We start from the raw sequence: 55,441 nt of genomic DNA, 5'->3' as shown, positions 1-55,441 counted from the left end.
GTCAGATTCTCAGACCTGGATAAGAAATGAAACGGGTTTTACAGATAAGGAAACTGAAGCTCAGAGGGTAATAGGACTTGATTACTTGACTATTATCAGAATAATATAAAGACAAAATCAAGTGAGTAAGAATCATTAAATTTTGTTAAGGTAAAGGCTTTAAGCTTAAACTTACTTAGATAGATATCTCTATATTATAATAAGTTTACTTCTTACTATATTCATCCTTTGTATCCCAGATACCATATTCTTCAAGCAGCTGATATGGGCCAAATAAGAAGCCCTGATTTAAAGCATTTTAATCTGTGAGCAAAGGATGCCTCAGGCCTTGTCTATTCATATATCATAAAGAGGAGAGGCTTATTTATAAAATGGATTCCAGCACAGTGTGCAGCTATTGTGATTGCCCTGAAATAGTAAGTTAACTGAGATACAGTTAAGCAGTTTATCGGTTACAATTAGTATATTGAGTGGAGTACCACTTATTTTGGCACATACAGGATTTTCCCTTCTTAAATATCTTGGCATTTCATTTAATTACTTAATTGACTTAATAAATTATAATTCATGTTGAATGAATTATTTTAAAAGCATGTTAATACTTAAATTCTGAGTGACAGAAAGTATTAGAAAAAATACTCTTGAAAGAATCTTGGATTATGGTAGTCATTCAAAAATGTCAAATGAATAAATAAATTAATCCATTCTAATGATCATGTTTCTATTTATATAAGATTATTGCCAGATCATATATTCAGCCATGAACATGCCTGAAAATCAACATAGAATTCTCAGAGAGTATAATACATGCTAAGTACTATTCAATTAAATTTACTTTGATTCCAGTTCTAGTAATTAATTCCTATAAGAGACATAGCAATGGTAATAATAACATTAATACACTTTAGAATTCTTTCACATTTAAAGCAAATCAGAGGAGAATACAATATATATGACCATTAAGTGAAATAAAAAATGATAAAACACTGAAAAGAGCAAAAAGCAAAAATATTATTTTAGATATAAATGGAAAACAAATACCCTGGGCAAAACAAAGAGCAAACTGCTTATAATATAATAACCAAGCTCTAGTTAGATTCAAGTTAAAGTGTTCAGAACAAAACTCAAACCAAACTATATTTTGTTTACTTATTGCTATATGTTGACACTGAAATAGTGTTGCAAATCAGCTCTTTTCAATTCCTTTTTGTCAATGCAAAGCAAATGAAATTTAGATAATATTAACACATATGTGCAACTATATGCTAGATATTATTCTAAGTATTTACACATATTAGTTCATTTTATCCCCCAACAATCCTACGAGGTGGACACTCTTATTAGCCACATTTTATAGATGAAGAAATTGAGGTATAGAGAGTTTAAATAACCTGCCCATAATCACACACCATATGAAATGGCAAAGCTAGGATTCAAACTGTTAGTGTGGCTCCAGAACCTAATCTCCTATCCACATAAGTGGAATTGGAGAAGTGAACAACTTTTTAGATAATTTGGATCCAAACTTCAGCCTTGACTTGGTTACAGAGATATCATAGGTGATATATTTGTGTTCAAGTCTGCAATTAATATAAGAATCTTTAAAACAGTCTGTCTTCCTTTAGAGATAGACACCAGGAAAAAGAGGTGCTTACAAAACTTAGAAACTGGAAGGGAAACCAGTAGTGTTTTGTTGAGATCATTAATTAGATAAAAAAAAAATAAGTGACACATATTATGAATTCCCTGTAGCCTTGATTATTGGAGAAAAAGATATCTATGTATGGATCTTTTGAAATGTTATTAGGGTGTAAAGTTAAAAGCAAGAAAGACGACTTAAGAGGGCAGTCTTACATCATGAATTATTCCCCTCAAGAAATTGCTAAACTTAGAAAGAAAATCTATTATGTTTTACCTGCATGGAGGAGGAGTTAATGATATCAAGGGTGACCTCCTGAAAAAACATTCTATTCCAGTCAGGAAAGTTGCATTATCCATCCTGAAGGATTCATACTACAACAACTTACACAATTTTCACCAGACCTGAAACATGACTTTTAAAGTATTTTTTCCATGTTGATTATACAGAGAGAGAGAGAGAGAGAGAGAGAATAGTTTTGATTCCTCCCTGGTAAAGTATAGTGTAGGCAAGAACTTTAAATTTCCTTGAAGAAAAGATAAAAATCATTTTAAAGGAATTTGAATACAAGTAGGCCAAAAGTTCAAAATGCAAAATCCATACTCTGAAGTTTTGAATACTCTCACTTGTTTAGAAAAAAGTGAGAGAATCTTTTTTTAAACTTCATGATGACTTGAGGGCTGTTCTTAATGTGAAGGGGGAGAGTAGAGGGAAATTAAACATTAGTTGTTGAGAGAAAGATTAATTGGTGCAATAGGAATTAGATTTTAACTAGTATTTTTAGTTCCTTAAATCAAACTTCAATAGTATTATCTCAAAATATTAAGCTAACATTAATAATTGGTCAATATTGATGGTTTATGGATTTTGTTAGAAATTCTTATAAATATTTGAGATCTACTAGATAGATAAATTAGATACATTGGCTGGCCATTTGAGTGAAATAACTATAAAGCAAATGATACTGCTCACTGGTGAAAGCAAACTAAAATTTAATATCAGTTAAAATTCCAAACTAAACCTTTAAGATAGTTTTAAAAATCACATTTATTGGGACACCTGGGTGGCTCAGTCGGTAAGCGTCCAACTCTTGATTTTGGCTCAGGTCATGATCTCAGGGTCCTGAGATTGAGCCCAGCACTGGGCTCCATGCTGAGTGTGCAGCCTGCTTAACACTCTCTCTCCCCTCCCCCTCTCTCCCTCTGCCCCTCCCCACTCGCAGTCACGTGCTCTCTCAAATAAATAAGCAAATAAAATCGCATTTATTGAAATGTAAATTTTGAAAGGAGATATCTAAATAATGAGAATTTGACTTGAGAAATTTATGGTGGAATCTAAGATAATTTCTAGTAATTCCTTGTAGTACATACTAAATAAAAAGTATTTGTATGTTTAATGTATCAAAATGTTCAAAATCTGAAGTCTAATTTATCATACATCTTTGAACCCAGAAAGTATGAGTCCTCCAACTCTGTTGTTCTTTTTCAGGGTTGTTTTTGCTCTCCTGGGTCCCTTGCATTTCCGTATGAATTTTAAGGTCAATTTGCCAATTTCTGCAAAAAAAAAAAAAAAAAAAGCCTGCTGGGACTCTGATAAGGATTGCATTGACTCTGTAGACCAATTTGGGAGGTATCACCATCTTAACAATATTGAGTCTTCCAATCCATGAACACTTTCCATTTACTTAGGTTTTCTTTAATTTCTTTCAGTGATGTTTTGTTGTGCTCAGTGTAAAATCTTGCACTTATTTTGTTAAACTTGTTCCTAAGCATTTTATTCTTTTTGAAGCTATCATAAATGGAATTGTTTTCATTTCAGTTTTGGATTTTCCAACGCTAATGTATAGAAATGCAATTGATTTTTTAGGATTATTTATTTATTTATTTACTTAGAGTGTGCATAAGCAGGGGTAGGGGGTGGGAGAGGGGCAGAGGGAGAGAGAGAGAGAGAGAGGAAGCAGACTCTCCACTGAGCCAGGAGCCCTATGCGGTGCTCTATCCCAGGACCCTGAGATGGCGACCTGAGCTGAAATCAAGAGCTGGACGTTCAACCAACTGAGCCACCCAGGCATACCTCCTTAGGATTTTCTTTATGCAAGATGATGTCATCCACAAATATACTTTAACTTCTTCGTTTCCAATCTGAATTATTTTCTTTTTCTTGCCTAATTGCCCTGGCTGCATTTCCAGTACAGTATTAAATAAAGCAGTGAGAGGAGACATCCTTGTTCATTCCTCATCTTAGGGAGAAAGTCTTTCACCATTCAATATGAAGTTAGCTGTGGGTTTTTATCAGGTTGAGGATATTCCCTAGTCTTCCTAGCTTATTGAGTGTTCTTATCATGAAAAGGCATTGGATTTTGTAAAGCGCTTTTTCTGTGTAAACTGAGATGGTAATATGGTGTATTGCACTGATTGATTTTCATATGTTAAACCAACCTTTAATTTATGGGGTGAATTCTACTTGGTCATGGTGTATAATCCTTTTTATATGTTGCTGGAGTTAGTTTGCTAATATTTTGTTGAGAATTTTTGCATCTATATTCATAAGGAATACGGTATATAGTTTTCTTGTATTATCTTTGTCTGGTTTTAGCATCACGATAATATGGGTCCCATAGAGTGAACTGGGAAATGGCCCTTGCTCCTCTTTTTATAATTGGATTTGTGAAGGACTGGTGTTAATTTTTTAAACATGCAGTAGAATTCTAGTTCTGGGTCTTTCTTTAAAAGTTTTCTTGGAAAGTTTTTGATTACTGATTAAATCTTCTTGAATAGGGTAAGACATTTAGGATGAAAAAAATCCATTTCCCCAAAGATAAAAAAAATTTGGGTAAAAAAACCCCACCTTAAAATGACAATATTTAGACAACAGCATTATAATTTTTTATAAACCATCAATTGTCTTAGAAGTTGAGTTTCTCATCAAAGCTTTTCCTCATAGACAACCCATATTAGCTGGAGACAACTGACTTCAGAAATCTGAACCCATTTGTCTCTGACATTCCAGTCAGAAACCTTTCACATTAATAGTTCTGCAACTAAGTCCAAATGATGTTGATAACCCCCAAGTGCTCAAAAAAATGGCCTTATGAGCAATAGTCCACTAAAGGTTCCCTGTTCATCCTCCACAACTGAGCATCATTGAATAGGAGCAGAGAATTGAAAGAGGAAGATGGTGGGGTGAACTCAATGATCAAGAGGACAGAGAACCTGTCAGCTGAGTAGACATCTGTGGAGGTTCAGTGAATGACAGGTCAAGCTGGGATAGGTCCTAGACCATGTCAAATAGAGGTGACTTCTAGTCTTGAATAATAGTAATAGCTTGTGCCTGGCTGTGCCTATGACTTTGGAGGCTAGATATGCTTCAGTTCTCCATACTTCCAGGTTGTGGGCCCACATGCTAAACATCAAGTACTATGAAGCTTTGAATCATTGATAAAATAGTACCAAGTTCTAACTCAGATTGCCATCCAGGTTACTAACCATCTTGTTCTGTGTGGCGCCAGCTCAGTGCGTAGCATAAGATAGCTTTGCAGCAAATTTTCTTGGTCATCCAGCACTACCATGTGCAACACTGTCATATATATTAATCAAGACCTTGATTTTTGTTCCTGTAGGTATTCCCCATGTATCAATTATTTCAGTTACAACTTGATTTTCCTCAAAACCAGCTTGTTTACTCTGCAGATTGGAAAGTAAAAAATGTCTCCATTAGCTCCCATGTCTATAGCCCCAGCCATTACCATGACTAACAAGAGGCAGAGGGTGACTTTCTCTATGATTTTGCCTCATGGAGCAAATGCAGAACAGGACCATCTAAGGGAGACTGGGACCCAGATCAAACACATCCTTAGGTATTGGTCTCAAACTTCTACCTGTGTGTGACAGAGCTGAGCTAAGCTTCTTAATTAAGGCTTGGATTTGTAGAGCCTGGGGCTGGAACCACCCTGAGAGGACTCCTTCCTCTCTTCCACAGGACTACCAACTATCAGTACTGGCATGAGGGAAACCTCCAAAAGGGGGTGAGTTGTCAATAAAATATCACCAAGCAAATGAGGAAGACTAACAGAATGAAAAATGAACTCAACAGACAGAAAGAGACTCAACATAAGAAATAGAGATTCAGGGGCACCTGGGAGGCTCAGTCCTTAAGCGGCTGCCTTCGGCTCAGGTCATGATCCCAGAGTCCTGGGATGGAGCCCTGCGTCGGGCTACCTGCTCAGCGAGAAGCCTGCTTCTCCCTCTCCCACTCCCCCTGCTTGTGTTCCTGCTGTCACTCTCTCTCTCTGTCAAATAAATAAATAAAATCTTTTAAAAAATAGAGATTCAGAACAATATGGAAAGAACTTAAGAGTAAAAGACATTTAATTTCCTCAAACAAAAAAGAAGGAAATAACAATTGTGAATAAAAAAAACAAGCTGTTGTGAAAACTGACCACATGGAAGTTTAAAAAAAACCCAAAAACCTAAACTTCCTGAAACAAAAAAAAAATCAGTATATTGGGTAAATCTCAGGTTGGGACTTAGCAAGTACCAGAACATCAAGAAAAAAGAAAGAAAAAATCTAAAGCAGAGTAAAGAAGGGGCACCTGGCTGACTCAGTTGGTAGAGCACACAACTCTTAATCTTGGGTCATGAGTTAGAGCCCCATACTGGGCTTAGAGATTACTTAAAAAAAAAAAAAAAAAAAAAAACAGAATAAAGAAGTTTACAGATAAAAGAATGACAACTATACTGATTTCATACTTTTTATCAACAATGTTGAATACCAAAAGAACAGAAGGAAAATGAGTTTAAATTCAAAAATCTATGTTCAACCAAACTATTGGCTAAGAATATCAGTATTAGACATAAAAGTAACTCTGAATTACAACTAACAGATTTCTAGCTTTAAAATATATAGCAAACTACTCTGTAAAGCAAGTAGAAATAAAGAATAAAAGTAGTGGGATATGCAAAAGAACTTTGACTTTTTTTAAGTCCTCATTTATAAGGAAACCATATTTAAGGATTAAGGAAGATTTATAAAAAGATTTATAAAAGGAAGATTTATAAAAAGATTTATGCTAACTTAACATGCTTCACTAGTTTTAATGACTGGTATTTGAGTATAGTTTAGTTTTTTAACAAACCTACATAAAAGTTTGAAATTTTCATTTCTTTGCTTGAAGTGTTAAAAAATAGATTGTGAGGGCGCCTGGGTGGCTCAGTTGGTTAAGCGACTGCCTTCGGCTCAGGTCATGATCCTGGAGTCCCTGGATCGAGTCCCGCATCGGGCTCCCTGCTCGGCAGGGAGTCTGCTTCTCCCTCTGACCCTCCCCCCTCTCATGTTCTCTCTCTCTCTCATTCTCTCTGTCTCAAATAAATAAATAAAATCTTTTAAAAAAATAGATTGTGAATGTCAAGGAAATATTTCAATTATTTATGAATTTATGTGTTTTCAGAGAGGGAAAAAAGAGTGCACACTACCTAGAAGTGCATTTTGAAAATAAATTCATGACTGGCCATTTTAAAGTTTATTCAAAGATTTTCAGATCTTGCAAATTTCACTTAATTTTGATACCATAAGGACTAACAAAAATTCAATAGAATAACCAATTAGAGGCCAGGGACTTCAAATACCAATTTCAGGAAGCTAATTTGATGAACAGAAGGTCTGGGAAGTTGACACTGCTTTTATAAATTACTTGTATTTCATTTCTTCTTTATCCCTGAAATCAAAGATGTGAGCATGCGCAACTGGAACCCAAAGAGAGATTAATATATTATTTTACAATTCTGAGTTTCCAGAAATCTCAACAAATGAAGGAAGACCAGTAAATAAAATATATTGGCTCTATGGAGATCAGAATTCTAAAGCCCTGGTTTTTTCTGAATGTAGCTAGTTCTTTTGAATTTCAGTGTACAGATAAGTTCCAAGTAAACAAGTCCTTGAAAAATTCACTGACTTCCCAAATATCTTTTAAAAATTACTCATACATGGGCGCCTGGGTGGCTCAGTTGGTTAAGCGACTGCCTTCAGCTCAGGTCATGATCCTGGAGTCCCTGGATCGAGTCCCGCATCGGGCTCCCTGCTCGGCAGGGAGTCTGCTTCGTCCTCTGACCCTATCTCCTCTCATGTGTTCTCTCTCTCTCAAATAAAAAAAAAAATAAAATAAAATAAATAAAAATAAAAATTACTCATACAACAAATGTTATTCAAGCATCTACTATGTGTGAGGTATTGTGCTATGTGCTGGAGATGCAACTCTGAATAAAACAGAAACAGACTCTACCTACAAGTTCCTTAGGGTCTAGTCAGGTTATTTAGTGTATTTGGGGGGAGGGGCCATTTAATTTCTCTTACTTTCTGAAAATTAGGATATTAGAGATCAATTTGGAAATAATTCACAATAATTAACTTATTTAGTCCTCATAGAAGACTACTAAAAATTACCATTAACATAGGAAGTCATCCCTTTCACCTTGTACCAGACTTTCAGTATGGGAATTCCAAAAAGTGGCCACAGTAGATAGTACTATACATTTGGCACCTTCTTTGTCCTGTACTTAATATCCAGATAAAGAGGTTTTTGAACACTGTCTTCCAATAAAAGAGTAAAAGGTTTCCAATAGCCCAGAAATAAAAGCAACTTTGAAACAAGACTAAGGTGTAATTATTTCTGATCTTCAAATTTAGTTCAGAGGATCTTTTCTGGCTTTACTAAATTCTGTTCACTTTCTCAACAATTTGTGAATCCAATGGCTCTACCAACTAAGTTATTAATAGTATCTGTTCTTTTATCTTCTGGGTCTAAATGAATGCTCAGCATATAGCCCCTCCAACTTTAGTCCTAGATCGTATACCATATTGGCCAAAAAAAAAAAAAAGAGAGAGAGAGAACTGCCTTCTATACCTTACACAGAATACTTCCCTAGCTCTGACACTGCCCAGGACTAAGCTTGGGTAAATAAAGAGAAGTTTTGATCACAGTTCTTTGCCTTTTTCTTCTCTTAATGAAAATTCAGCTACCGTATGAAAAGAAAAGATCTGATGAAAAGAGCCAGATTCAAACATCTCTATAAAGTGCTTCATCGGTGAAAGGAAATATTCTCTTTCCCCTGATTAAGGATTCATGCATTTGATTCTCAGTTATATAAAATGACAGCGTTTATAACTACATTTTAATGTATGATTCAAGGCAAGTCAATCTTAAATTTGTTTTCTCTTTCGGGAACTTGCAAAATCACTGAGAAACTTTATTTTCTTCTAGTCACCAGTTTTCAGTTCTTGGAAGGTTCTATCCATCTGGATGAGAAAATGTCTCTGAGGAGAAAACTGATTTTTTCCTAATCAACTTCTCTAATTGGGAACTAAATAATTTGTCTCTTAAATATAAGTTTTTCTGTTTCACCCAAAATAGCCATAAAATGTGATGTTTTGGTTGCTTCCAGATTTTATCCATAGGTGTAGCCAATTTAGACTTTCACAATGATACTCCTCCCTCTTCTTAGGACTACCTATTCTTGGATATCTTTTAATTACATCGTAGGGAGTAGAATACTGATGTGGATGGACAGTGTTTATCCCAGAAGGACCATATATAATCCTGAGCATGTCAGATTGAAATCAGGAGGAGGGAACCAAGACAGGAAACACAAAATACATATGTATTTCCCTCATATATCACCATCTAAACACAAAGTGGGTATTAATTTAAATGGTTCTTCTTAAAAGACTTATTTTTATTTATTTATTATTTATTTATTTTAGAGAGAGAATGGGGGCAGGGAGGGGCAGAAGGAGAGGAAGAGAGAATTCAAGCAGACTCCAGTCGGAGCATGGAGTCAGAGCTTGATCTCATGACCCTGACTGAGATCAGGACCTGAGCCGAAACCAACAGTCAGTGGCTTAACTGACTGGGCCACCCAGGCGGCCCTAGATATTAATTTTAAAAGTAAGATTGGATGGGACACCACTTTTACTATAATGCATTCAGAGATCATATTATGTATGTGCTTTCTTGAAAACTTTTAAAAATGATGCCTAGATTGGGACACCTGGGTGGCTCAGCTGGTTGAGCACAGGACTCTTGGTTTCCACTCAGGTTATGATCTCAGGGTCCTGAGATGGAACCCTGCCTCCCGCTCCCAGCTAAGTGCTGAGTCTGCTTGAGATTCTCTCTCTCTCTCCTTCTGCCCCTCTCCCCACTCTCTCTCTCTCAAATAAATAAATAAATAAATAAATAAATAAATAAATAAATAAATAAAATATTTTAAAAATGACTCTTGGGTTGATAACATTTGTATCTCAGAATTTACAAACTAAATTATCATCACATCAGATGCCTCACTAAACAGTTTTCGTGCAAAATGGAAAGGCACAATCTGTTGTTCAAAATACTCTAGGCTTAATTTTTATTTTCAGTCATCATGAGAATACTGTAGGCAAATCCAAGAGTAATTTGCCTTATAGCTTATATTTTGTGTGCATTTTTGTCTACATTTACATTAATGCATAAAATATTGAAATATTAATTGCAAATATCAAAACAGAAAGTGAATTAAATGTATTGCTTTCATCTAACTACTATGTCCTTAAAAACATGTTGTATCTTAAAGAAGGTACATCTTAAAGAAAACACATTTTTATCTATCCACACACTTCATTAACTACAAAGCTGCTTTAAATATATTGTAAAGAACAATATCTGACTGTATTATACAGGCTACATTACAAGATTACTGGTGTGGAACTCTATCTACATTGCTCTGGATATAGAATTTGAGATGAGCTCCTTAAAGTAAACCTGTTAGAAATCATCATTAAAACAAAACGAATGTATTTTTGCTCACCTATTAGAAAAAGGAGGCATTAAGACTGCATTAATAAGAAAGGAAGCAGATGAAAAAAGAATATGCAAGGATTAACAACACAAAGTAAAATCAATATATAAACAAAATGTTATATCAACTAAAGATTCTTGATTTCAGAAGAAAACATCCATAGCCAAACACCTATTTTTTCACTGTTCTGTAAATGAAACCTAAACTATCCTTAAAATTGGAGCTTTGCTTTAGTCTCAGTGTCTTGAACCAGGCCATTGGGAAAAATTGGCTTGAGGAACTTGAACTCATTGGTCCCTGAGTCTCCCGTCAGACACACCTGGTACTGGTAGCTGTGCGACAGGGTCCCCGCGCCGCTGACGTCCAGCAGGTGGCCCGCGAAGGGGCCCTCGGGCAGCGAGCAGCCGCCCCCCGCCGCGGCCCGGCTCCTCCTGCCCAGCCGCACCGCCACGAACCCCAGCACCGCCACCAGCAAGAGCGACGACACCGACGCCAAGGCCACCACCAGGTGGACGGTGAGCGGGTCGGCCCGGGCCTCGGCCGCCGCCGCGGCCGGGAGCGGCAGGTAGGGCTGCGAGAAGCCGTCCACCAGCAGCACGTGCAGCGTGACGCTGGCCGACAGCGGCGGCTCGCCGTTGTCCTTGACCAGCACCAGCAGCCTGTGCCGGACGGCGTCGCGCGCGCTCAGCGGCCTGGCCGTGCGCACCTCGCCGTTGTGCGCCCACACGCCGAACAGCCCGGGCTCCGTGGCCCTGAGCAGCTGGTACGCCAGCCAGGCGTTCTGGCCCGAGTCGCCGTCCACCGCCACCACCTTGGTCACCAGGTAGCCCGCCTCGGCCGCCCTGGGCACCAGCTCGGGGCAGCGCGCCGAGCCGTTCTGCGGCGGGTACAGCACGAAGGGCGCGTTGTCGTTGGCGTCCCCCACCAGCACGCGCACCAGCGCCTGGCTGCTGAGCGCCGGCGAGCCGCGGTCGGCCGCGCCCACGCGGAACTCGAACGCGCGCAGCGCCTCGAAGTCCAGGGAGCTGAGCGCGAACAGCTGCCCGGTGGCCGCGTTGAGGGACACCAGCGAGGCCAGGGGCAGCCGCGGGTCGTGCGGCGGCAGCAGCGAGTAGGTGACCTGCGCGTTGGCGCCCGCGTCTCTGTCCGCGGCGCTCACGCGGCCGATGTGCAGGCCGGGGCTGTTGTTCTCGCGCACCCGCAGGGTGTAGGCGGTGTGGCTGAAGGCCGGCGCGTTGTCGTTCACGTCGGACACCGTCACCGTCATGTGGTGCTGGGTTTGCAGCCTGGGGGTGCCCAGGTCAGTGACGGTGATGGTGATGTTGTACTCGGCTCTTGTCTCTCGGTCCAGAGCTGTGTTTGTCACGAGGGTGTAAAAATTCTCTATTGATGGTTTGAGGATGAAGGGGAGATTGTTCTCGATGGAACACATAATTCTCCCATTGTCTCCAGAGTCTAGATCAGAAACACTGAAAACAGCCACCACAGTCTCCGGCGAGTTCTCAGGGATAGGGCTGGTAATTGAAGACAAGGTCAGTTCTGGTGGATTGTCGTTCACATCAACCACCTGAACTATCACTGTGGTTTCTCCTGAAAGGCCTCCGCCATCCTTGGCTTCTATGTCCAGTTCATAAGTATTCATAACCTCGTAATTCAAATATTTGACTAGCTGGATATCACCAGTAATTGGATTTAGCTGAAAAGTTTTGCGAATTTCTTCAGAAGCGTGAAAAAATGCGTATGATACTGTCCCAAAATTTCCTGTATCTAAGTCAGAAGCTGAGACCGTGACAATAACAGAGTTAATGGGGCTGTTCTCTAGAATTTGAACCTCATAGAGTGACTGTGTAAATTCTGGGGCGTTGTCGTTTATGTCTAAGACCAGGATGTGGATCTGGGCGATCCCCGACCGGGGTGGAGAGCCGCCATCCAGCGCGGTGAGGGTCAAAATGAGCTCTGGCTGCTCCTCACGGTCCAGTGCTTTGCCCAGCACTAGTTGTGGGTATTTTCTTCCGTCCCTACGACTGCGTGTGAGAACGTGGAAATGGGCATTAGGGGCGATCGTGTAGTTTTGGAGACTGTTTCTTCCCACATCCAAGTCCTCAGCATTTTCCAAAGGAATTATGGTTCCTGGTGGCGTGTTTTCTAAGAGTTTCAGCTGTATTTCATTTTCAAAGAATACAGGAGAATGGTCGTTTACATCTATGACCTGAAGCTCATTTGTAATAAACTGCAAAGGGGTTTGCAGTAATATCTGAAAATGCAGTATACAGGGCTCCGTGGGGCCGCATAGCTCTTCCCGGTCCAATTTCTCATGCAGGAGCAAATCGCCGGTCTGATGGTTGAGCTGAAAATGCTGTTTGTTCCCTTTAGACACAACTTGGGCCCCCCTCACAGCCAGTTCCCCTACCCCTAGCCCTAGATCCTTTGCCAGGTTGGCTATTAAATAGCCCCTCTCTGTTTCCTCAACCACAGAGTAGCGTCTTGACTCAGACCCAGCCAGAGACCCACCCAGAAAAACAAAGAGAAATAGGACTTGCCTTTGTCTAAGAAAGCGCTCCCCTCTGGCCTCCATTGTGCTTTCGGCCACGTTCCTTCCGGAAATATTGCCAAACTAAGCCTCCGGCAGCGCTAGCAAACACAGTCTTTTGCCTTCCAACCTTTGAGGAAGGTCTAGCGAATAATCCTTCCCAGGGCTCAGATTTGCTTGCTTGGAAAATCTGCCCAGGCTCACAATTCCTAGTTTACCGAACTGGATCCGTGCCTTACAGAGTGCGCACAATGCCGGTGGTTTAATTCACCTTCTTAGTCAACAGCGCCACCATGCGTTCGCTGGTAGCTTAAGAATCTTAGAGAAGGTGTTCTGTTGAGGCCGGGTGGGTGTTTCGATTTTTTAATCGCTTATTCCCCTTATCAAACCCATTTGACGCTACTGGAGGAGGTTCTTGTGTTAAATGAGTTAAACAAACACAACGTAGGGAAATGAAATGTGCTTTTAAAAAAACAACCACTGTCTTTGGTAAGAGTCCTCATTTACATGTTTTTGCTGATTTATATGATTTTGCTGGTAGAGCTACTCTTCCTGCCCATCTGCAATTATTACACATAAACTTTAAAGGATTTTGCTCTAAATGATGATATGCTTCATAGCCTACTTGCATTTTTCTCTTATTTTCCAGATTTTGCAAAATGTGCATGAATTGCGTTTATTACCAGGAAAAAATGCTATGAGAAGGTGACCTCATACAAGGTGATGAAAAATTATAATAGGTCATGTCAGGGGGTATATTCAGAGGCCACAAATGCCCAATTCTTTTCAATCTTCACAATCATTCAAGGAACACAGAGATTACTCCTCTTCTTATTTCATAGTAATTTTACAATTACTGGTTTCATCTATATAATAACTGTAATAACTGTTTCATCTGTATTTTATCCGTGGAAACACGTATTTGTTGAGTTTGTAGAAGTTAGGTATTATAGTGGTAACAAGACAAATCATGTCTATATATCTTATACAGTTTACCACCTAATGGGATGAACAGACTTTAAATATATGTTCAAACAAACTGTGAAAAGTGCTATATAGGAAATGTACTGAGTGCACTGAAAGTATGCTATAGGAGGACCTGACTCAATGGGTGGCGGGTGAAAAAGTTTCATCAAAGTTGTGCCACTTAATCTGGAAGATGAAGGATAAGATGTTTGTCTTACAGGCTAAGTCTTACAGACTAAGACTGTAAAATGGGAAGAATACATATGAGAAACTGATATGTAAAGGCCTGCAACAGTAAAGTATAGCTATTCTAGATAATAAAAGGACAGTGTACCCAAAACTTCGTGTCTCAAGAGTAAGTGGGAAGAGAAGGATGGAGAGATAAACTGTGGGCAAATAACAGATGCTTGGATTTTATTCTGAGAATAAAAGGAAGATATTGCAAGGTTTTAGGCAGAGAAATGAAACAATTCAAATATCAAGTGTTCAATCTAGCATCTTCACAATTACCAGGAATGTAACATGAAGGATCATTTATTAGGATTACTCTTAATATTAGTAACACTAAAAATAACAGCAATTATACTTCTATATCTTTATATTATCTCATTTTATCGTAATTTCAAGCTAGAGAAATAGCTGTTACTAGCATTTTGGGGGAATAGAAATGATGTGACTTATCCAAGATCCTATTAAGTATTAGCAGTGCTCTACACTGTGAATCTCAAAAGGACACCTTTAAAATTCATATTATAATTTTAATAGTAAAGCTCATACAAATAAACATAAAATGACATAAGAACTTAAATATAGGCTGAAGAACACTAAGAACTAAAACTGTGTCTTAATGTATGGATGTGAAATTGAACTGCAAGAAATAAAGTTGGATGAATCATTTAGGGAATTATAGAAGGAAATTTAAATTATAAAATAAAAAATACAATTTCCCCATATATATTCCTTAAGCTAGAACGCAGGAGAGGAGACTCAAATTAATCAGGAGGAGAGAAAGGAAAAATATATTGAAGGAAAGAGACACCAGGGACTGATAACTGCATAATCTTTCAGTAATAGTGATCAGTTGAATTAATAACCAAAAATTATATATGTAATTCCTTATACATTAGAGAGCATTTAATTCCAGCAAAATTTTGTTCTATGAGTATTTTAGTGTCTTTAAATATCAAAATATCACAGGGTGAAATAAAGACACTTCTTTCTTTCAATCATTTAGCCAAAACTTTTATTAACCTATAATCCTCCAATTACTGTGCTAATCATACAATAAATGGGGAGCTGTTGGGAAACATATTCCAGAACCTAAAAAGAAAAAAAGTTATGAAAAGCCTAGGAAACAGAAAAGGGAAAAATAGAAGTAGTGAAGAAAAAAAAAATGGCCACACTAAGATAAATCTTTCCCCGTAGGCTTATTTCCAAAATGGAATCATAAATGCTCCAAAAAAAATTTTTTTAAAGATTTTATTTATTTATTTGACAGAGAGAGAGATAGAGACAGCAGGAACACAAGCAGAGGGAGTGGGAGAGGGAGAAGCAGGCCTCCCGCTGAGCAGGGAGCCCGATGCAGGGTTCAATCCCAGGACCCTGGGATCATGACCTGAGCCGAAGGCAGACGCTTAACGACTGAGCCACCCAGGCGCCCCAATGGTCCAGAATTTTTGAAAAATGCAATGCCAAACTACATTTGAAGTTTCTAAAATTTGCTCAAGGACAAAGACATAGATTTATTTCCTCATATCTTCTGGATTTTAAGGATGTTAATAGATGACTTGCAATTGCTAAAATGGGTAACTTTTGAAATGAGCAGAGGTTTAAAGAAAAAAATATTAATAGAAAGCATGAAGAATTACATGGCTTTGAAAACAACTGGACACATGCTATTTATTTAACTACATTTGAGAATATTAGTGGTTGACTGAGCACTTTTGATGTGAATGGTTTGTAGAATCCAGCAGTCAAGGTTGTCACAATCTCTAAGGAATCATAATCTTCATTATGGACACTTTAAGGAAGTACATATTTAGAAAAATGTGAGAGGTTGCTTTGTTATTAATGAATATGCATATATTAATGGTTTTAGTCAATATGAGTTAACAGAATAAAAGTTATACTAGTCTAAGAGAATATACAAACACAAATATTCTGGGTTGGAGAAAGAATAAGCTTATGTAGCGATTAAAACATTTAAAAAATGTTTTAAATTTTAAGTTCTGCAAAATTACCTACGAGCTGTGGAAGGTGAGTTTGGAAAAAGGTGCTGTAACTTAAAAATTAAAGACTTCTGAAAATACAAAATTTACTTTCACACTTTAAGTTGAATGAAGTTACAGTGAGACTAATCAACAAAAAGAAAGCAAAGGAAATTTGCATTCCTTATACCACAAATGAACACATTTAGAAACACCAGTAACATGCACTAAATTAGAATAGAACCCCAATAAGCAAGGCAGTAAAAAAGGACTTTCAACAAATTAACTGAGACTAGGCTCAGTAGACCCTTATTAATTAATACTTAATTGAATTCAAAGTTATCCCTGAAACTGGGGTTTGCTTCACTAATCCTCTCTTCACCCAGACCAAGGAAACTGGGGAGAACTGGCTTGAGGAACTTGAACTCATTGGTTCCTGAGTCTCCCGTCAGACACACCTGGTACTGGTAGCTGTGCGACAGGGTCCCCGCGCCGCTGACGTCCAGCAGGTGGCCCGCGAAGGGGCCCTCGGGCAGCGAGCAGCCGCCCCCCGCCGCGGCCCGGCTCCTCCTGCCCAGCCGCACCGCCACGAACCCCAGCACCGCCACCAGCAAGAGCGACGACACCGACGCCAAGGCCACCACCAGGTGGACGGTGAGCGGGTCGGCCCGGGCCTCGGCCGCCGCCGCGGCCGGGAGCGGCAGGTAGGGCTGCGAGAAGCCGTCCACCAGCAGCACGTGCAGCGTGACGCTGGCCGACAGCGGCGGCTCGCCGTTGTCCTTGACCAGCACCAGCAGCCTGTGCCGGACGGCGTCGCGCGCGCTCAGCGGCCTGGCCGTGCGCACCTCGCCGTTGTGCGCCCACACGCCGAACAGCCCGGGCTCCGTGGCCCTGAGCAGCTGGTACGCCAGCCAGGCGTTCTGGCCCGAGTCGCCGTCCACCGCCACCACCTTGGTCACCAGGTAGCCCGCCTCGGCCGCCCTGGGCACCAGCTCGGGGCAGCGCGCCGAGCCGTTCTGCGGCGGGTACAGCACGAAGGGCGCGTTGTCGTTGGCGTCCCCCACCAGCACGCGCACCAGCGCCTGGCTGCTGAGCGCCGGCGAGCCGCGGTCGGCCGCGCCCACGCGGAACTCGAACGCGCGCAGCGCCTCGAAGTCCAGGGAGCTGAGCGCGAACAGCTGCCCGGTGGCCGCGTTGAGGGACACCAGCGAGGCCAGGGGCAGCCGCGGGTCGTGCGGCGGCAGCAGCGAGTAGGTGACCTGCGCGTTGGCGCCCGCGTCTCTGTCCGCGGCGCTCACGCGGCCGATGTGCAGGCCGGGGCTGTTGTTCTCGCGCACCCGCAGGGTGTAGGCGGTGTGGCTGAAGGCCGGCGCGTTGTCGTTCACGTCGGACACCGTCACCGTCATGTGGTGCTGGGTTTGCAGCCTGGGGGTGCCCAGGTCAGTGACGGTGATGGTGATGTTGTACTCGGCCTGGCTCTCTCTGTCCAGCGCTCCTTCAGTTACTAGAGTGTAGAAATTTTCTACAGTAAGTTTCAGAAGGAAGGGGAGATGGTCTGGGATGGAACACATCATTTTGCCATTTTCCCCGGAGTCTGGATCTGAAATTCCAAAAATAGCGACCACTGTATCAGGGGTGTTTTCTGGGATATCACTGGTGAATACTGACATAGTCAGTTCGGGCGTGTTGTCGTTTACATCCATCACTTCTATGGCTACAGAGCATTTTCCTGATAGTCCCCCGCCATCTGAAGCCTCAATTTCCATACGGTAAGATTGAATTTCCTCAAAATCCAACATTTTTTTTAATCGAATTTCCCCTGTGACTACGTTTATTTCAAAGGCCTGAATCACTTGATTTGAGGATTGGAAAAATGAGTAGGAGAGCTCTCCAAGAGTCCCAGCATCTAAATCTCTAGCAGTCACAGTGATGACAAGGGACCCTATAGGGCTGTTCTCTGGGATTTGCACCTCATAGAGCAGCTGAGCAAATTCAGGAGCATTATCATTTATGTCCAAGACTACGATGAGAACCTGAGAAGTCCCAGTTCTAGGCGGTGACCCACCATCCAGGGCCATGAGCGTTAACCTGAGCTCTGACTCTTCTTCCCGGTCCAGCGCTTTGTCCAGCACCAGCTCAGGGTATCTCCTGCCATCGCTGTGATTTCGAGTGAAAAGGTGGAAATGGGAGTTGGTGCTAATAGTGTAGTTCTGAACTGTGTTACTGCCCACGTCTAAATCTTGAGCTATTTTCAAAGGAAATGCAGTCCCTGGATGGCTGCTTTCTGAGATTTTCAGGAGGATTTCATTTTCCAGGAATTCTGGGGCGTGGTCATTTATGTCTCGTAGCTGTAGTTCACCTTTAATAAACTGCACTGGGCTTTTTAATAAGACCTGGAAATGCAGTATACATGGATCTGTGTCACCGCACAACTCTTCCCGGTCCAATTTTTCGTTTAGGAGCAAATTCCCACTCTTCTGCTCGAGCTGCAAATACTGTTGATTCCCTTTGGAAAGAATTCGAGCACCCCGCGCGGCCAGCTCCCCCAAGCCAAGCCCCAGATCTTTCGCGAGGTTGGCCACAAAGGAGCCGCTTTCCCTCTCTTCTAGAACCGAATACTTAATGGTCGTACTGCCCACTTCCCACCGTATTAACAGTATTAGGATAATAATGGAGCTCACTTGCCTTTTCTGCAGCGCTTTGGGTAGCATTGTCTCCATCGTTCTTCGGCGTCCAAAAGATGCAGTATTTAATCACAAAATAATTGCTGTGCAGCCAACTCTACTATCTTCATTCAATAATCTTGAGTTAGTTGCTAACATTGACTGACATGGGGATAGCGGCCTCTCTGAAACCTACCATCGCCCAAGAGTGTAAAACCTTTCCTTTTCAAGTAGCCGGAAACTGCTCAGCTGTTACAGAGGCTGCAGAGTTTTTCACTTTCTTAGCCTGCAGCGCCACCAAGCGTCCTGCCTTACAACTTCAGTTTTTGTTTTTTGGGGTGGGTTTTTTGTTGTTTTTCATTTCAAAGCATCATGCAACAGTTAAAACAAAAAGAAAGCCTTTTGGGTTATAAACTCCACTCCACCCCACTCTGCGGTATTCTTCAGGTAGCTAACAATATTTGTGAGAGCAAAAGTAATACTTACATATCTATATCTATATTCATCTTCCTTAAAGGTACAAGTTCAGTATACAAAACTCTGCTCAAGACAAATTCATTTATTCATTTAACCAGTATTTCTCTATGCAGGCAATTTTCTAGCTTCTGGAGATAAAATGGTAAATTAAACACAAAATTCTTGCTCTTGGGTGCTTACATTCAATTACAAAAAAATTGCTGTATTGTGTTAGAAGAAGTTATGAATTTTAAAATCCACTTTCTACTCCCAAATTGCAATGTGCCTGTAACTCCTGAAAAATTTTTTAAATGTGATTTCTTGTCAGTCTCTGGGCAATTTTTTCCTTTGTAAATTCACTCTGTGCAATGCCCAGTAAGACTAAGAGGAAATGGCCATTTGTTTTGTTAGAAATCAATGTAAGTTCAGAATTCAGACAATGTCTTTTCTACAAACATGTAGAAGGCAAAAAATTCAATGGAGTCAAAGATATACTTTCTTGGGAAGGGTTTTGATCTGTCAACATTGGACAGTGGCCCATCCCAGTGTACATCCCCTGGGACTATGGAAATGGGTATATTGAAAAACACCACGGCACCAACTAAAGTCAAGTGGTTGCAGTGACACTAGCAGGAAAAGTAGTTTCCCCCAGAGAAGAATGCTTTCCCAAGGAGGAGGGATAAGTATCTAAGAATACAAAACAGTAAGTGTTCCCTATAGTCATTGTACCAACTGGTAATCATCTATGACAGTTCACTTATTTGGACACAAACCTCAGCCAAATATAATTTAGTTAAGCCTAGGTCCATTTTAATTAAGGATAAGAATAAAATATTCACTCAGCTATCAGTTTAGTATAAATTACCTGACTTCAATGGAGAGTTGAAAAGAGAAATTTTTCTTAAGATACTACAAATAAAACCAACACAAGACAAATATGGCCTAAACTGTGAAAGTAAATGATTTTATGATTGATAAAGATTAATGATACTTACACAGCACTTTATTTATGACATTACCTAATAACCTGCCATTAATTACTTAGTTCTTGGCAGGTATCACACATGTAGAAGCTTGAGAAACTAGGAGGAAGAGTTTGAAAAATATAATTTGGGTTTTATTAAATAATACATTTTAAGGAGCACCTGAGTGACTCAGTCGGTTAAATGTCTGCCTTCAGCTCAGGTCCTAATCCCAGGGTCCTGGAATCGAAACCTATAGCTTGCTTCTCCCTCTCCCTCTGGTTTCTTCTCCCCCTCCCTCTGCCTGCTGCTCCCCCTGCTTGTGCTCTCTCTTTCTCAAATAAATAAATAAAAACTTTAAAAATATACATTTGAACTTTCAAATTGATAGACAAAGACAAGGAGATAAAATGTACTCTCAACATTTTATATTCTGTAATAGAGTTTAGGGTGTGTGGAGGGTGGTTTCCGTTTAGAAAGAAAGTAAAAGAATGATATTTAATTTCACTTATTGACAAAGGTAATGCATTGTGGAGAGAATATTAACATTTTTCTATATTCCTTGAAAATAAACCTTTGAAATTCACTGTTGGAATGTTAGTAACATTCATCAAATATTTATTATGCATTTATAACTGACTTGGTATTATTTAAAAATACTATCATAAGCTTACATGCAGCTCACAAACTGGAGTTTAATTTATTGACACTTTTGTGCAAAGTTTATATGCATAGAAAAATGTATTGACTATTATGGTATATTGAAATACACATAAATATGAATGGTTGTCTTAGCATTTAGCCATCTTTAGTGTTTATCTTTAATTATTCACATTGTAGCCATTACCCCAAAATGAGACTTTCACTGGCAGATTAAGTAATATCAAATACTCACATTTTATTTTATGTGTTTTGTTTTTAAAGATTTTATTTATTTATTTGACAGAGAGAATGAGAGAGAGAGCACATGAGAGGGGGGAGGGTCAGAGGGAGAAGCAGACTCCCTGCCGAGCAGGGAGCCTGATGCGGGACTCGATGCGGGACTCGATGCGGGACTCGATGCGGGACTCGATGCGGGACTCGATGCGGGACTCGATCCAGGGACTCCAGGATCATGACCTGAGCCGAAGGCAGTCGCTTAACCAACTGAGCCACCCAGGCGCCCATTATTTTATGTTTTTAAAGTAGGCTCTATGCCCAGTATGGGGCTTGAACTCACCACCGAGATCAAGAGTTGCATTTTCTACCAACTGAGCCAGCCAGGCACCCCCAAACACTCACACTTTAAAAATTTCCCTACATGGTAATGGTGATGACAGTTGTCACCAATAGTTAGATATACAATCTTACTTAAGGGCTTTGTATTACAATTTTTCTAAGACGAATAGAAGATTAAATTTCAAAAATTTTAAATTATGCAAATAAAAATTTACTTTTTATTCGGATTGTCAAATATAGTTGAGAGTAATACAAATCTACTAAGCATGATATAGGGAAAACACTGTACATACCCAGTATCTGATTTTTTTTCAACCTAAGGAAGTGTAGTAAAATAATTAAAAAACAAACTATCGATAACATTTAACTAAGTTAAAAGATTTTCAAACTAAGTAGGGCTTAATAGGATAATCCAATACTTAACTGAATAGGAAACTATCACGAACCATGGGGTTTTCCTCAATTTCCTTTCCAGTGCCCTGAGGAGGGAAGTTGGGAATAATGGGCTTGAGGAACTTGAACTCATTGGTCCCAGATCCTCCCGTCAGACACACCTGGTACTGGTAGCTGTGCGACAGGGTCCCCGCGCCGCTGACGTCCAGCAGGTGGCCCGCGAAGGGGCCCTCGGGCAGCGAGCAGCCGCCCCCCGCCGCGGCCCGGCTCCTCCTGCCCAGCCGCACCGCCACGAACCCCAGCACCGCCACCAGCAAGAGCGACGACACCGACGCCAAGGCCACCACCAGGTGGACGGTGAGCGGGTCGGCCCGGGCCTCGGCCGCCGCCGCGGCCGGGAGCGGCAGGTAGGGCTGCGAGAAGCCGTCCACCAGCAGCACGTGCAGCGTGACGCTGGCCGACAGCGGCGGCTCGCCGTTGTCCTTGACCAGCACCAGCAGCCTGTGCCGGACGGCGTCGCGCGCGCTCAGCGGCCTGGCCGTGCGCACCTCGCCGTTGTGCGCCCACACGCCGAACAGCCCGGGCTCCGTGGCCCTGAGCAGCTGGTACGCCAGCCAGGCGTTCTGGCCCGAGTCGCCGTCCACCGCCACCACCTTGGTCACCAGGTAGCCCGCCTCGGCCGCCCTGGGCACCAGCTCGGGGCAGCGCGCCGAGCCGTTCTGCGGCGGGTACAGCACGAAGGGCGCGTTGTCGTTGGCGTCCCCCACCAGCACGCGCACCAGCGCCTGGCTGCTGAGCGCCGGCGAGCCGCGGTCGGCCGCGCCCACGCGGAACTCGAACGCGCGCAGCGCCTCGAAGTCCAGGGAGCTGAGCGCGAACAGCTGCCCGGTGGCCGCGTTGAGGGACACCAGCGAGGCCAGGGGCAGCCGCGGGTCGTGCGGCGGCAGCAGCGAGTAGGTGACCTGCGCGTTGGCGCCCGCGTCTCTGTCCGCGGCGCTCACGCGGCCGATGTGCAGGCCGGGGCTGTTGTTCTCGCGCACCCGCAGGGTGTAGGCGGTGTGGCTGAAGGCCGGCGCGTTGTCGTTCACGTCGGACACCGTCACCGTCATGTGGTGCTGGGTTTGCAGCCTGGGGGTGCCCAGGTCAGTGACGGTGATGGTGATGTTGTACTCGGCCTGGCTCTCTCTGTCCAGCGCTCCTTCAGTTACCAAGGTGTAGAAATTCTCGACTGATGGTCTTAGAAGAAAGGGGAGATTGTCATCTATAGAACAAATAACCTGTTGATTTTGTCCAGAATCTGCATCTGACACACTGAAAACTGCTACTATGACCTCTGGCAGGTTTTCGGGGATGGGACTGACGAGGGAGGACATGGTCAGTTGAGGAGCGTTGTCATTTACGTCCAGAACCTTGATGACTAAAGAGCATTTTCCTGATAGTCCCCCGCCATCTGTAGCCTCAATATCCACGTGGTATGATTGAAATTCCTCAAAATCCAAAGTCTTTCTCAGTCGAATTTCTCCTGTAATTGCGTTTATTTCGAAGGGTTGATTAACGTCATCTCCCTGAAATAGGGCATAAGATACCTCCCCAAAGGATCCTGCATCTAAATCTGTCGCTGAGACGGTGATAATCAGGGAGCCTAGGGAATTGTTTTCAGGGATTTGTGCCTCATAGAGTTCCTGAGCAAATTCGGGAGCATTGTCATTGATGTCCAAGACCAGGATCTGAATCTCCGTGCTCCCAGACCTGGGCGGAGACCCACCATCCAGCGCTGTGAGGGTAAGCCTTAGTTCGCGCTGCTCCTCGCGGTCCAAGGCTTTGTCCAGCACCAGCTCCGGGAACTTCCTGCCATCGCTGCGATTGCGAGTGAGAACGTGAAAATGAGGATTGGAGCTGATTATATAGCTCTGAAGACTGTTGTTACCAGCGTCTAAATCCTGTGCCATTTTCAAAGGAAATAGCTTTCCTGGTGTAGTAATTTCTGATATTTTTAGTAGCATTTCTCTGGCTGGGAACTCTGGGGCGTGGTCATTTATATCTCTGACTCGTAAAGCAGCCTGAAAAAACTGCAAGGGATTTTCCAGTAACACTTGAAAAGGTAGCACGCATGGCTCAGTGGAGCCGCACAGCTCTTCCCGGTCCAGTTTCTCATTTAGCAGTAAATCATAGGTCTTTGGGTCAAGCTGCAAATACTGTCTGTTCCCCTTGAAAACAACCTGGGCACCACGCGCAGCCAGTTCTCCTCTCCTGAGTCCCAGGTCCTTTGTCAAATTGGCCACAAACGTGCCAGTTTCTGACTCCTCCAGTACAGAATATTGAATCGATTCTGAACCGGCTTCCCACAAAAGCACCCATATAATGAGAATTGCCACTTGCCTTTTCTTGCGATGTACTTTTGTTCTCGCCATCTCCATTATGTCTGATCCCAGAGGAAAAAATCTTTTTCCAGTCCCCATCATCACGTCCACCACCGACCCTCCGAAATGTCTTTACTGTTGAATTTCGAATTCGTCTTATAACTTGTCTGGTGACGAGTGCCTTCCTGAATACTACTATCTTAGCTCCAGCTGTAAGTGTGTTCTGTATTTGGGGGGGCTTCTGAATAAAATGGAGTCCACCGAATCTGCAGAGCTCTTATTCACTCTCTTAGCCTGCACTGCCACCACGCGTTCAAATTAATAACTTCAGGAGGTGCATACAGGCAATACCATTTCCAAAATCTGAGCCTTATAAAGACTTTCAGGTGGAGTTAGTGTTTTTCAGATTGTAGTGTGTGAACCATATGCATAAATAATTACTTGGGAGTCTGAGTTGTTTTTTTCCAGGTTGACTCCTGGGTTTCCCTCCAGACCTTGAATGAAATTCTCTGGTGGTGCTAAGGGCTGAAAATCTGCACTTCAATCTCTCTCTTTAAGTGATTCTCGTGCATACTAATGTTTAGGAATCACACCCTCAGGTAATGTAAACCTGTAAAACCAATTTTTATTCTTTGGCAGTGAAATTTATCTCTGATGAGTAGTGTGATTTGTGAATCCAAAAGTACACTATTTAATCGTCCCAACAAACAAGTCAATAAACTATACAAAATGTAAAAGTTGGTTAGCAACACCAATTATAAAATAAACAATTATTTCTCTAAGTTATATGGCTCATAAAATGGCATGAACAACAAGACTTAACTTATTTTGTGGTTACACCTGCACAGTAAGGGGAACAATTAAGCTATTAGGAGGAAAATTGAGGCCAACACATACTTATGATAGAAGTATCTGATTAATTAAATTATTTAAAAGGGTAACTAGTGGGGCACCTTGGTGGTGCAGTCAGCTAAGCGTCAGACTCTTGGTTTCAGCTCATGTCATGATTTCAGAGTTGTGAAATAGAGCCCCCAGATGGCTCTGAGCTCCTGAGCTCCCTGCGAGTCAGCTTAAGACTCTTTCCCTCTCCCACTGCCCCTCCCTGCTGCACTCTTTCTCTCAAATAAATAAATAAATCTTTAAAAGAGGAACAAGCAACAATCAGTCTGTCATAAGTAGGCATTTTAGGATTTTACTTCATTTTTTATGGGTAGAATTGGTCATGATTTTATTAGTTTTGTTCATTTTATTATAACTTTTAAATCAAATTTCCCTCCTATATTAATTAATTAATGAAGGCCCAAATATATTACCATGTTGTAAGGACATAATGCAATGCAGAATACAAACATTCAAGAATCACCTCTATCATCCTCTCACAACAAGGATGACGCTAGTTGCTATTATAAATAGACACTAAGTAAGATAGTGAATTACATTTGAGTGGATTCCATAGAATTCAATGATGGTTCACCATGGCTATATCCATTTCTATCTCACCATTTTCTGCTCAGATAAATAGGAAAATATGTCTTTAAATATCCTCAAAATATATGAAATGGGTCAGTGCACATATAAGAACACAAAATGTGCCAAACATAATCTCATCTCAGATTGATTTCATAATTCTTGAGAGGTGAAATCAATTGAGTTCAACCAAAGTTCACTTCAGGTAAGAGCCAAAGTGATGGAAGATAAAAATGAGGATATTTTTCAAGATGTTTCAACTCTAGGTAAAATAAGTAAAGCTAAATAAAGTCTAAACTCTGAACAGATGAAATAATTTTGTAGTTAAAAAATATCTCTACCTACCCAGAAGGATAAAAAATAAAATCACTGTGACCAGCCTCCATGGTTCACTTGATAAATGTTACTGAGAATAGACTTCCTTGAGAGTATGAATAACAAGATAAACTGGTGAAGTAAAACCAACAATCATAAACATATTAGATGGGTTTAGTTTCTTCTTTGAAACAAAGTTATTTCCAACTCATTCCTTCCTTCGATGGGCATTCTGATTCCAGCTTGATGGCATCCCTGCCATTTGTGTGGTCCTTTGAGCTCTCTCTTTGCCTGCACTGACACCAGAAATCTTCACATATAGCTTACTGAATTATTTTTCACTTTAAAGCAAATTTTACTAGCAGTACAGTATCTGTGATACTCAATTGGGACATTGAAATGTCTTTGAGAATGTTGCTTGTTATGACAGAGAGGAAGAAGATAGTATCTTAATGTATCATCCAAGGCTATCAGTTGGTATGTGAAGACACTGCCTTTTTATGGAAATTGATTATTTTAGATTCTTTCAGGAGAGTGCTTCTCTGTTTTATTCTCTTTCGCTTTCCTTTGCTAGAGTAGAACTGAATTGAATTTATAAACTTGTCTCACAAGTAGTAACTCACTAACATTTGTGGAAAAAGTTCAACACATACAAAGCAAACAGCATAACTTCCATTTACACGTCATCCAGCTTCACAACATCTTGTCTCATTTCATCTATAACTTCCCCTCCACTTCCCACTCAATGTTTTTGTACAGGTCTTTTCTTAAGGTAATGTTTACACAAATTGAAATGCATCAGTCTTAACTATATAAATGGATCCATCCATGTAACCCACACCTCTTTCAAGATACAGACTATTTTCATCATTCATTGGGAATCTTCTTAATCATATTTTCCAGCTTAATTTTAATAATTAGGTGGCAAAAACTTGGTCTCCTCTGGACACAACATGGAAAGGTAAACAATGTAAAAAACCACCAAGCCCTATGTCATTATGCTCATGTACGCTTATGTGAAGTGACAGATCATTAAGATTAATTTTACTGATTATTACCAGTGACCTGAAATAATACTTTGATGAACTATTGTAAAGTATATTAAACTTAATTTTATTTAGTAAGCTTATAATTATTGCATAGCTGATCAAGCTGGTTTCCATTTTTATGCTACAAATGTTTGTTTTCCTTTCATTCCATTATAAATTTTAAAAATTCTTCAAGTTCTAAATGTGAGAATCCATCAAAATCCTACAGGAGAACCTCTTTGGCCTTGGCTGCAACAACTTCTTGCTAGACATGTCTCCAAAGGTAAGGGAAACAAAAGCAAAAAATGAACTATTGGGACTTCAAGATAAAAAGCTTTTGCACAGGGGCGCCTGGGTGGCTCAGTCATTAAGCGTTTGCCTTTGGCTCGGGTCATGATCCCAAGGTCCTGGGATTGAGCCCCGCATCAGGCTCCCTGCTCGGCGGGAGGCCTGCTTCTCCCTCTCCCACTCCCCCCGCCCCGCTTGTGTTCCCTCTTTCGCTGTGTCTCTCTCTGTCAAATAAATAAATAAAATCTTAAAAAAAAAAAAAAAAAGCTTTTGCACAACAAAAGAAACAGTCAACAAAACCAAAAGACAACCGACAGAATGGGAGAGGATATTTGCAAAATCTTTTCAGATAAAGGGTTAGTATCCAAGATCTATAAGGAATTTATCAAACTCCACACACCAAAAATAAATAATCCAGTCAAGAAATGGGCAGAAGACATGAACAGACATTTCTTAAAAGAAGACATACAAATGTCCACCAGACATGTGAAAAAATGCTCAACATCCCTCAGCATCAGGGAAATACAGATCAAAACCACAATGAGATACATCAGATCAGTCAGAATGGCTAAAATTAACAAGTCAGGAAACAACAGATGCTGGTGAGGATGTGAAGAAAGGGGACCACTCTTACACTGTTGGTGGGAATGAAAGCTGGTACAGCCACTCTGGAAAACGGTATGGAGGTTCCTCAAAAAGTTGAAAACAGAGCTACCCTACGACCCAGCAATTGCACTACTAGATATTTATCCAAAGGATACAAACATAGTGATCCGAAGGGGCACCTGCACTCCAATGTTTATAGCAGCAATGTCCACAATAGCCAAACTATGGAAAGAGCCCAGATGTCCAACAGATAGATGAATGGATAAAGAAGATGTAGGATATATATACAATGGAATATTACTCAGCCATCAAAAAATGGAAATCTTACCATTTGCAATGACATGAATGGAACTAGAGGGTATTATGCTAAGTGAAATAAGTCAAATCAGAGAAAGTAAATTTTCATATGATTTCAATCATATGTGGAATTTAAGAAATAAAACAGAGGATCATAAGGGAAGGGAGGGAAAAATAATATAAGATGCAATCAGAGAGGGAGATAAACCATACAAGACTTAAGTATAGGAAACAAACCGAGGGTTGCAGTTAGGGAGGAGGGTGGGGGGATGGGGTAACTGGGTGATGGGCATTAAGGAGGGCACATGATGTAATGAGCACTGGGTGTTATATGCAACTGATGAGTCACTGAACTCTACCTCTGAAACTAATAATACACTATATGTTAATTAATTGAATTTAAATAAAATTTTAAAAAACAAAAAAATTAAAAAAATAAAAATTCTTCAAGTTTACTAAAAATGAAAGACAAAGATTAACCTTCAAGGTTAGGCTTCCAAATCTTCTTTAATTTTGTTATGAATCTCTTAAAAAATCTTATTTAATTTAGCTATATCCAAGGAAAAACAATACTTCAGGGCAAAGATGGAAATATATAAGCAATCACTTAAAGAACCCTCTGAATTGATGGGAGAAATGATGCAGAAAAGTTTGAAAATATAAAGGATTTGAGGGGCTCCTGGGTGGCTCAGGCAGTTAAGCTTCCAACTCTTGATTTCATCTCAGCTCATGATCTCAGGGGTGTGAGATCATCGAACCCCATGGCTCTGCACTGGGCATGCAGCCTGCTTAAGATTCTCTCTCTCTCACAGACAGTAGTTTCAGTTCTGATGGTATAAGCAAAACAAATAAAACATGTTTATAAAAGTTGTATCTTGAAACACTGGTGTTCAACAGCTAGCAGCTTATGTGGTTCACCCCATGCATTGTTAGTGTTTCAAATTTTAATGGTTATCTCCAGCAGCTATTTCTGTAGTAGTTGCGTTTATCTTTTGTCTAACCCTAACTGAATTATCTTTTTCTCATGGAGGCGTTTATATTCAAAGTGGTGATTCTTTCCCTTAGATGCATAGGGAGAGTCACAAGTTTGATGGAGATGACAGTTTAGTAATTTATGTACTGTTGGAATTTGTGCTAGCAGCTTGAGCACTTGTTCTGTGTGCCTATGAACTTAATGCTGCTTGTCATATCCCACTTTGACTTCATGGAGAATGAATCCCATCTATTCAGCAAAGGCTACTAATACTAAGTGAATGGTATTTTCTGTGTGGAAACTGAATTTTGTTTTATTAGCCTTTAGCTAAGGAATTTTTCCACTAGGTGCTCAGCTACTAAAGAAAAACAAAAAACAAGACACAAAACTATTCTCAAACATTCATTATTAGACAACTGGAGTTTTTGCTGGTTTTGTAACCTACTAAAATGGATAGGCTGTTGAACATTTCACATTCAAAAGTTTTTTGTAGGATGGTGGGGAAGGGGGGGTATCTTCAATGTTTATTTTAAAATAAAAGAAGTTCTTGACTTAAAAAAAAAAAAAAGATTCTCTCTCCCTCTCTCTCTCTCTGCCCCTCCCCCGCTAAAAAAAAAACAACAAAGAACCAGCTTTTTACTTCACTGATTTTCTCTATTATTTTTATTTTGGATTTCATTGGTTTCTTCTATTATTTTTATTATTTCCTTCCTCCTGCTTCTTCTGCTTGCTTTGGGTTTATTTTCTGTTCTTTTCCTAGATTCTTGAGGTGGGAGATTAGATAATTGATTTGAGACTTTTCCTCTTTTTTAATGTATGCTTGTAATGTTATAGATATCCCTCTCTGCACCGCGTTAGCTGTGTCTTACAAATTTTAATTTGTTGTCTTTTCATTTTCAATTCAGCTTGATATATTTTTTTATATCCCTTGAGACTTTGTCTTTGATCCAGGGATTAATGAGAAGTGTGTTGTTTAGTTTTCAAGTGTTTGAAGTGTTGTTTTTATGTTATTGATTTTTTAGTTTGATTCCATTGTGATTGGAGAACCCACATTGTATGATTTCAGTCCTTTTAAATTGGTTGAAGTTTGTGTTATGGCCTTGTTTATGTAGTTTATCTTGTATATTTTCTGAAAGCATTTGGAAAAAATGCTTATTCTACTGTTTTTGGCTAGGAATTTCATAAATATGGATTAGATTCTGTTGGTTGATGGTGTTGTTTAGTTCTGAGTTCTTGCTGATTTTCTGTCTAGTTGTTCTATCACTTGTTAAGAGAGGGTGTTGAAGTATCCAACTTTGATTGTAGACCTATTTTTCCTTTCACTTGTCAGTTTTTGCTTTACATAATTTGCAACTTTGTTACTTGGTGTATACATACTAAATATGTATAAAATACATAGGAATGCTTTGTCTTCTTTTGTTGTTATATAATGTCCTGAAGAAATCTGTCACTTTCTTCCCCACTTTCTGGTCATTTTCTTCCCTCTGATGTCTACTTTATCTGAAATTAGTATGGTCGCTCCTGATGTATTTTTATTAACATTTGCATAATATATTTCCCATCTTTTTACATTCAATCTGCCTATATCATTATATTTGAAGTGAAGTGTCTTGTAGACAGCATACGGTTGGACATTTTTTAACCCATTCTATCAATCTCTTTGCTTTAATTGGTGTGTTTAGACCATTTACATGTAATGTAATAACTGATATTAGAGCATAAGCCTAACATTTTTTTGTTTTCTGTTTGTTCCCTGGAGGGTTTTTTTGTTTCTCTGTTTTCTTTTTCCTGCCTTCCTGTGGGTTATTAGAACATTTTTTAGAATTCCAATTTGATTTATCTGTAGTGTTTTTTAGTGTATCACATTGTATAGCTTTTATAATGGTTGCTCCATACATAACTTATTACAGTTTACTGGTATTGTCATTTTACCAGTTCAAGAGCAGGGTGGAAAACTTACCTCCCTTTATATCCCTTTACATCCCCATTTATAATTGTCTTAAAAATTTCCTCTCTAGGGGCGCCTGGGTGGCTCAGTCGTTAAGCGTCTGCCTTCGGCTCAGGTCATGATCCTGGAGTCCCAGGATCGAGTCCCGCATCGGGCTCCCTGCTCGGCAGGGAGTCTGCTTCTCCCTCTGACCCTCCCCACTCTCATGCTCTCTCTCTCTCATTCTCTCTCTCAAAAAAAAAAAAATTTCCTCTCTATATACTTAGAATTATATCAGACATAATCAGATATAATTTGGGATTCAACCATCAAACATAATTTATGAAACTCAAGAGAAGGAAAGTCTATAACATTTACCCATATTTTTGTTTCCTGTGTTTTTCTTCTTTACTGATGTCCCAAGATTCCTTTTTTTTTTTTTTCAGGTAGCCTCCACGTCCAACATGGAGCTCGAACTTACAACCCTGAGATCAAGAGTCGCACGCTCAGAGTCCCAAGATTCCTTTCTTTTTAATTGATTCCTTTCCGTTTGGAGAACTTTCATCAGCCATTCTTTTAGGGTAGGTGTACTGGCAACCAATTCTCTTCCTGAAGGATATTTTCACTGGATATAGGATTCTGGGTTAACATTTCTTTTCTCTCAGCACTTGAAAACTATGTGTCCTTCTTCTAACCTCTATGGTTTTTGATGAGAAGTCTACTGTCATTCAAATTGTTATTGCTCTATGAATAATGTGTCATTTTCACCGCTTTCAAGATTTTTTCCTTGCCTTTAGTTTTCAGAAATTTGACTATGATGTCTTTTGATGTGGATTAACAAATATGATGTCATGAGGCTTTTCCCCTATGTTTTCAGCATGTTGCTCCTCTGTTGTGCAGTTGCCAGGATCTCTCTGCTTCCTGTAGCAACAAATATCAACACTTCTCCTAAGGGAAGAAATAGAAATACTCAAAATAAAGTGAGGGACTTACTTTAAAAAAGGATGGAGAAGAAAAACCAAAGATGTAAAATGCAAGAGAAATATAAGAAACATAGAGGAATAATTGAGAGTGTTCAATATCTGACAAACACAAGTCTCAGAGAAAAAAACAAGATAAAATTAGGAATACTGTTATTAAGGAAATAATAGTAGAGATGAAATAATCCCAGATATGAAAAAGCATGAAGTGTTAAAATATATGACATTAAATGACATATATAATATATAACATATCAATGAAGTGTAAGAAAACTAAATGCATTTTCAGACATGCAGAGACAAGAGTTCATTTTTCGTATACCCTCTCAGGAATCCACTTGAGGATATACTGTAGCAAAGAGAGGGAATTTTTTTTTTAAAAAGGAGATAAGTAATCTATCAATGGACTTAACTAGGAGAGGTATGAAGACAAGATGATAGTTTTGTTCACATTTAGAGATCATTTAGTCCAGAAAGAAGCAGAAAGATAGAGGGCTTCGGGCAAGAAATATGGGAACCTGAATTATTGATTTAAAGATATTTGAAGATATGGTAAAGCCAACTGATGGAGTCTAAAATGGTGAATCTATTTGATCTTGATTCTAGGAACACTCTATTTTCAATGGCACAGGAAACACAAGAATAGATCAAAGGAGCAGAAAACACAGTCCTTACCACTAAGTAATATGGCTCTGCAATGAACAACATATTTTATTGTAGTTAAAAATATAACAAAATTTACCATCATAACAATTTTTCGGTGTACAGTTCAGCAATGTTAAGTATATTCACATTGTTGTGAAACCGATCTTCAGAACATTTTCATTTTGCAAATCTGAAACTCTGTACCCATTAAACAAAACTCCCCTCTCCTCCTCCCCCCATCCCTGGTAATCACCATTCTACTTTCTGTTTGTATGAATTTAACAACTTTAGATACATGATTTAAGTGGAATCATACAATATTTGCCTTTTTGTGATTATCTTATTTTACTTAGAATAATGCCCTCAAAGTTCATCCATGCTGTAGCATGTGATAGGCTTGCCTTCCTTTTTTAAGGCTGAATAATATTCCCATTCTTTACACACACACCACATTTTGTTTATTCATTCATCTATATGTGGGTATTCGGGTTGCTTCCATCTCTTGCCAGTTGTGAATACTGCTGCTATGAATATGGGTGCACAAATATCTCTTTGAGACTTTGCTTTCAATTCCTTTGGATATACACCCAGGAATGAGACTGCTGGATCATATAGAAGTTCTCTTTTAAATTTTTTGAGGAGCCTCCATACTGTTTTTATAGCAGTTGCACGATTTTACAATCTCACCAACACTGCACAAAGGTACCAGTTTCTCTACATCCTTACAAACACTTGCTATTTTCTGGTTTTTGATAGCAGTCATCCTCATGTGTGTGTGAGGTAATATCTCATTGTGGTTTGGATCTCCATTTCTCTGATGATTAGTGATGTTGAGCATTTTTTCATATTTTTGTTGGTCATCTGCACATCATCTTCAGAGAAATGTCCATTCAATTACTTTGTTCATTTTTTAATGAGGTTACTTGATATTTTGTGGTTTCTGTTGGGTTGTAGGAGTTCTTAAATATTATGGACATTAACCCCTTATCAGATAAAAGATTTGCAGATATTTTCTCCCATTCGATAGATTGCCTTTTCACTGTTGACTGTGTTCTTTGATGCATAAAAATTTTTAAGTTTGATGTAGTGTCATTTGTCTATTTTTGCCTTCATTGCTTTTGGTGTCATGCCCAAGAAGTCATTGCCAAATTCAATGTCATGAAGCTTTTCTCCTGTGCTTTCTTCTAGGGATTTTACAGTACAATGAATATTTTGAGAAAGAGAAAATCAGCCTCTTATAAATAGGAACTGGCCTAGCACTCACAAATGGGCCATGATCTTCTCCTGTTGAATATAAATAACTTCACAGAACATCATTAAAGACCATTGTGATAAGATGGAAACAACCACAATAAGATGACATCATGATCATGCTTGGGCAGAGACAAAAACAAGAACATGGTAAACCGCCCCCCCCCCAAAAATGACCAAGTCCTCTGTCCTAGCTTATTATGAGTGAATGCAGGTTTTTAAAAAACCAGTTACAGAGCCCAGTTACAGGGGCGCCTGGGTGGCTGACATTAAGCATCTGCCTTAGGCTCAGGTCATGATCCCAGGGTCCTGGGATTGAGCCCTGCATTGGGCTCCCTGCCCTCATCCACTCCCCTTGCTTGTGTTCCCTCTCTCTCTGTGTCTCTCTCTGTCAAATAAATAAATAAAATCTTTAAGACAAAACAAAAAAATAATAATAAAAAATAAAAAACCAGTTACAGCTTTAACCTCACTTTGTTCTTCTCATCTCCTAAATAAAATTCAGTAAGAGCCCTATAATAGAATTACTGCCATTCACTGAAAGCATCTAATCCAGGGCTACTTCCTTGAACTCTATGCAAAATCACTGAACACAAGCCCAAAACCTATAGCTCCTTTTTAAGGCGCTATTACTAAGGTAACCCATGCTTTCCCAGGATGTGCAGTCTCCCTCATTACAACAAGTCAATAAACCCAACTTTGTTCTGATGCAGTGTGTTCCTGGTGATCTTTGGCTGCAGGGCATTCATAATTTATGTGTCATTAATGGTGAATTTTTAATATTGATTTTCAGAAAACAGATCTACAGACAAAAGGGGGAATTCTTAGCTATGGTTGTAGAGTAAAAAATGTCATCAACCTTGACAAAAGTAAAAGTTAATTTGATAGAGGTCTGAAAGTGTAAGGGAGAAAGAGGTAAGAGGAAAAAAATAAGAACTGTATTCTATTCTGTCATACAAGTAAATGCAAAGGAACTGTTGTTAGTGGAACAATAAATGTTGCTAGTAGAATAATAAATAAAAGATTTCAGTTTGTGCAGGGAAGTACTGGAAAACAGTGACACAGCCATATGTGAAGGATGAATGAGAGAAGTTTTAAGTGTGCTAGGTACTAAACAACAGCAGGAAATTGAGGAAATTGTTTTAAGTTTACGAAAAAGTTACAAACACATTCTTTAGTAATAAAGAAATGAATATAAAAAGAACTAGAAATAAAAGGTTTAAAAGTACTTTCCATTGGGATAAAATGAAAAACAAATACCAAGTTTTGGCAAAAATGTGGAGGAACATCCAGACTGTACTGACAGCAGTGTAAATTGGTACAACCAGTTTGGAAAACTATTTGGAAGTATCTACTACACTTGATCTTAGCAGCAATTTCACTCCTAGGTATACACCAACAGAAAGGCATATAAATATTTGCCAAAGGACATGTATGAGAATGTTCAAAGCAGTATTATTCGAATAGTCAAACCTTGCACCAGCCCAAATAGGATGGGCAATAAATTGGGAAAGCTTCACACAATGGAATACTATACAGCAATGATAATAAAAACTAAAATTAAAAGCAATATCATGGACAAATTTCAGAAACATAATGTTCAGTGAAAGAAGCCAGACACAAAATAGTTCATACTCTACTATTCCATTGATATAAATTCAAAACAGGCAAAAACTAAAACATAGTATTGGATATTTGTTATACTTGGGCTGGTAGTGACTTTAAGGGGTAATTTGTGTGGCACCTGAAATGCTAACAATGTTTCATTTCTTCATCAAGATACTGGTACCAAGTATGTTCACTTTCTTAAAACACATTGAGCTGATGTCAGGATTTGTTCCCTTTTCTGTATGTATAGTTCAATAAAAAATGTTTGTTTAACAAAATGTTTGCCAGTGTAGATCAGAGCTAGGAAAGAAGAGTAGAAGATTGTTGCTTTTTTTTTTTTTTTAATTTACTTATTTGAGAGAGAGCGCAGGGGGGTGGGAAGGGGCAGAAGAAGAGAGAGAGAATTTCAAGCTGACTCTGAGTTGAGCCAAAGCCCCACACAGGCAGATCCTGACCCTGAAATCAAGACCTGAACCAAAACCAAGAGCCCAGGCTTAACCACTGGAGCTACCCAGGTGCCCAGATTATTGTTGCTTTTTGTCAGGTTTTCTCACACACTACATTTGTTATCATGTGCATGTATTCCTTTGAAAACAAAATTATGTAAAAACATTTTTATTTTTGCTATTTAGCATCAAAAACACTTGGAGTGTGATGAAAAATGAATAGAATACAGAGAAAAACAATATTTGATTTCATTAAAATAGCTCACCCTGACAAATACCATCAGGAGCAAACATCTCAGAAAAATCAAGAGCATGCTTAGATTTGGGGTGGCACTGTGTAAATAGATGCCATGACATAGAATTCAGTTTTTCAAAACTGGACAAGATAAAGTTCAAAGGATAAATTTACTACAAAAGGGAAATCATACCTGAAGGTGGGGTTTTTCTCCGTGACGTTCTCAAACTTGGTATTTGGGGAAATTAGAGATAAATGGCAAAACACAGGGCATTATGATCAGATCCCTAATTGAATCCACAGCTATTCCGGAAGGTGGCCTTTCCCTCTATTACTTCGACAGCGCCATGGGGCGGAAATTTGGGGATAATAGGCTTCAAGAACTTGAACTCATTTGACCCGGGGCCTTCCGTCAGACACACCTGGTACTGGTAGCTGTGCGACAGGGTCCCCGCGCCGCTGACGTCCAGCAGGTGGCCCGCGAAGGGGCCCTCGGGCAGCGAGCAGCCGCCCCCCGCCGCGGCCCGGCTCCTCCTGCCCAGCCGCACCGCCACGAACCCCAGCACCGCCACCAGCAAGAGCGACGACACCGACGCCAAGGCCACCACCAGGTGGACGGTGAGCGGGTCGGCCCGGGCCTCGGCCGCCGCCGCGGCCGGGAGCGGCAGGTAGGGCTGCGAGAAGCCGTCCACCAGCAGCACGTGCAGCGTGACGCTGGCCGACAGCGGCGGCTCGCCGTTGTCCTTGACCAGCACCAGCAGCCTGTGCCGGACGGCGTCGCGCGCGCTCAGCGGCCTGGCCGTGCGCACCTCGCCGTTGTGCGCCCACACGCCGAACAGCCCGGGCTCCGTGGCCCTGAGCAGCTGGTACGCCAGCCAGGCGTTCTGGCCCGAGTCGCCGTCCACCGCCACCACCTTGGTCACCAGGTAGCCCGCCTCGGCCGCCCTGGGCACCAGCTCGGGGCAGCGCGCCGAGCCGTTCTGCGGCGGGTACAGCACGAAGGGCGCGTTGTCGTTGGCGTCCCCCACCAGCACGCGCACCAGCGCCTGGCTGCTGAGCGCCGGCGAGCCGCGGTCGGCCGCGCCCACGCGGAACTCGAACGCGCGCAGCGCCTCGAAGTCCAGGGAGCTGAGCGCGAACAGCTGCCCGGTGGCCGCGTTGAGGGACACCAGCGAGGCCAGGGGCAGCCGCGGGTCGTGCGGCGGCAGCAGCGAGTAGGTGACCTGCGCGTTGGCGCCCGCGTCTCTGTCCGCGGCGCTCACGCGGCCGATGTGCAGGCCGGGGCTGTTGTTCTCGCGCACCCGCAGGGTGTAGGCGGTGTGGCTGAAGGCCGGCGCGTTGTCGTTCACGTCGGACACCGTCACCGTCATGTGGTGCTGGGTTTGCAGCCTGGGGGTGCCCAGGTCAGTGACGGTGATGGTGATGTTGTACTCGGCCTGGCTCTCTCGGTCCAGCGGTCTCTCAGTAACTAGGGTGTAAAAGTTCTTGAATGTGGGTTTCAGGAGAAAGGGGAGATCCTTCTGGATGGAGCAAACCATCCTACCGTTGTCCCCGGAGTCTGGATCAGAAACACTGAAAACAGCCACTACAGTCTCTGGTGAGTTTTCTGGGGTAGAGCTTGTGAGCGTCGACATGGTAAGTTCAGGGGCGTTGTCATTCACATCCACAACCTCTATAGCTACAGTGCATTTTCCTGAAAGGCCCCCGCCGTCTGTGCCTGCAATTTCCACGTTATAGTATCGAGTTGCCTCGAAATCCAATGCCTTTTTCAGACGAATTTCTCCTGTAATTTCATCTATTACAAATGGTTGAGTAACTTCATTGCCTTGGAATAGAGTGTAGACTACATTCCCATTTGTTCCTGCATCTAAATCTTGGGCAGAGACAACAACAATTAAGGAGTTTAGGGGGCTGTTCTCGGGAACCGGTACCTCATAGAGCGACTGTAAAAACTGAGGAGCATTATCATTGATGTCCACGACTTCAATGTGGACTGCAGTGGTCCCGGACCTGGGCGGAGTCCCACCATCCAGCGCCATGAGGGTTAAACTGAGCTCAGACTGCTCCTCCCGATCCAGCGCTTTGTCCAGCATGAGCTCTGGGTATTTTCTGCCATCTCCGCGATTACGAGTGACAACGTGAAAATGGGAGTTGGGGCTGATTGTGTAGTTCTGCACAGTGTTGATACCTATGTCCAAGTCCTGAGCTATTTTCAAAGGAAATATGGTCCCTGGCTGAACATTCTCTGGGATTTTTAGGAGCATTTCCTTGTCTAGGAACTGTGGGGAATGGTCATTTATATCCGTAAGTTGCAGATCAGCCTGAAAAAACTGCACCGGGTTTTCCAGTAATAACTGGAAATATAATATACAGGGATCTGTCGCCCCGCACAGCACCTCCCGGTCTAGTTTTCCATATAGCAGCAAATTCCCGGTTTCTACATCCAGCTGCAAGACCTGTTTGTTTCCTTTGTAATGGATTCGCGCGCCCCGGGTAGCTAACTCCCCCACCCTAAGCCCCAGGTCTTTTGCCAGGTTGGCCACAAAGGAGCCACTTTCTGTTTCTTCTGGCATGGAATACCTAATTGCGTCAGAGGCAGCCTCCCACAAAAGCAACAATATAGCAAGAAAGATAACTTGCCTTTTCTGTGGTGTTTTTGCTAGCGCAGTCTCCATTGCTCAGACCCAATTCAATAAGGTGCAGTTTCTTCAACTCTGTATACAATCAGCCCAGATGATTTGGTTAAATAACCTCGATTTAGATATTTCTGACGACTCGCCCTAGAATGATGTCCTCTCTGAAGATAACTGCCGCTAGATCTTACTAAAATGCTTCCTTCTTTTAGGAAGCGCTCATTGTTCTGATTCCAGCTTAATGGCGTCCGGGATAGCCATAGAGCCTTTCATTCATACTCTAGCCTGGAGCGCCACCAGGCGTCCTTACTTACTATGGCATATAGTATTTGCCATTTCACTCCAAATTACAAATTGTATACACTATCAAAGTCCTTTTAAGTCACAGAAGTGCACCCTATCGTATCTCCAGTTCTTAGGTATTGGAAATTCTAAAGAAACATTTGTTAACTTTCAGTGCAGTAATACTTTTCAGAACAAACTAAATGATATATCAGTGTTCTTCATAAAATACATTTTGAGAAGAAACTTCTTGTTGGGTTTCTTATTTGATTACATTCAAGAAATAAGTGTTAACCGATGTTTACAAAAGTTTGCAATTTTACAAAAGTTATTTTTATTTTGAAATATAACATATCAGAAGGGGTACAAGTGATAAGTGTACAACTCAATACATTTTTCAGGAAGTGAACACAGTCCTATAAGTAGAAACTAAACTAAAACTAAAATGTTACCAAAACCCTAGAAGCTCCCTTCTGTTTTTGTTTGGTCATTACCCTCTCCCCTAAAGGTAAGCATGCTTCTGACATCTATTATCATAGATTTTTTTCTTTTTTGAACTTTTATACAAATGGACTTATGTCGTATTTCTCTTTTATGTTTGGCTTCTTTTACTCAACATTATGTTTTTAAAATTCATCTGTTATATATTGTCTTAATTTATTTTATTCTCAGTGCTTTATATTATTCTATTGTATGACTGTGCTACTCTTTATCTATTCTCCGGTTGATGCACATTGGGGTTTTCCAGTTTGGTGATATTTTGGATAGTGCTGCTACCGACATTCTTGTACATATCTTTTGGTGTCTATGTGAGCATTTATGTTGAATATATTCCTAGGAGTCAGACCTCTGTGTGCAAAGATGTACACATATATTTAGCCTTAACAGATATTGTAAAAAGTTTACAAATGTGGTTTTACTGAAACCAGCAAAAAGAGACAGTTCCAGTTGCTCCATGTCCTTGTCAACATTTGATACTGTCTTTTAATTTTAACCACTCTGATGATATTGTAACTTTAATTAACATCTCCCTGATTAAATTGAGCACTTTTTTCACATGATTAATGGCCATTAGGGTACATTCTTGTGAAGTACTTGTCTTTTGTCTCTATTTACGACATTTGCCTTTTTCCTTATCAATTATTAGAAGTTCCTTATATATCCTGAATGTAATTACTTTTTCAGAAGTATGTATTGCAAATATCTTCTCCCACTTTATGGCTTGCATTTCCACTCTCTTGTGCTATCTTTGATGAACAAAATATCTTACCATTAGTCTAATTTATCAATACTTTTCTTATTTTTTTAAGATTTTATTTATTTATTTGAAGAGAGAGACACAGCGAGAGAGGGAACACAAGCAGGGGGAGTGGCAGAGGGAGAAGCAGGCTTCCCGCCGAGCAGAGAGCCCGATGCGGGGCTCGATCCCAGGACCCTGGGATCATGACCTGAGCTGAAGGCAGATGCCCAACGACTGAGCCACCCAGGCGCCCCAATACTTTTCATTTATGGTTAGGAAATCTTTGCATATATCCCAAGATCATGAAAATATTCTTGTATATTTTTTTAAATCGATTGCTTTACTTTTCATATTTAGAGCAATGATCTTCCTGAATTTGATTTTTTTCATATGAATGAGGTTAGGGTTACATTATTTTTTCATAAAAATATCCAAATGCACTATCTTTTGAAAAGAAGATTCATTCCCTATCATTTAGTTTGTTTCTGAAGTGTCAATTTATTATAAATCAGGTGACCATTGGTCTGTTCAAGACTCTTCTTTCCGTTTTTCTCTTGGTTTATCCTGGAATACCATATTGTCTTAATAACTATATCTTTTTAATAGGCTTGATTATCTGATAGGTAAGTTCTCCACTTTACAAATACCCCACATCCCTGATCATCTCCATTCAGAAGTTCTTTGAAACGATGTTGGCGTTGGCCAGTTTGAGGATGGAGTCATCTGGCTCACCTGTCCTGCGAATGGCCCCACAGCGTAGGTTTTAAACTGTCCATTGAACCTGCCTGTCATCTTCTCAACCTCGGCCTCGTTCATCTGGATGGACGCGTGATCCTTGGCGTCGATGATGCGGTTGCTGGCGGAGCATTTCCGCGGTACATGCAGCTCCACGAACTCGCCGGCGTCGTTCTGCACGTTGAGAGCGCTCCAGCTGCCAACCGCCAGGGGCGTAAGCACAGAAAGTCCTCCACTTTTATTCTTTTTCTTCAACATGGTTTTGGTTCTTATTGTCCTTTTGCATTTCTATATGAACTTTAGATTTGGCTTGTCGATTTTCACAAAGAAGTCTGCTGAAATTTTGTTTAGGATTTTATTCCATCTATAGAGTGCTTGGGGAGAACTGACATATTCCCAACATTGAGTCTTCCAAATATTGAAAATTATATATCCCTCTATTTTAGAACTTTAACTTTTCTCAGTATTTTATAGTTTTTCAGTATATAAGTCTTACACATGTTGTTAGATTTGTTTCTAGATATTTGATATTTTTTAAACTTTGTAAATGATACTCAAAATCTTAAATTTTATGATTTTTGTTGTTATCAGAAATACAATTTCTATTTGTATACTACCATATATCCAGTGGAATAGCTAACCTAATTTATTAATCATAATCATCAATAGATTCTTTATGACTTTTTATATATACAATCATGTCATTTTTTTTTAAAAAGACATTCTTATTTCTCCCCTTTCAATCATTGTCCCTTTTATTTTTTCTTTGCCTTATTCCACTGGTTAGGACCTATGGTATAATACTGAAGTGAAATAGTAAAGGCAGGCATCCTTGTCTCATTCTTGATAATTAAGGGAAACTTCAATAATTTACCATTAAAGATAATTTTTCCTGTAGGTTTTAAAATACAGTCTGAATGTTCCCTACTTTCAGTTTGCTAAATACTTTACCATGAATGTGTGCTGAATTGTATCAAATGACTTTTTCTGTATTTATTGAGATAATCCTATTTTCTTCATCTGTTCATGTGACTAATATTAATTTTCAAATATTAAATTGGATTTGCATCCTTAAAATAACACATTTTCTCATAATTTATTATTGCATTTTTATATATTTCTGAATTTTATTTCCTGATATTTTGTTTAGAATTTTCCCATCTATATTTATAAATGAGATTGGCCTCTGCTTTTCCTCTCTTATAATGTCTTATTCAGGTTTGGATGTCATAACCCATTGAAGTTATGTTAGCACCCAAATGATTTGAGAAACATTTCCTATTTTTCTATTCTCTGAAAAAGGCTGCAAAAACTGGTATTAGTTCTTCCATAAGTATTGTGGAAGAATTCCCTAGTGATAATTGGAGTGGCCAGGTTTCTTTAATAACAAGTTTAATTTACTTAATAGATATGCCTAATCAGATGTTATATTTCTTCTTGTTTCAGTTTTAGTATATTGTTTTTCAAAGATGTTTTCCATTTTACATAAATTGTCAAGTTTATTGGCATAAAGTTACTCATAATATCCCTTTTTATTTTTTAAATATCTATGGGATTGGTAGTGATGTTCCTTTTTCATTCCTGATATTGGTAGTTGGTGTTTTTTTCCTTCTTGATTTGTCTTACCTAGAGTTTTTTTTTTAAGATTTTATTTATTTATTTATTTATTTATTGGGGGGGAGGGGCAGAGAGGGAGAAATAGAGAGAAAGAATCTGAAGCAGACTAGCAGCTGAGCACAACGACCCCAAGATCATTACCTGAGCCAAAACCAAGAGTCCGACCCTTCTAGTATCAAAAACCTATAAAGAACTTAGCAAACTCAACACCCAAAGAACAAATAATCCAATCAAGAAATGGGCAGAAGACATGAACATTTTTCCAAAGAAGACATCCAAATGGCCAACAGACACATGAGAAAATGCTCAACATCGCTCGGCATCAGGGAAATCCAAATCAAAACCTCAATGAGATACCAGTCAGAATGGCTAAAATTAACAAGTCAGGAAAAGACAGATGTTGGCAAGGATGTGGAGAAAGGGGAACACTCCTACACTGTTGGTGGGAATGCAAGCTGGTGCAGCCACTCTGGAAAACAGTATAGAGGTTCCTCAAAAAGTTGAAAATAGAACTACCCTACAACCCAGCAATTGCACTACTGGGTATTTACCCCAAAGATACAAATGTAGTGATCCAAAGGGGCACCTGCACCCCAATGTTTATAGCAGCAATGTCCACAATAGCCAAACTATGGTAAGAGCCAAGATGTCCATCAACAGATGAATGGATAAAGAAGATGTGATATATATATATATATATATATATATATATATATATATATATATATATATATATATATACACACACACACAATGGAATATTATGCAGCCACCATAACAAAATCTTGCCTTTTGCAACAACGTGGATGGAACTGGAGGGTATTATGCTAAGCGAAATAAGTCAATCAGAGAAAGACATGTATCATATGACCTCACTGATATGAGGAATTCTTAATCTCAGGAAACAAACTGAGGGTTGCTGGAGTGGTGAGGGGTGGGAGGGATGGGGTGGCTGGGTGATAGACTTTGGGGAGGGTATGTGCTATGGTGAGCTCTGTGAATTGTGTAAGACTGATGAATCACAGACCTGTACCTCTGAAACAAATAATACATTATATGTTTTTTTAAAAAAAAGAGAAGATAGTAGGAAGGGAAAAATGAAGGGGGGGAATCGGAGGGGGAGACGAACCATGAGAGACTATGGACTCTGAGAAACAAAATGACGGTTCTAGAGGGGAGGGCGGGGAGGGGGTGGGTTAGCCTGGTGATGGGTATTAAAGAGGTCACGTATTGAATGGAGCACTGGGTGTTATACGCAAACAATGAATCATGGAACACTACATCAAAAACTAATGATGTAATGTATGGTGATTAACATAACAAAATTTAAAAAAAAAGAGTCTGACCCTTAACCAACTGAGCCACCCAGATACCCCGTAAGAATTTTTTTTTTTAAGATTTTATTTACTTATTTGAGAAAGAATGAGAGAGAGAGGGAGAGCATGAGAGGGGGGAGGGTCAGAGGGAGCAGACTCCCCGCCGAGCAGGGAGCCCGATGTGGGACTCGATCCCAGGACTCCAGGATCATGACCTGAGCTGAAGGCAGTTGCTTAACCAACTGAGCCACCCAGGCGCCCCCCCATAAGAATTTTTAATTGTATCAATCATTACAAAGAGCCAACTTTCAGTTTTATTGATTTCCTGTTTTTGTTTTTGTTTTTTTTTTTTTTAAAGATTTTATTTATCTATTTGAGACAGAGAGAATGAGAGAGAGAGAGCACATGAGAGGGGGGAGGGTCAGAGGGAGAAGCAGGCTCCCTGCTGAGGCAGGGAGCCCTATGCGGGACTCTATCCAGGGACTCCAGGATCATGACCTGAGCCGAAGGCAGTCGCTTAACCAACTGAGCCACCCAGGCGCCCCCTGTTTTTTTTTTTTAAAAGATTTCATTTATTTATTTGAGAGAGAGAGAATGAGAGACAGAGAGCATGAGAGGGAAGAGGGTCAGAGGGAGAAGCAGACCCCCCGCCGAGCTGGGAGCCCGATGTGGGACTCGATCCCGGGACTCCAGGATCATGACCTGAGCCGAAGGCAGTTGCTCAGCCAACTGAGCCACCCAGGCGCCCTGATTTCCTGTTTTATTTGTCATCTATTTGTGTTTATATCTGTTTTCTTCCTTCATTTGATTTCTTCTTTTTCTAGCTTCTTCAGAGTAAATCTTGGATTAGTGATTTTTAATATTTCTTTTCTAACATGTGCATTTAAAGTTTTTAAATTTCCTTCTAGGTCCCGTTTTGATGTAGCAAATCCTAATTTTTACCCAGTTCAAAATATATGGAAATTTCTGCTATTACATCTTCTTTGACCCATGGATTATATTATTTAGTTTTGAAGCACTTGGGGATTTCTTGTTATATTTTTATTTTAAATTTCATTTCATTTCTTTTTTTTTTTTTTTTAAGATTTTATTTTATTTTTTGACAGGGAGAAAGAGACAGCGAGAGAGGGAACACAAGCAGGGGGAGAGGGAGAGGGAGAAGCAGGCCTCCCGCCGAGCAGGGAGCCCGATGCGAGGCTCGATCCCAGGACGCTGAAATCATGACCTGAGCCAAAGGCAGACGCTTAACGACTGGGCCACACAGGCGCCCCTCATTTCATTTCATTGTAAATAGGCTCCACATCCAGCATGGAGCCCAACATAGGGCTTGAACTCACAACCGTGAGGTCAAAACCTGAGCTGAGATCAAGAGTCAGACACTTAACTGACTGAGCCACTCAGGTACCCCCTAGTTATATTTTTAATTCTGTCTTAATTCCAATGTCAAAAAGCATACTCTGAGTCATTTCAATTCTTTTAAATTTTTTGAGGTTTTTTTTTTGACCAGAATATGGATAATTTTTATATATTTCATATGCACATTAAATATCATGTATTCTCCAGTGTGCTGTGTATGTCAGTTTATTCCAATATGATTATTGTGTTGCTCAGATTTTTACTATTCTTGGTGTTTGTGTGTATATGTCTTCTTATTCTCTCAGGAATCAAGAGAGTTGTATTAAGTCTACTATGACCGTGGATTTGTCTATTTTTCATTTCTATTCTCTCAGTTTAACTTTATATATTTTGTAATTATCTTATGAGCATATATTCAGGCTTAGAACTGATATAATACTGGTGGATTTACTTCTTTATCATTATGAAACATCTCTTTTATCTCTATACATGTAATGCATCTTTCCTCAAAGTCTCCTTTGTCTTATATGAATACAGCTACACTAGGTTTATTTTGGTTAGTGTCTGTATTATATCTTTTCCTATTTTTTTAACTTTCAACCTTTTTGTTGTATCTCACACAAACACACATTTACATGATAGCATATACAATAGTTGAACTTTTCTCATACCTAGTCTGAAAATTTTTGGTTGTTTAATGGGATCATTTAACCTAATCACAATTAATGTAATATTTGATAATTCTTCATTTATATTTACCATCTTTTTTATTTGTCCCTAAAGTTTCATTTTTTTTGGATTATTCAGATATTTGTTATTTTTCATTTTCCTTCAATTAGTGTTTTAGTTAATCTTGTAGTAATTATCCTACAGATTAAAGCATGCATCTTTGATCTACAAGAGTATAACAATTTTTTAAATTTTACTACTTCCATGATAATGCTTAGAACTCATTAACTGTATCTATACCATCTTCCTTTTACATTATTATTGTCATGAATTTAAATTTTATATATATTTTAAATCTTTTAAGAAACTACTATTTTTGCCTTCTATAGTCAATATTAATTTATATTTACCTTTCCTGTTGCTCTTCATTTCTTCCTGCAAGTCTGATTCCTTTAGGACTGTTTTCCCTCTGCCCAATGAATTCCACTAAAAGTATTTCTTTTAGTGCAGATGTGACTGTGATTAATTCTCTTGGTTTTTGTTTGAAAACTGTATTTTTGAAATAAATATTTTCTGGTAATATAAGAGTGCTAGTCTGTTTTTTTTTTTTCCCCATGACCTTAAAGGCATCATTTCTTTGCCCTTTGGTTTCATGATTTATGTGGAAAAGTCAGCTCTCCATTTTATTGTTGCTCCTTTAAGAGTAATGTGTCATTTCTTGGTACTTGCTTTTAATGTTTTCTCTTTGACTCTGGTCTTCAGCATCTTTCCTATTATATGTCTAGGTGTACTTTGTATTTTATTTCTCTTGATTTGGTTTCCCCAAGCATCTTGAGTGGTGAAGGATTTTCACAAATTTTGGAAAATTTTTGGTCATTCTCTCTTCAAACATTGCTTATTGTCTATTCCTAGTATCTCCTCTCCTTTTAGGATTACAATCATATGTATGTTAGAGTTTTTCATTATATCCCACATATCACTAATGTTCTTTTCTGTATTTTTCATTATTTTCTCCTATGCTTCTATTTGGATGTTTTACATTGGTTTGTCTTGCATTCACTAATCCTGTATTCCTTTATGTCTACTAAGTCATAAACTACCTAAATCATTTTTAATTCCAGATTTTATTTTTTTCAGTTTATAATGAATTTCCATTTAAAATTTCAATTCTCTGGTGAAATTCTCTTTTATTTATTTTCTCTATTCTTTATTTGTAACCTATTAGTCACACTTATTTTAACATCACTGTCAGTAAATTTTAGTATTTGTTTCTTCTTTAGGTCATTTGTATTGTCTGTTTTTTTTCTCTCTAGGTTTTATTCATGTTAACCAGTTGTTGTTGTTGTTTTTTTTTGTATGTGTGACTAGTAGTTTTTTACTGAATATGGAATATTTATGTAAAAAGCTCTCTAGGATCCAGATGATATTATTTTTTTCCAAAAAGAATTCACCTTTTCCTCTGTTAACTTGATAGAGACATGTCTCATCAAATTTCATTAATCCAAACAGGCACTGTGCTTAGTCAAGGTGCTTTGCAGTCCTGATAAGCACCTAACACTCCAGAATGATCAGTTGAGAACTTAGTTTATTTTCCACAGTCCCTTCCCATGACAGGTTCTAAACCCTAATCTTTATGTATCAAGACTATCAAAACTGACTCTGCTGTTCAGAGATTTTTTACTTAGGCTTTTAGTCTTCTTCCCTGGAATGTCCCTGAGTTTGACAAGTATCTTGAGGGGAAAAATTGGCCATGGGCTTGAATCTTCCAGTCTGCCAAAGGCTACTGAAGTTGCTCTAGCCTGCAGCAGGAGCCTTTTGCCTGTTCTAAGACTTAGCAAAGTTCCGCAGGGCAAACTGACTGTAAAAGTAAGTTCATAACTCCAAGAAATCTTAGCTGTTTGAGTTCTTTTTTTTTTTTTAAGATTTTATTTATTTATTTGACAGAGAGACACAGCGAGAGAGGGAACACAAGCAGGGGGAGTGGGAGAGGGAGAAGCAGGCCTCCTGCGGAGCAGGGAACCCGATGCAGGGCTCGATGCAGGGCTCGATCCCAGGACCCTGGGATCATGACCCCAGCTAAAGGCAGACGCCTAACGACTGAGCCACCCAGGCACCCCATCCCTTTGAGTTCTTATTATATCATCTGCTGTCTGTTGCTTCAAACATATAATTTCTGAATTTTAACAAGTTTTTATGGTTGTTTCTGCTATTAGGTAATCCATCCATTCTACCTGGAAGCAGACATCCACCAAACAACTACATAACTTTTAACCTCAGCCTGCTTAAAATCTGTATTTTGCAACTTTCAGTAGTAAAGGAAGAGGGGGGGTTTTGAAGTGATGTGGGCCTTACAGTGCCTTTAGTAAAAGTTCTGCCCCCCAAACAGCATATGTTCAATTCACTATGTGCTGTACCTAAAATAATAAAGGAATTGTAAAAGATGTATATAAAAGATGATGTTAGCTAAACCTATTGTGTGTGGAAGTTATTTCACAATATATGTAATTCAAAGCATCATGCTGTATACCTTAAATTTACACAGTGATGTATTTCAATTATTTTTCACTAAAACTGGGAAGATGTACTTATAAAAGAAGCATGTGAGAAAACATAGGATTAAAATGAGCGTTATTATCAAAATATTTGGCCTCCATTCTTTATTTTTGTTTTACAACAATAGAACTGGCCGATTTTTCATAAGGTATGCATTTTGTGGAAGTTTTTTGGATCACACTTACTATTAAATTTTAATTATTGAATTTCAAAATATTGATCCATTCTACACCAAAATCTGGAATAAGGAATGATTTGTGCTTTATGAATACACACAGTAATCAATAAAATAATACACAAAGTAATTCACAAATTTACACAGAAATTCATAAACGTGGGTTTGGGTGTTTATTTGGCCAGTCTCATTTGGGCAATTACACAAATTGGACTTTTCTGACATAAACAAAAAAAGGGTGACTTGGATTTTCATAATGTTGAAATATACTGGTGAAAACTTCAATAAGATTTCTCATCATCATATATAAAAGCTATTCATTTAAATAGCTAGTAAATGGAGTAATCATTAAAGTTGACTACCATATTTTTGTCTATATATATATGTACTATTTATGTCTATAAATACATAAAACCAAAAGAAACATATACATTAAATTACACTTGAACTTCTATTTATAGGGCAAAAGGAAGGACAAGAAAGATATGATGTCCTTCATATCTTGAATCCTTTGAAAGGATTTAAGGTTTATTTAAGTATATATATATAGTATATATTAAGTGTTTAATTTTGTTCTCATTTTTATCACTTTCTCATTTCAATTTTTAGACTGGACGAAGGCTGAAAGTTATGTTTCAAGAATAACTTAACCAGTAGTTTTCCTTATTTATGTCATTATTATATCCTTAGCACAAAAAAAAGTAATTCAGGGATAAGTACAAATAATTAAATTCCAGTAGGATGACCCTTGAGATTTAAAAATAAATATTTAGGGCGCCTGGGTGGCTCAGATGGTTAAGCGTCTGCCTTCAGCTCGGGTCATGATCTCAGGGTCCTGGGATCGAGTCCCGCATCGGGCTCCCTGCTCCTTGGGAGCCTGCTTCTCCCTCTGCCTTTCTCTCTTGCTCTCTCATGAATAAAATAAATAAATAAATAAATAAAAATAATAAAAGTAAATAGATTATAAAGCAAGCTCTTCAATTGCTCACATTGTGCCAAAAGTTCAATTAAGAGGTTTTACACTTATATCGATATAAATTTAGTTGGAAACGACATGATCAGCTTACTTTGCTTATTGAACACAACATAAAACAATTATACTTCAGATTTCTTAATTCCTATTTCTATTCTATTGTCCAAAATGACAAAATAATGCTCATTTCTTATAAATGAAATTTAGCATAATTGATAAAGTAAATTTACATAAAATACCTCAAAGCTACATTGAACAGAAGATAACTTGGACATCAAAAATTAAACATCTTGTTGAGAAAGGATGTTCATGTCTGCAAAGTAATTTAAAGCGAAAATCTCCTATCACCCAATAACCTTGAATAGGCCTGAATAGAATAACCGAAACTCAGAAGAAATTCTCTGACTCTTTTGAAAGGTGGGGAGAAGCTGCAAGAAAACCAAAAGAAACATACACATTAAATTACACTTGAACTTCTATTTATAGGGCAAAAGGAAGGACAAGGAAGATATGATGTCCTTCATATCTTGAATCCTTCGAAAGGATTTAAGGTTTATTTAAGGTTCTGAAATTGTTTTAAAGGATTTTACTAAGCAATGACTTAGTTTTGGTTAGTGAGCATGCCAAATTATAGAAGATTTTCATTATTGCTTATAAATGAGAATATTTTTTTTAAATTTAATATTCATATTTATGGAACACATACAGTATGCTAGGTAAGTAGCAGGCAATTACATTTTTTAAATTCTAGCAAGTATGGCGTTCACAATAGGAAGTCACAATTTTAGTGTCTTAATATTTTAATCAAAATGCATGTTTATGTACAATTTCAGAGAAACAAGTAGGTTAAGTTATACGCTCATGGCTTTTCAGGGGCATAGCCTGGAGGATAGTCAAAAAGGCCTAGGTAGCTAAAAGAATTTCAAATACTCTAAAGATAAAGCTAATGGTAGAGACAAACACCACAAATATATAGAAATGCACAATTACACAAAAGCTTGAAGACAGTAAAGAGTTGATTTAAATAAAAATTTCCTAAAGTACTTGAGCAATTTATGGTTATGGAAAGACTAATCACCAAGAGAAGGTCAAATATAGAGAATATACATACTCCATAACCAGTGTAACTGAAAATGCTAAGTCCAATGAATATTAATAAAAGGAGGAAAATTTAGCCCAATCAGGGACATGCATAAATTTGGAATAGAGATATACATATTTAGACAACAAAATTTCTTAAAAGAAAGGCATTGCAATGGGAGTTAGGTTTGCCAAAATTAAGGAGAGGCTGACTTGACCAAATACACTCTTCAACTGAATACAAAGCTATTCCTGCAGTTGAGGTTTTCTTGAATTTCTCTCAGTGTCCTCCATCAAGAGGCTGGGAAATACCGCCTGGAGGAATTTGAACTCACCAGTCCCAGGGGCTCCCGTCAGACACACGTCATACTGGTAGCTGTGCGACAGGGTCCCCGCGCCGCTGACGTCCAGCAGGTGGCCCGCGAAGGGGCCCTCGGGCAGCGAGCAGCCGCCCCCCGCCGCGGCCCGGCTCCTCCTGCCCAGCCGCACCGCCACGAACCCCAGCACCGCCACCAGCAAGAGCGACGACACCGACGCCAAGGCCACCACCAGGTGGACGGTGAGCGGGTCGGCCCGGGCCTCGGCCGCCGCCGCGGCCGGGAGCGGCAGGTAGGGCTGCGAGAAGCCGTCCACCAGCAGCACGTGCAGCGTGACGCTGGCCGACAGCGGCGGCTCGCCGTTGTCCTTGACCAGCACCAGCAGCCTGTGCCGGACGGCGTCGCGCGCGCTCAGCGGCCTGGCCGTGCGCACCTCGCCGTTGTGCGCCCACACGCCGAACAGCCCGGGCTCCGTGGCCCTGAGCAGCTGGTACGCCAGCCAGGCGTTCTGGCCCGAGTCGCCGTCCACCGCCACCACCTTGGTCACCAGGTAGCCCGCCTCGGCCGCCCTGGGCACCAGCTCGGGGCAGCGCGCCGAGCCGTTCTGCGGCGGGTACAGCACGAAGGGCGCGTTGTCGTTGGCGTCCCCCACCAGCACGCGCACCAGCGCCTGGCTGCTGAGCGCCGGCGAGCCGCGGTCGGCCGCGCCCACGCGGAACTCGAACGCGCGCAGCGCCTCGAAGTCCAGGGAGCTGAGCGCGAACAGCTGCCCGGTGGCCGCGTTGAGGGACACCAGCGAGGCCAGGGGCAGCCGCGGGTCGTGCGGCGGCAGCAGCGAGTAGGTGACCTGCGCGTTGGCGCCCGCGTCTCTGTCCGCGGCGCTCACGCGGCCGATGTGCAGGCCGGGGCTGTTGTTCTCGCGCACCCGCAGGGTGTAGGCGGTGTGGCTGAAGGCCGGCGCGTTGTCGTTCACGTCGGACACCGTCACCGTCATGTGGTGCTGGGTTTGCAGCCTGGGGGTGCCCAGGTCAGTGACGGTGATGGTGATGTTGTACTCGGCCTGGCTCTCTCTGTCCAGCGGTCTCTCTGTTACTAGGGTGTAAAAGTTCTTGAAAGTCGGTTTCAGAAGGAACGGCAGATTATCTGGTATAGAGCAAATCATCTTTCCATTGTCTCCAGAGTCTCGATCTCGAATTCTAAAGATAGAGACTACAGTCTCAGGAGCATTTTCTGGGACGGAGCTGGTGAGTGAAGATATGATAAGTTCAGGGGCGTTGTCGTTCACATCCACCACATCTATGAATACAGTGCCTTTTCCAGAAAGACCTCCTCCGTCTATAGCCTCAATTTCCACGTGGTAAGATTTAATTTGTTCAAAATCCAGTTTCTTTGTCAGTCGGATTTCTCCTGTGACTTCATTTATTGAGAAAGTTTGTTTAATTTCATCTGATGCTTGGAACAAGCCATAGGAAACACTCCCGAAGTGTCCAGCATCTACATCTCTAGCTGAGACACTAAGTACTGGGGAGTCCAGGGGGTTGTTTTCCAAGACCTGCACCTCATATGGGGTGTGCACAAACTCTGGAGCATTGTCATTGACGTCCATGATCAGGATTCGCACTGTGATGGTGCCAGACTTAGGTGGAGACCCACCATCCAGTGCCGTGAGGGTTAAGCTGAACTCAGGCTCCTCTTCTCGATCCAGCGGTTTGTCCTGCACCAAATCTGGGTATTTCTTACCTTCACTGTGATTTCGAGTTAGAACATGAAAATGAGAATTGGGGCTGATAGTGTATTTTTGAAGACCGTTGCTGCCCACATCCAAATCCTGAGCTAATTTCAACGGAAACAGAGTCCCTGGCTGGCTGTTTTCCGGTATTTTCAAGAGCATTTCCCCAGTCGGGAATACTGGGGAGTGGTCATTTACGTCCTGGATTGATAATTCTCCTTCAAAAAATTGAACCGGCGTTTCTAGGAACACTTGGAAATGCAGTACACACGGTTCAATAGGGCCACATAGCTCTTCCCGGTCTAGTTTCTCTCTCAAAAGCAAATCTCCAGTCTGACGATCCAGCTGCAAGCGCTGTTTGTCATCATCAGACACCACCCGGGCCGACCGGGCGGCCAGTTCCCCAATTCCCAGGCCCAGATCCTTGGTCAGATGGGCTACAAAGAAGCCACTCTCTGTTTCTTCCATCACAGAATAACGAATAGGCTCAGCAAGAGCCTGAGACAAGAACACCATCAAAATAAAGACCATCACTTGCCTGTTTGGTTGAATTCTCTCTAGCGTCTCCATATTGGAGACCCGGTGCTTACATCCAATCCCTTCTAGCACTCACAGAGATACAAAATTCTGATTTCTTGTTTGTTAGAGTCCTCACAAAGTTGCTTTTAATCTTAAATTCGTTTAGTATATCGCAGTCCAAACTCGCTGGTAACCCAGCACGGCTGGCAAAGCTCCTCGCGTGTATTTTTGATTCCTTTTTGCAACAAAGGAGTGCGCGAGCTTTTTAGGGCTCTTTATTCACAATCTTAGCCTGCAGCGCCACCCTGCGTCTCGATTGAGAAATTAATATTCTCAAGTCAAAGCACATTTTGGTGGTGTCCAAATGTAAGCTATTTTTTAAAGTGTTTAGAACTTTCACAAACTTTTTTTCCCATTAAATTGAATTATTTATAAGGTTACACATTATATTGCATGAGCTAGAGTAATTGTGAGCACAAAGCAAGAGGATACCCTGGTCTCCCCACACTCTAATCAGTGGAACTTCAAAGAACTCCATTTCCCCTTTATGTAATCTAACCAGGGGAGATAAATTCTTCTAAAATTGTAATTCATAATAGTTAATATTTGTTTATTTCCAAGTAGGTGAGGAATTTATGATTATGCAAAAGTTTGTTAAGGTGTTTGGTGTCACGTGACCTCAGGGAGACTATTTTTCAAAGGGAAGCTTCTATGTCCCTACACTGCTATACAAAAAGTAGTATAGTTGAATGAAGAGGCATCTTGCTTTGTTATAAATCCTTTTACAGTGTGAACTCACATTAATTTTAAAAGGAAATCAAACAGTACTACAGTCAGATTCTCAGACCTGGATAAGAAATGAAACGGGTTTTACAGATAAGGAAACTGAAGCTCAGAGGGTAATAGGACTTGATTACTTGACTATTATCAGAATAATATAAAGACAAAATCAAGTGAGTAAGAATCATTAAATTTTGTTAAGGTAAAGGCTTTAAGCTTAAACTTACTTAGATAGATATCTCTATATTATAATAAGTTTACTTCTTACTATATTCATCCTTTGTATCCCAGATACCATATTCTTCAAGCAGCTGATATGGGCCAAATAAGAAGCCCTGATTTAAAGCATTTTAATCTGTGAGCAAAGGATGCCTCAGGCCTTGTCTATTCATATATCATAAAGAGGAGAGGCTTATTTATAAAATGGATTCCAGCACAGTGTGCAGCTATTGTGATTGCCCTGAAATAGTAAGTTAACTGAGATACAGTTAAGCAGTTTATCGGTTACAATTAGTATATTGAGTGGAGTACCACTTATTTTGGCACATACAGGATTTTCCCTTCTTAAATATCTTGGCATTTCATTTAATTACTTAATTGACTTAATAAATTATAATTCATGTTGAATGAATTATTTTAAAAGCATGTTAATACTTAAATTCTGAGTGACAGAAAGTATTAGAAAAAATACTCTTGAAAGAATCTTGGATTATGGTAGTCATTCAAAAATGTCAAATGAATAAATAAATTAATCCATTCTAATGATCATGTTTCTATTTATATAAGATTATTGCCAGATCATATATTCAGCCATGAACATGCCTGAAAATCAACATAGAATTCTCAGAGAGTATAATACATGCTAAGTACTATTCAATTAAATTTACTTTGATTCCAGTTCTAGTAATTAATTCCTATAAGAGACATAGCAATGGTAATAATAACATTAATACACTTTAGAATTCTTTCACATTTAAAGCAAATCAGAGGAGAATACAATATATATGACCATTAAGTGAAATAAAAAATGATAAAACACTGAAAAGAGCAAAAAGCAAAAATATTATTTTAGATATAAATGGAAAACAAATACCCTGGGCAAAACAAAGAGCAAACTGCTTATAATATAATAACCAAGCTCTAGTTAGATTCAAGTTAAAGTGTTCAGAACAAAACTCA

At 40.1% G+C, this 55,441-nt stretch overlaps 5 protein-coding genes and 1 pseudogene across 5 annotated transcripts; all 6 read right to left on the bottom strand.

Moving 5' to 3' along the window:
• Positions 1–9,922: 9,922 nt before the first annotated feature.
• LOC123842209 (protocadherin beta-3-like) lies at positions 9,923–13,266 on the bottom strand. Its single transcript, XM_045871597.2, has one exon. It carries the CDS (start codon positions 13,040–13,042, stop codon positions 10,679–10,681), a length of 2,364 nt encoding a protein of 787 aa, XP_045727553.2. The 5' UTR covers positions 13,043–13,266; the 3' UTR covers positions 9,923–10,678.
• Positions 13,267–14,395: 1,129 nt separating this feature from the next.
• LOC123842268 (protocadherin beta-17-like) lies at positions 14,396–20,308 on the bottom strand. Its single transcript, XM_045871639.3, has one exon. The coding sequence runs from the start codon at positions 18,888–18,890 to the stop codon at positions 16,494–16,496; it is 2,397 nt and encodes a 798-aa protein (XP_045727595.3). The 5' UTR covers positions 18,891–20,308; the 3' UTR covers positions 14,396–16,493.
• Positions 20,309–21,196: 888 nt separating this feature from the next.
• LOC135361443 (protocadherin beta-6-like) lies at positions 21,197–25,071 on the bottom strand. Its single transcript, XM_064596007.1, has one exon. It carries the CDS (start codon positions 24,322–24,324, stop codon positions 21,889–21,891), a length of 2,436 nt encoding a protein of 811 aa, XP_064452077.1. The 5' UTR covers positions 24,325–25,071; the 3' UTR covers positions 21,197–21,888.
• A 10,857-nt stretch (positions 25,072–35,928) lies between these two features.
• LOC123842117 (protocadherin beta-5) lies at positions 35,929–39,293 on the bottom strand. Its single transcript, XM_045871529.3, has one exon. The coding sequence runs from the start codon at positions 38,961–38,963 to the stop codon at positions 36,576–36,578; it is 2,388 nt and encodes a 795-aa protein (XP_045727485.2). The 5' UTR covers positions 38,964–39,293; the 3' UTR covers positions 35,929–36,575.
• A 1,105-nt stretch (positions 39,294–40,398) lies between these two features.
• Positions 40,399–43,980, bottom strand: LOC135365360 (small ribosomal subunit protein eS21-like; annotated as a pseudogene).
• A 3,602-nt stretch (positions 43,981–47,582) lies between these two features.
• Positions 47,583–53,729, bottom strand: LOC135365359 (protocadherin beta-4-like). The gene is given in 2 exon segments (XM_064596008.1): positions 47,583–51,199; positions 51,201–53,729. Coding segments are annotated over 2 exon segments (2,385 nt in total). The 5' UTR covers positions 53,534–53,729; the 3' UTR covers positions 47,583–51,147.
• Between the last annotated feature and the right edge of the window lie 1,712 nt (positions 53,730–55,441).

This window comes from Mirounga angustirostris, unplaced genomic scaffold, assembly GCF_029215605.1.
Source record: "Mirounga angustirostris isolate CCGP_5_RB_7025 unplaced genomic scaffold, mMirAng1.0.hap1 SCAF_7, whole genome shotgun sequence".
Lineage (NCBI taxonomy): Eukaryota > Metazoa > Chordata > Mammalia > Carnivora > Phocidae > Mirounga > Mirounga angustirostris.
This window is presented reverse-complemented; position numbering and strand designations above follow the sequence as displayed.

Coding starts and splice junctions, on each gene's coding strand:
- LOC123842209 (XM_045871597.2), bottom strand. CDS start 13,042: ATGGAGGCCAGAGGGGAGCGCTTTCTTAGACAAAGGCAAGTCCTATTT.
- LOC123842268 (XM_045871639.3), bottom strand. CDS start 18,890: ATGGAGACAATGCTACCCAAAGCGCTGCAGAAAAGGCAAGTGAGCTCC.
- LOC135361443 (XM_064596007.1), bottom strand. CDS start 24,324: ATGATGGGGACTGGAAAAAGATTTTTTCCTCTGGGATCAGACATAATG.
- LOC123842117 (XM_045871529.3), bottom strand. CDS start 38,963: ATGGAGACTGCGCTAGCAAAAACACCACAGAAAAGGCAAGTTATCTTT.